Below are 72,089 nucleotides of genomic sequence, written 5' to 3'. Positions count from 1 at the left end.
ACCAGCACTCCATTCTACTCCAACCAAGCTGATGGATACTCCGTTACGGCGCAGTGGTCGTTACTTCACCTCTGCTGACGGGTCCTCGGCCACAGATGAGTGCTCGCTCTCCAAGACGATGCGGCATCAGGCACAGCGTAACCTCGACCCTCCTACAGGTACACCTTGCAATAAATCATTTCTTTCATTTTCTGCTTCTCGTATTTCTTCTAATTTAAATAATGTTGGACTTAAAATTATAAAAAATGACAATGATGTGTGCATTTCGGTGGGGGTGCTTAAACACATGGAGATAGACCGATTAAAGGTTTCTCCAAAGTGTTCGAGCCCCCTACCATACCCCGAAACCGAGGAGGAGGAACCGACGACTGCTTATGACGGTCTGCTTCTCTCCCACTTGGTGCGGTAACTGAAGTCGGATTAGATGACACACGACTTGGGTCCATGTTTTGTGACTTCACCGCGTCCTCGCGTAAATCAAAATCCCACTCCTCAAAAAAGAAACAAAAACCGCCCAAGAAAGCGAAGGTATCCAACCTGACCCGAGTTTTCACATGAGAGGCATGTTTTGAAATAGCAGAGGTTTCAGACTTGGCTAAACATAAACACGTCGGTGACTGTGTGCGTGACCATGGGTTAGATTTTGTGGCAATTTCCGAGGCAGGTAAATGTGACTTTCGTGCACATGTCTTTGATCACCTATCAGGTGGTTTGGACTACACATGGCATTGCTTACCACCACGTGGAAGGTCCGGAGAAATGTTACTTGGGATACAGACCACAACCATGGACTTGTTAGCTTTTTCGGTTGGTGAATTTCACATCAAATTCCACCTATGAAATAGAGCTGACAATTATACATGGAGCCTGGTCGCAGTCTATGGGGTTGTCCAAGATGAGTATAAATCCGCTTTCCTTCGGGAATTGATGAACTTGGCTAAGGATAACCCCCATCCAATGCTTATTGGAGGCGACTTCAATATCCTTAGATACGAGGAAGAGAAAAATAATGATCGTTTTGACACACACTGGCCTTTCTTATTCAACGTTGTAATTGACAGTTTGAATCTTCAAGAAGCTAGTATGTCGGGGCGACAGTTCACTTGGACCAACAACCGTCCGATGCCGACATACGAGAAACTCGATCGAGTACTCATGGATACCGGATGGGAATTAAAATTCCCTATGGTAACAGTGCGTTCCCTAGAGCGTATTGAGTCACTTTCGGACCATGCACCCATCATTCTTGATTCTAACTCTACTACGTCTCCCACTGTTCGCCGTCCATTCAAATTTGAATTGGGATGGTTTTGCGGATATAGTTAAGAATTTATGGGAGAGGCCTGCCGTTGGTCGCATACCAATTCAAAGATGGAACTTCAAAATTCGAGCCATGAGGCGGTTCCTAACTGGATGGTCCAAACACACAAGTGGTATGTATAAAAAATAAAAGCAACACCTTTCAACTATTATAGGTGACCTCGACAAAATAGCAGAGACTCGCATTTTGTCTCAACAGGAGATTGATATGAAAAATTAATCCAATGAGCAGATTGCACGTCTATTGCAAGAAGAGGAAATCAAGTGGTATCAAGGATCAGGTACCCAATTCATTTTGGAGGGAGACAACAATACACGATATTTTCAAATGGCCACCAATGGGCGGCATAGGAAGAAGTGTATTTTTAGCATCCAATAGGATGAGGGACGGATCGAGGGTTAGGCAGAGCTCAAGCGTTATATAACCAAATACAACAAGTGTCTATTTGGAGCTCCAGAGGAAGGGAACTTCACTCTAGATGAGACCCAAACAGATAACATTCCACAAGTCACAGAAGAAGAGAATGATATCCTGACGACACCTTTCTTTGAAGAGGAGGTGCGAGCTGCGGTGTTCCAAATGGAACATAACAAAGCTCCAGGCCCTGATGGTTTCCCCGCGGAGTTCTATCAGAACTTCTGGGATGTCATCAAGACTGACCTAATGGGGTTGTTCAATTTTTTCATGCCGGCCAACTAGACCTATCTAGGCTTAATTTTGGCGGGATTGTTTTGTTGCCAAAGACTAAGGAGGCTGAACAGATTCAACAGTTTAGACCGATCTGCCTCCTTAATGTCAACTTCAAAATCTTCACCAAAGTTGCGACTAATAGGCTCAACACGGTCGCCGATCATGTTGTTCAGCCATCCCAAACAGCTTTCATGCAAGGACGAAATATACTTGATGGAGTAGTAATCCTTCACGAGACCGTCCAGGAGATGCACCGGAAGAACATGAGTGGAGTAGTATTTAAAATTGACTTTGAAAAGGCATACGACAAAGTCAAATGGTCATTTCTCCAACAGACCCTAAAAATGAAAGGTTTCTCAGATAAATGGCGCGAGTGGGTCCAAAATTTCGTTACTGGAGGTAGTGTGTCTATAAAAGTCAATGATGATGTAGGTCATTACTTCCAAGATGAAAAAGGGATTACGGCAGGGTGACCTAGTGTCTCCAATGTTATTTAACATTATTGCTGACATGTTGGCTACTTTGATCAAACACGCCAAACAGGACGGTCAAATTGCAGGAGTAGTGCCACATCTTCTGGATGGCGAACTCTCTATCTTGCAATACGCCGATGCTACAATTCTTTTTTATGAAACATGACCTAGACGAGGCTAAAAATATGAAACTATTGCTTTCAACTTTTGAGCAAATGTCAGGTCTGAAAATTAACTTCCATAAAAGTGAATTGTTCTGTTTCGGAGAAGCCAAGAAGGCGGCTGCACAATATGCTGACTTGTTCGGTTGTGCAGAAGGCCAATTCCCGATTAAATATTTGGGAATTCTGATTCATTATCGGTGCCTCACTAATGCAGAGTGGAAACATGTTGAAGAGCGATTGGAGAAACGGTTGAGCAGTTGGAAAGGCAAGTTGCTCTCCGTTGGAGGGTGACTAGTTTTGATCAATTTTGTTCTCACAAACATGGTTCTCTACATGCTCTCATTTTTTCAAATTCTCAAAGGGGTTCTGCAAATACGAGATTACTTCAGATCCAGATTCTTTTGGCAAGGAGACAGTGAAAATAAAAGTATAGGCTAACCAAATGGAGTGTGGTTTGTCGACCAAAAGACCAGGGAGGTTTAGGTGTTCAGGACCTCCAGGTTAAGAATGATGTCTTGCTCAATAAATGGCTGTTCAAGCTACTTACCGAGGATGGTGTTTGGAAACCCTGTTGCGCAATAAATATCTAGGCCAAAAAGCATTGTCCGAGGCATATTGGAAACCTGATGACTCACATTTTTGGTCTGGTCTGATGGCGGTAAAGAAACATCTATTCTACTTTGGATCATTCGCGATAAAGGACGGCTCCGAGATACGTTTCTAGGAGGACAGGTGGCTAGGAAACACCACTCTTCAGGAACAGTATCCAGCCTTGTACCGAATTGTACGCGATAAGAATGATACTCTTGTGCACGTGCTCAGCTCCTCCCCGTCGAATGTATCATTTAGGAGGGATTTGATTGGCCTCCGCCTTGCGTCATGGCAACATCTTCTATCCCGTTTGGATTCGGTTAACTTGACACAAGGGAGGGATGTGTTTCGCTGGAATCTCACTACATCTGGATCCTACACAATTGACTCTATATACCGTGCACTCTCGCACTTAAAGGTTCCATTGGAGAATAATAAACTAATATGGAAATCAAAGATGCCACTAAAAATAAGATTTTCATGTGGTATCTTCGGAGAGGAGTTGTGCTAACAAAAGACAGCCTCACTCGATGCAACTGGCAAGAAAGTAAGAAGTGTAGCTTTTGTACTCATGACGAGACAATTAAACACCTCTTCTTTCAATGCAAGTTCGCCCGTTCTATATGGTCAGTCATCCAAATAGCGTCCAATTTGTATCCGCCAACAAGTGTTGCCAATATATATGGTCATTGGCTTGATGGAATACCAAATACTTTTAGTACGCTAATACAGGTGGAAGCGTCTGCCTTATTATGGTCGTTTTGGCTATGTAGAAAAGATTGTGTTTTTAATGGCAAAACCTCTTCTTTTATACAGGTTATTTACCGTTGTAGCACTGGCTTCATATATGGTCTACGCTACAGCGAGCGGAGTATCAATCGTTGTTCAAGGCGTGTGTATGCGGTTGGAGCGGGTGGCCAGGGAGGTTTTTATCCAACATGGATGGCAACATAATCTCCAGATCGGCCCACCTCCTCCGTCGACATTGGCATAGTTTTGGACTCATGTGGCTTTACTGTTACCAACTTGTCGTTATATATATATATATATATATATATATATATATATATATATATATATATATATATATATATATATATATATATATATGCTAGAATCTTCGTTAAGGCTGTGTGCATCTTAGCTATGCAAAGGTCGGGTTCGCTCATTATGCTGTATCCACTTAATGCTACATTATGAGTTAATAAAAACGCCCTTTATTGAAAATACAGTACTCATTTCCCCCCCACAAAAAAACAGTACTCATTTGGACATACATTTCGACTGTACATAGTAGGAAAGCTTCTGCATCAAGTATTGTCATTATTGACAGTTTTTCCTATAAGTTTGGTCTAAGTTTGCACCTTTTGACATCGCACAAAATTTTTACGCCTTATTTCGACCAGTGAGGGAGTAGTTGTGTACGTACCCTTGACCAGGCCGGAAGGCGTCAGTCATGCTTAGCGTGTAGTGTAGTATACCACTCGGCTTCCCTGAGATTCTCCGGCGGCAGTGAGGCGGCGGGATGCCTTGCCGGGCATCAGCTGCTCGCTTCTCAGCAGGACGAGGTCGTCAACGGTAAGCTCCGTCGTGGTCGAGCTAATGATCTTCCTCGCCGTTATAGAATCCGTACTTCCACTGTCAGAACTCTACAAAACAAACCGACGGTTCCAAACACCAATTATATATGGGAAGTACAAACTTTCCGAATTTGGTTAAAGAAATTGCAAACTTGTCACTAGCAATATATATTATGTACTTCCCTGCAAAATAAAGTGTATATATTATGCACTTCATATATAATAATTCTCTCAGTTTTGCTAAAGCATATCTAGATGTGCCATAAATATTGCACATATAAGTCCTATGTTATTGATCTTACGCGATGATTCATGTGGGTATTTTCTTTTCTTTTCTTTTTCTTTTTACCCAGGCGGGGTTAGGCTGGTGGAGATAGACTAAAAAATGGCATCAGTTCCTGAGTCCTGACCGGGAGGAGCAGCTGATAGCGCCATTGATTACCACATACTAGCGAGCTGTTTCGTGCATATACATTGCGTTGCATGCACAACGAGTGCTCACAAGGTGAAGCAAGGTCAATAAAACAAAGAGAAAAGTTTATTTTTCATCCCTCAACTCTTGGTGAAGTCTAAATTTAGTCCCTTAACTTCAAAACTAGACAAGTTGCATCCTAAACTTTTAAAACCGGACAAGTTTGGTCCTCCGAATAATCCAAGGCAGTATTTGGCGATGACGTGGCCTGGTTTTGATTTAATTGGATTGGATTAGCAAAGGGGCCCACGGTTCAGTGACTATCTTACAGGAGGGTTAAAACTTGCACTAATCCTAATGCTACGGGGTTGGGCCTAGACTAATCCTGTTGTGTCAGCCTCGCCAGATTTAGCCGCCGGTGACTAAAAACTGCAATAGAGACACGCTGGGAGGCCACGGGAGCAGGTGAGGAGGGTTTGGGAGGCTGCCCCTTGCTCTCTCGTGGCTAAGTGAGGCTACGCCCAACCATATGGTCGCCAGAGCGACGGTGGCGAGCTCGTGCATTGGAGCAGCATGGCGGCGCTGTGCGGGGAGGCACAGAAGGAGAGATGAAAGGACCGGGGAGGTAGCTACTGAGCTATGGGAATGGCATGGAGAGGCTGGGGCGCTCCAATGGCGGCGAATCAACGGCGGTGGTCCTTGGCCGGAGCCGAGGAAGATGGGGTTGAATACCCCAATTAGGGGCAGTTAGGTTCGATTACTGGGGCATAATTGCATCTATGGTGGAGGAGGAGCACCCAGACATGGTGGCTTGTCGGGGATAGGCCGATCGCCACGCGAACGACGGATGGCGTGCTCTGGCTCGGCTTCGGGAGAGTAGGAACAGACCCATGTGCGGGCGTGCAACCATGCGCGCGGCTGCGTGAAGGTGCACGGGAGCAGCAGGTCACACGCGCGGCCTGGCCGGCCGGCGAGGCGCAGGGCTGCCGGGGGGGAGGGGGGGTGCTGAGCTCGGCAATGGCTTTGTGCTGCCAACGAGCTGTGAGAGAGATGAGAGAAGAGATTTTTTTAGTTGTGTAATTTGTCAAAACCATGCCATGTCATCACCGATACTGCTTTGAATGATTCGAAGGACGAAACCTGTCCGGTTTCAAAAGTTTAGGATGCAATTTGTCTGGTTTCAGAGTTAAGGTACTAAATCTAGACTTCGCCAAAAATTAAGGAACGAAAAGTATACTTTTCTCTAAAACAAAATAAGGTAGCTAAGAATGGGGAAATGAGCTCTAGCTTCCAGTTGAAACAGAGCTAAACCTTACTTAGTCGAGTTGCCACAGTTTTGGGTTTAGGGGATCTGCTAGTTGGCTGTTTTTGGCTCAAATGTCACTTTTGCTCCTCAAATCTGAGGGATCTGCTACATACGCCCGTACTTGTCTTTGGAGAGAAAGATGGATCTGCAGTACATGAAAACAGGCAAAGAATCCAAGGCATATTATATCCATCTTGGAGGTGGGAGCAGAGGAGCAATGAGAGGGTCATAAACAGCAAGCCACTATTACACCACCAACAACATATTGTTAGCTTTAATCTTGATTTGTGTATTTGCATATTTAGTTTGTTTTGAGTCTAGCATTTAGCTAGGTGTTCATGTAGGCAAGTCGTGAGCCAATGAAGCTTTAGTCGTACTTGTGAAGGAGACGAGATGCCAAGTTGCCGTGCAATGCAGCGAGCCCGGTAAGATGCCAATGTTGTTGTGTAATTCAGCATTCAGCAATTCTGTGAGAAGCAGCTGCAAGATGGGACGAAGCTGGAGCGTGACGGGCTGCACGACCAGGAGGGGCTGGGTGATCCGGCAAGTTAGTTAGCTGGATGTGTGCATGTGCATGGCTGGGTAGTGTAGGTAGTTAGTGCATGCATTGAGTGGTTAGTTGCATGTATATGTTAGTTGGTGGGTTAGCTAGGCCATCTAGAACATGGTAGTTGAGGAGGTGGGCTTAGTGGTGCGAAGTGCGCATGGCATGAAGTAAAATGCATAAAACCACCACTTTAGTGTCATGGCTCTCGGAAAACCACCATTTTACAAAATCGTCTCGCTTTGCACCGCATCAAAAAAATGACAGTGGCGAAAAACACTAATGGTAAATGATAAGTTGTTTGATGATGTCACTAATTGGCCGGACCCGCCCGTCAGGCTGAGTTGGCAAAAAGAAAGTGCCACAAATGCAAAAAATGATGCCACGTCTTCTTCCAGCTCTGCTCTCTGGGTAAAAAAAAATCCTCTGCATCCCTTGCCTCTTCAGATTGGAGATATGGTGGTCTCCAGCGACTACCTTCCCCATCCTCCCCACCGCGCTTGCTCACATGCGGGGCAGGAAGAGATGATCCGCCGCGGCGCCGGCCGGGTCCGGGGCCACGGGGCCCAACCTCAAGGCGACGCCGTGGGCGCTCTTCTCCTGCAATATCTTTAGCACCTGCACGCACCTGGCGTGAATGGTGGGGTGAAGGGTGGTGGTGCTGGGTCGGCTAGGCCCTGCAGCGACGCGTCCGCGTCTCCAACACGGGTTGGGCAGCCGCGGCTTTGGCGGTGCCGTCGTGGGTGCAGTGTGGGCGTCTGCGGACGGCGTGAGGAGCTCATGACGTCTCTTCTCTCCCCCGATTCAAATCCGCAATGAGAGCCCGAGCTTCTCTTGGAGCACCACCTCGACCCGGCGTCGGCGAAGCAAGAGGCTAGCCAACGGGGAGGTAGCAGGGGCCGATGGGAAGGAGAGTAGGGGAGACATGAGGCACCACGGGCAGCACGCAGAGGCCGCGGTCATGGCCGGCGGAAAGCTGTTGTCCAGATCCGAGAAAGTGAGGAAGGAGGAAGAAGACCAAGTCCAATTTGTCTATGTGGCATTTTTTTTGCCAACTCAGCCCGACAGGTGGGTCCGGCTGATTAGTGACATCATCAAAGCACTTAGCATTTACCATTTGTGTTTTTGGCCACCGTCAATTTTTCAGGTCGTTGTAAAGTATCACGTTTTGTAAAGTGGTGGTCTTCCAAAAGTTATGACGCTAAAGTGGTGATTTCATGCATTTTACTCCATGGCATGTGTGCCTAGGTCCTTGTGTATATATTATGTCGTATTGAGTAATGAGAAAATGGCCCTGAGGGCTGAAGGAAAACTGTAGCCTATGCGTCCTCATCGGAGAACAAGGCAAAGCTAGTTTTCTCCTGGTGAAGTTGGTGTACGTGTGAGTTTTTCTCATGGTGTGTGTTGGAGAGAAGAAGAAGAGAGAAGAATAGGTGCCGCGAGATTGCAGCTCCAACACATATATACTCTCCTACTATTAAGGCATTTTATGAGAGACACAAAAACACCACCGTTAGTGAGCCACAAAGGGTGGTCCATATTAGCCCCAGCTAGCACCTCTTTGTTTCTATCGTAAACTGTCGTCTTATCTCAAAGTACACACACACGTGAGGCCACGCTGCGTAAGTCTTGGATCTGTTTAGATTACACTAGCTGGTACTGATTTCAGCACAGCAGTCAGCATGGGCATGCGACGACACACACACTGGCCCAAGTCGAAAACGATGGATTTTTCAGCATTTGCATCGATGAAAGATTCTTTTGCATCGTCATCAAGGAAAATGGCCTTTCCAAATCAGGGCATGTCTGCTGGCGTCTTGCTCTCGCCAGAAACGGTATGATTTGCTCTCGACAGAAATGGAATGCCTTGCTGTCAACAACGGGAAGAATGGCATTTTATAACCACCAGGTAAAAAAAATATGAGATTCATGGGCACTAGCACCTAAGACGTACTCCCTCTGTTTCAAAATATAAGAACGTTTTTAACACTACACTAGTGTCAGAAACGTTCTTATATTATGAAACGGAGGGAGTATTTTTTTTTAATTATAGAAGAAGCCCACCCGGATGTGATGATGGAAACTAGGTGTTGGGGCGCGCCCGTTGCGCGCCTCTTGAGGGGGAGCTGAACGGTGCCAGCTAGTGGTCGACCCTTTAACACACTTTTATGTTCTGATTAGCATATGTGATGATTGTCTTAATTAAAAAATTAAGATTTCAAGCAGAGAATAGCAGCAGAAATAGATACATATATGCATAGAAGCCTCATTATGGATCTTTACATGAATAATCTGACTGAAAACAGTGCACTTTACATAAGCAACGGCATAGGTACAAAATGAGAAGTTTGTTATGTGCATGACTTCCAAATTTTTTAGTGGTGAGCTTTTGCCTTTTCGGAGACGTGTTATTAATTTTGCTTGAATGGACAGTCTGTGACTAAACCTATTGTTGAGATTGATGCATCCATTTTATCACATGCTAGATCAGAGACTTGGGATACCTCTCAACTAAGTTCATGAGGGATAGAGCATTGGGACGATGGCGAGCAACAACAAGGGCCTTGTGAGCGATGATGAGAAGCTCGTTGAATGCAGTGGAGTCCCTCTCCTCTGGTGGAGCTGGCCGCCTTGAGAACGTGGCTAACTTCTTGCCGTTGGCCGGCACTACGTCATTTGTACCTGGACAAGCATATATATTGAGATAATCAGAAGACAGATATCTCTAATTAACAATCCAACAGTTATATAAGGAATGTGCTGAAGTGCATTTAAATAAGAGAAACGGGAGTTTGGGATTAAGCTTTCAGTACATTCCTCTTATCCAGCTCTGACAACTCAAATCTGTCTTTCACCTATTCAAAACCATGTATGAACTTTGACTGCCCTGAAAATTTATTTGTTCTTTGGACAGTTTTGAGGAATGGAGAGTTAACTAAGAATAATAAGCTTAAAACGGATGGAAAGGTAGCAATGCCTGTGAATTTTGTGGTGCATGCCGCAGAATCTGTCGATCACCTATTGCTGATGTATCGACTTTCCTACCTACATCTATTTGGTCAAATTTGTGGTTGTGCTTCTGGAATGGGAATTATATCTTCCGGACAACTTAATCTGTCGATCAATCATTTGGTAGTTTGTCGAGTTCATTCCAACAAAATAGTAAAAGGTTGTCCACAAGAATGCGGCATATTTTCAGCGCATAAGATCACCTGACCCTTCCATTGGTATTATTCACAACGTGTAACTGGATTGACTATTGGTATAAACTATTGAATGAAAATAATGATGCCACATTACAACATAAATGCAAAAAATGAGGGCACTTAGGTTATCATTGAGGAGAGTCTTGTAGTGATGTACTTGAATTATTTTCCCTTTTTTCATCATTGGGTCTAGGAATAACGAGAAATTGTTCATCTACTGGTTTACATCCAAACTTTAACCAAGCAAGCATCCAAACTATACAAGTTTTGTCCATGTATGAAGCAGAATGAGTGAACATCTACGCTAGATATTGCCAGTATTCCAATAGTGTTGCATTGTACTCCTTCCACCCTGAGTAACTTGTCGGAGAAATAGATGTATCTAGACCTATTTTAGTTCTAGATACATCCATTTTAATCCATTTCCACGACAAGTAATTCTGGGCGGAGGAAGTAGAAGATTGGAATGGTACTTCATACCTACAGTTGTAACAGAAACCAGTGCACACAAAATTAAAACCTGCAAGATAAGAAAATCACAGAATCAATTCAAAGAGAACCTAATACAGACAATGGGAGTTTTCAATGCTTTATAAGTAATATGGAAACATGTATAAGAACTAACACTACTAAAATAAGATGGTAATATTTTGGCTTCTTTCTGGTTATTTGACATGTAACACCTCACATAACAGGGTTCATACACGATTACAGATGGCAACAGTATGGAGTTAACAATTTCCTAAATCATTGATATGTCATTTGCTGCGAGATGTCCGCTAAAAAGAAGGTACTTGTATCGTAAGAAGAGTAAGATAGTCACATGCTATCTGTAATGGATCTAGATGATAGTTTTCTCAATCAAAATGGCTGGATAGAGCATTGCATTCACCTATATGGATACTGTCTACCAAGAGTACTGGAACCATTCATTCGCCATATGTCGATAAACTTCAACTGCTATATAATGCCGATATATAATAGACTTGGAAGTTGGAACTACTTGATGCATAATTGTTACTAACTAATTTGTGCATTACAGAGTAGTTCAATCCAAAATCCGAATTGATAGTACAGGTTTTCGAATAATAAAGCCAGTTACAAACATTCAGTACATTGTTGTCTCTCATTTTCTCTTCATCAAATATGCGTTGTTCGAACAATTGTCGACATACGCCCGAATTTCTAACAACTATATTCTACTAGTTAGTTTGAGATTTTTCGACATATGCCCAATAGCTCTATAATGAATAAATACGTTACAACTGGAAATATAAGTAGCATGAAGAGTGCCAACAGTTTAACTCACATCCAGATCCAGGAATTTTGTAAGTCTCTTGGACACTAATTTGCTCAAGGAGTATGCCATACGTAGTCAGAATCTTCAGAATTTTGTGAACCCTGCTATTGATATTTGCACATTTGATTTCAACAATCTCAAGACAGTTGGATGCAATTGACTGTCCCAATGGTTTGTATATTCCTTCTGCTTCAGTTACATATGAAGGTCCCTAACACGCGCACACAAATCAATCAGGATCCCCAAAATGATATACAGCTCTCGAGCTTAAAAATCAATACCTGAGAAAGTTGAAGGGTAAGCTTCTCCAAAATTGGCGAGTGTTGGAGAAAACAAATTAGTGCATTGTGGTCAGCTGCCAAACACCAATCATTGAGTAGCAAAGTTTTTAACTTGGTAAATGTAGGACACCACTTCAAATCCCTGTGGAAAACAGTCCAAGGAAAGTGCAAAAGAACCAGATCAAATTAGGATCCATTTGACCTTTGAAGACAAAGTGCAATCAGCTGATGTGTGAAGTAAGTCATATGTAAAGCAATTACGATCTGTGATGATGAATATGGTTTCTACATGAGAAATGATGAAACATATATAGCATGATAATAAGAGAGAAGCGGCTGCAAGCATACCATACCACATCAGAATTAGCTGACAGCTCCAAATCTCTGGCTTCTGACAAACCTTTGAGAAAGATGCAGTTGTTGCAGTCATAATGAGGCCCATGTTCAGGATCCCCATAATAATAATAATAACAACAACGACCACACATATCACTATCAACACAACAACTATCAAACCGACGCTGAGAGCATTGATCGGCAGAACTCTCCTTAAGCACAACAGCAGGTCTTGCTAACCACGACATGCTCCCAAGCAATGGAATCCTTCCTTGGCCCCATTCGATCAACTCAAGCAAAACAAGATTTGGTAGAGAAATAAGAATGCAGTAATTTTCAGGAGGATAGGAGCGGGCAATTCGCAAGTGTTTCAAGGATGGAGACAACAACTGTTTGACAAAGACGTTGCAAGTATCCATACTCAGTTCCACCAATGCTGAACAGCCTGTAAAATCAACGACGGAGATGCTGGGAGAAGAGATGCATGTAAGATAGTGGCGAGGCTCCCGGATCCTTGAGAATACGAAGCCAGAGCCGAAGCGCCCGGACACGAGGCAGGGCCTTCCAGAGCCAGTTGCTCGCACACCGCTAGTTAGCGGGCAACAACATGAATCAGTCGGAATTGAAGTCGAAATCGCAGGAATCCAGAGGCGCGCCATAGTCCAAGCTTCCCGCCCCAGAGCGGCGTTCCGTCGAACAGGTGTTGTGCGCCAACGACTGCATCGACCTCGTTTGGGTTCTACTCGTCCTTCCGCGGCTTCCTCGGGACGAGAGCTCGCGGCGCCACTCACCTTCTAGCTCTTGCTGCCACCTTCCTTCGGTGGCGAACGCCCGAGGAGCGATGGGGCGGTGGCGGTGGCAGCGGTGGCAACCCTAGCTAGGGAGAGAAGAGGTTGCGTGTGGGACGATGGCGGCCATGGCCGGAGCAGCAGCAGACGACAACGGCCATGGCCGGAGTAGCAGCGGAAGACGATGGCCATGGCCGGAGCAGCAGCGGACGACGGCGGCCATGGCCGGAGCAGAAGCAGACGACAGTGGCCATGGCCAGGCTCCGGCGGGTGGTGCGTGGACACGGGAGGGCTCCGGAGGGCGGCTGCTGCTTCGGTGGTCGCCGGGGTTGCCAAATCCCGTGGAGGTCCGAGGAGGATCTCTGGCTCTCGGGGCAGAGAGGAGGAGTCCAGCGAGGGGCGCCCGCGGTGGAGTTCGGCGAGGGGCGGAGAGGAGGAGGCTGGGGAGGCCCACCCGCGGCAAGGTTTGGCGAGGGGCGCCCGCGGTGGAGTCCGGCGGGGGCCGGAGGTTGGGACAGAGGAGGAGACGCGTGCGTCAGGAGAGGAGGAGAGGAGAGGGCTTTCTTCGCAACGAAGCAAACGACACAGCCTTGCCAACGTGTAACAGTAGCGTCTCTGCCCAGTTAATCTATTCAAATAGCCGTGATCTTCGGTAACAGGAGGACTTGGAGTTGTACCTTGACCTTATGACAACTAGAACCGGATACTTAATAAAACACAACCTTCCAAGTGCCAGATACAACCGGTGATCGCTCTCTCACAGGGCGACGAGAGGAGGATCATCGGGTAGGATTATCCTATGCGATGTTACTTGGTGAACTTACCATCTACTCTCTTCCTCTGCTGCAAGATAGAGGTTACGAGAAGCGTAGTCTTCGATAGGACTAGCTATCCCCCTCTTATTCTGGCATTCTACAGTTCAGTCCACATATGTTACCCCTTTTCCGTTTGATACCAATGCATACATATGTAGTGTAGCTCCTTGCTTGCGAGTACTTTGGATGAGTACTCATGGTTGCTTTGCTCCCCCTTTTCCCCTTTCCTATACCCGATTGCTGCGACCAGACGTTGGAGTCCAGGAGCCAGACACCACTGTCGATGACGACTACTACTACTCGGGAGGTGCCTACTACTACGTGCAGGCCGCTGACGACGACCAGGAATAGTTTAGGAGGATCCCAGGCAGGAGGCATGCGCCTCTTTCGATCTGTATCCCAGTTTGTGCTAGCCTTCTTAAGGCAAACTTGTTTAACTTATGTCTGTACTCAGATATTGTTGCTTCCGCTGACTCGTCTATGATCGAGCTCTTGTATTCGAGCCCTCGAGGCCCCTGGCTTGTAATATGATGCTTGTATGACTTATTTTTATTTGTAGAGTTGTGTTGTGATATCTTCCCGTGAGTCCCTGATCTTGATCGTGCACGTTTGCGTGTATGATTAGTGTACGGTCAAATCGGGGAAGTCACATGTTCGAAGCCCGATGGTTGGAAGAAGGGACAGTGAACGAGATTGTAAAGACAACTTGGGAGCGAGCTAAGTTAGCTGGGCTAGGCCCGTCCCTTCCAGGACGGACCAAGGCAGTATTGAAGGACTTGCATATGTCGGATCGTGAGACCCTAAAGAGCCCTAAGAAGAGAATAAACAAGTTAAAGAAATATCTGGAGAAATTAAGAAGGGGACCGAACACTTCTGAAAACAGACAGAGAATGAAAGATATCCAAGTCCTGATTGAAAACCTATTGGATCAAGAAGAGTTGGTTTGGCTCCAACGTGGAAGGGCAAATTGGCTGCTGCATGGTGACCGAAATACAATGTTTTTCCATAGAGCGGTCGCGGCTCGCAAGAAGAGGAATTGCATTAAGAGGCTGCTGGATGACACTGGAGTATGGAAGGAAAGCGAGGACATTAATCTAATTATCTCAGAATACTTTTCAGCTTTGTTTACAACACAGGTTCAACAGCCGGACCTCAATGTGTTGTCAAAGGTACAACCTCGTGTTACTGCAGCCATGAACGAAGCTCTTATGGCCCCCTATATGGCAGAAGAGGTCAGGAAAGCTTTGTTCTCGATTGGTGACTTTAAAGCCCCTGGACCTGACGGGTTACATGCAGTTTTCTATAAGAGGTTTTGGCCAATGTTAGGGGATGATCTTGTGATGGAAGTTCTGGGTGCAGTTAACTCACACGAGATCCCACCAGGATGGAATGACACTACTATTGTGATGATCCCTAAGGTAAACACTCCTGATAAATTCACACAATTTAGACCCATTAGTTTGTGCAATGTTGTCTATAAAGTTATCTCAAAGATGATTGCTATAAGACTGAAAAGTTTACTTCCTGAAATCATTAGTCCCACACAGAGTGCTTTTGTTCCGGGGAGACTCATCACGAATAATGTCTTGATAGCTTATGAGAGCCTCCATGCAATTAAAAAGAAGAAAAAAGGCAAGGAGGGATGGTGTACAGTTAAATTAGATATGCACAGAGCCTATGATCGTGTAGAATGGGTCTTTTTGGAGGCAATGCTTTTAAAACTGGGGTTTAGAGCTGATTGGGTCAGAATGATTATGGCCTGTGTGTCGTCTGTGGAATACAGAGTGAGGTACAACTCAGTTGAAACAGATACTATCAAACCATCACGTGGACTCCGCCAAGGAGACCCTCTGTCACCCTACTTATTCTTATTGGTTACGGAGGGTCTGTCAGCACTTCTTAATCATGCAGAGCAATCAGGCGGAATTGTGGGAATTTAGGTTTGTCGAGATGCGCCCTCGGTTACAAATCTCTTGTTTGCCGATGACTCCTTAATTCTTATGAAAGCAAATGTTTCGAATGCGATATGCTTGAAATCTGTCCTGGATGCTTACTGTGGGGCTTCCGGCCAGTTGGTGAGTTTGGATAAATCTAGTTTTTTTTTTCCAGCCCTAGCACAGATGTAAACACCAAGGCTCAGGTGTGCACTACTCTGAATATTATGACGGAGGCTCTGAATGACACATATTTGGGATTACCCACTACCCTAGGACTGGATAAAACATAAAGCTTTCAATACTTGATTGATCGGTTAATTGTGAAACTTACAGGATGGAAGGAAAAGTGTCTGTCTTCGGGAGGAGGTAAGGAAGTGCTTATCAAATCTGCTGCACAAGCCATACCAACGTACACAATGTCGGTCTTCAAAATTCCTAAGAAAATTTGCAAAGGAATTACAGATGTGATCTCTCGTTACTGGTGGGGCGATGACACATCACATAAGAGAATGCACTGGTTTGCCTGGTGGAAGATGTGCTTACCAAAGAGTAGAGGAGGAATGGGGTTCAGAAACATTCATTGCTTTAATTTGGCACTGCTGGCAAAACAAGCATGGCGACTTATTGAAGATCCCGAATCCCTCTGTGCCAGATGGGCTAGTTGTTTGTATTAGAGTAAGTTGGGGCGGTGCCAGATGAGAGGCGTCCTTTCTACTCCCCTATTTATACTGAAACAGTCGTGGTTGGTATAAAGATTCAGACAAATGATTCAATGAACTACAACAAAATATTCAAAGCTAATTCAACATTGATCGGTCACTGGTTCAGTAAAGTAATTATACTTTCTAATTAAAATATAATATATTTTTTACTAATGTTGTGGTGAGCCTTTTATGTTATAGTGGTTGGGGGCACCACCCTGTGGCGCCGCCTGAGAGATAGGGCGGTGAGAGATAGGGCGGTGCCAAGTCAGAGGCGCCCCCGCAACGTTGTTGGGTGTAGTTCACAATGTTATTGCATGGTCTTGACTGAAAAAAGAGAACAGTGAAAATGCAACACACTCATATCATGGATCAGCCTGAGGAGTCGCAGATATTAATGTCCTTAGAGTTTACATGACCGACGACATAAATGACAGTGGTTCAAAAGCAACTCGCGCGGCACAAAAGCGAAGGTACAATACGAGCATTTTCATCTCTTGTTGTGAAAAAGAATTCCTGTCCAAAGAATTTCCTAAAGTGAAGATATTGTAACATGTACTCCACGCGAACCTCCAGTGAAGTGGCTTAATTCAGCTGATGATACTTGTCATATATAATATATCCTCACTAATTGTCTGAAAATACATGGACGTACAGAAGCCAAATCAGTTCATAGTGCTTGATGGTTCATGACTTATTCCAACTTGCATTGAATAATCATCTCGGAGGCAACTTTAAGATAATTAAAATAACTTGTCTTGCCAAGTTCAAATAAAATGAAGGAATGTATCTGACATGATCACAAAGGGGCATCATTACAGCCAATATAAAAATATAAGTATCTGCTGCAAACACAAACAGTTACAGATTCACTTGTTGAAATTATATCTGACCAAAAATCCAATAATCTTAGCTAAAGTAGATCACCAAATAAATAGAGTATCTGTCAAGATTCACATCACTGTATGCATGAGCTTTATTTGGTGATCTACTTTATTGAATTTATTTGGTAGTTCGCTATATAATTTAGGAATGATGCTCATGCATACAGTAATGAAGCAAATCACCATAGAATATAATCTTAGCTAAATAAATAAGTATCTGTCAAGATTCACTTGTTGAAATTATATTTGACAGATTATTGAATTTATTTGGTAGTTCGCTATATAATTTAGGAATGATGCTCATGCATACAGTAATGAAGCAAATCACCATAGAAAAGAAATCCTTCTAGGTTCATTGCTCATGCGCAAGCAGCAATGAAATGTGAATCTTCTGTGCTTATGCCCATGATCAAACCTCTTGCACATAAAAGCTACCACGAGACCTAAAACGAGGGCGGCTGGAGAAGTGGAAAGGAGAGAAAGATGACCTGCGCCGTGAGCCTCCTATAGTTCAAGCAGTCGTCGTGGCACACTATAGTTAGTGTTCAGATTACTCTCAACTCATCATGCGATAATTGCTCAGAGTAATCCAAGCTCCTAAAATAAGTGCCCAGAACAATCCAAACTCCTACAAAACAATATATAAATTTTTTGCTTCAGTTTGTGAAGAGTTCAAAATTATTATACTAATCCTTGCAAAACAAATCCCATGAGAAGAACAGTGATTGCTTTAGAAGTTCAAGCAGAAACTCTGTCGGTGCAAATAAAATTTTAATGAAGAAGTCAGTATAGATGTCTACAAATAGCATATTCAAAGTTGATTGGTTGCTAGTCCTTACCAGCATCTTTAATGCAAAGGAATATGTGATCTACAATAAAGGATATGAAGGAAGACCCTGCTGCTTCTGGATGCTGTTCAAAATAGGTGAAGACGACAAAATTCAGCGAACTACCATGTCAATCAGTCAACAAAACAGCAGATACACTACCATGTGGAAACCACATATAAATATAGATATAGTAAAGGCAAAATTCTGTAAGTAAGACAAGACCCTCACCGAAATACTGCACCCTCACGATGGTCTCGAGCACGAAGAACTTGGCATAGTCACGGTCACAGTACAATGCATCGAGTATCAGGATGACCGTATCCTATGGACATACCAAGATGTAAGATAACCACATGTTCAGCTGGACACCAAAGAACTTGGAAGTGGGTCGTTGAATTAGCCAAAGTAGTAATGATATGGCAACACCGATTTTGATAATGACTATGCGGACTGAAATGATAGCAGCATAGACCATTAGTATTGCTATTGGATATCTCATAAGATATATAGCATGGTATTTGGGGGGATTAACAGAATGGGAGTGTGTCAAAAAATAAAGAGTATATATATGATACACTTAAGTTCATCTTCAGAAAATATACATCAGTACAAAGTATCATTTGAATCCGGAAGAACTAATGCACATTTATACACCTCTGAATCCGGCAGAACTAATACAACAATACATAGTACTCCCTCCGTTCCGAATTACTTGTCTTGGATTTGTCTAGATACGGAGGTATCTAGCACTAAAATGAGTCTAGATACATCCATATCTAGACAAATCCAAGACAAGTAATTCGGAACGGAGGGAGTACCTCTGTAGTTTCCATGCCAAATTTTGGGTGGTCAAACAATTAAAAGGCAAGATCATGAGAACAACATCAGTTTCAAAGACATTATAATTCGTCCTGGTAACAAATATTCCTTAATCTACTCAATTGTAGATACCTGGGAGTAACAAAACTGCACTAACTTGCCAATAATGTTTTATTTGTGCTTCGCAAGGACCAACTCCTAAACTGAACACACAAAACTGTGAGCACATCTGCAATTTGTAGAAGAGAAAGGTGCAACGCTCAAAAAACTATCAAACTAACAGATCCATCAATCAATTATGCACTTCTTACATCTATCATGGGCAATCTCGGAGTTTTGGGTAGACTTCGCAAACTGACAATTATACAGGATTGAACTTTAACTTGGACACATAGGGCGAAGACATCAGCAAATCGACCAATCAAAACTTAGAAGCAACCATGCCAAATTATGGTTCCACCCTACAAGCTGCAACCCAATAGAATGACCTGAAAAGCATAAGAGTACAGATGCAAAGCTAAGCAAACTACATCCATACTACTTCCTGAAAAGTGGAAACAACGGAAGGGATAAGGCCCAATAGAGAAAACATCATATTTCAGGAGACACCTATCTTGCGTGTTCGATTCAAGGGTAGGGGAAAGATGAAGGGGATGGCGCCGAGTGAATCGCAAAAAACCACCACATTGACGCATAGGTTTGCAGAAAACACCGTTCTACAAATTTGTGCCAGAAACCACTAGTTTTTGGTCTAATCTTTTGCAAAAAACACTGACCCGTCGCTTTGAGCATTTTAACCTCAATTATGGCATGTGGGTCCAGATTTTTATGACGTGTCGTAACGGATGAGAACTGACGACGTTTGACGGTGGGCATCTCTAGTGGCTGGTGGTACGGTGGGCATGGACTCGACGGCGCACTTGGAGGTAGGCAGCTTGTTGCAGGGGCGGACGGTGCCGAACCGCCGGCCTCGATCTGGGCGAGCTCTCCGGCAGCGATCTGAGTCCGGATCCGGAGCTCGAAGCTACTTGTCGCGCCCGGGGCCTCATCGTCGGGAGGGGCACCCGAGCGCCCGAGCCAGAGCCCGAGCGGTCCCCCGATGCGCCTCGCCTCCCGTGGTGGGGCCGGATCTTGGCCGACCCCCGGAGCGCCTCCGCGCTCGCCGGCGGAGGAAGGCGGAGGGCGCGGCGGCCCTGCGCGGCGGCGCGTCCATCAGATCAAGGAACAGGGAGTGGGAAGGGCAGTGCGGGATGGGGACGGCAAGCCCGAGCAGTAGGCGCCTCCTGCGGCGGGGCCGGACCTCAGCCGACCCTGGAGCGTCTCGCGCCGCGCCGACGAAGGAAGGCCGACGGCCCTGTGCAGCGGCGGCGCGTCCATCTGCTCCAGGACCGGGAGGAGGAAGGGCGGTGCGGGATGAGTACGGCGAGCCCGAGCGGCAGGTGCCTACTGCGGCGGGGCCGGACCTCGGCTGACCCTGGAGCGCCTTCGGGCTTCGCCGGCGGAGGAAGGCGGAGGGCGCATCCACTTGCTCCAGGACCGAGGGAAGGACGGGCGGCGCGAGATTGACGGCTAGAGTCACCCTTAACGTCGTCAGTTCGCACTCGTTACGCCATGTCATCAAAATCGGGACCCACATGTCATAATCAAGATTAAAATGCTCAAAGCGATGGGTTAGTGTTTTCTGCAAAAGATTAGGTCGAGAATTAGTGGTTTCTGGCATAAATTCATAGAATGGTGTTTTCTGCAAACCTATGCGTCAATGTGGTGGTTTTCTGCAATTCACTCGATGGCGCCCGACAGAAGCCGCGGCCGGGATGTTGGCGGTCTGGCCGAGCTGTCTTCCTACCTGATCCCTGCCTCCTACCCCTGTAGACGAGCTTCTCCGCTCCTCTTTTGTTTTCTTTTCGAGAAAGATAAAAATTGTTGGAAAACCCCTCCTGACGAAATTTAAACATCACGCCCAACCGAATAAAACAGAGTCCAACCTAATATGCGGAAGGTTTGAGGAAGATATATCGCCTCATCCTCCTGGACGGACACACGAGAATAAGAATCGGAGGTGGTGGTTGTCGTTGCGGCAGTGGCGGCTTCCATCTTGACCCCGTTTGCCACGGCGAACGCCATATTGATTGGTCTCGACGACGATGGGCGGCGAAGCCGGCGATGGCCGAGGAAGACGAGACGACAGGAGCAGGGGCAAGAGCGCCTGCCTGCGGTGGTGGGGTGGGAAGAGCAGCGCAGAATGGGTGTGATCCTGTCCTCCGCGGGCTTGCGCGACCACCATCGCCCGCCGGCTCTCCAGATCGCGCCCGACCGTCCCGCCGCCAGATCGGCACGTCACAGGAGTGGGCACGGCGGCCATCACAGGCAGAGCAGAGCGGAGACCGCGGGCGAAGCAGGGCGAGCTGAGTTGCTGGCGGCGGTGGCGTTTTGGGGGAGAGGAGAGGACAGCGGAGGCCGGCTAGGTTCAGTCGCCACAGCCAAAACCGAATGGCGTGCTATCCGGCGAGGGGCCCGACCTGTCGCGCGGCATCGCCTCCTCCACATCCGCCTGCGAATCGAGCTCTACAACCTCCATCCCAAACTCCCTACCTGCCTTTCCCTCCCGGTTCCCCTCCCAATGCCCGGTCCCCGCTCCTTGCCTCCCAAGCATGGCGATCCTCCCTCTCTGAGGTCCTGGCTGCCGGCCTCCTAGCACGGTGCACCTCCCTCGTCTTCGTTCTCTGATTTGGCGGCTCCTCCGGCACTCCGGTTTTTTGCAGCAGCTGGCAGTCGGGTTAGTTCACTGCTCATCTCGTCCATCTCCCAAGCCTCCAATATGGTAAGTCCTCAATTCCTCTTCCTCAGTTTCTCACGTTGTCAATCTATCATGGTTTGATTAAGTTTCAAAAAGGAAAAGTCTTGTTTTGATTGAGGTTCAAAATGAAGTAGAAAAAGCTTGGTTCAATTTTGGTTGTCATGGTTCCTTACCTGTATTCATGGGTGGATCTAACTTAAATGCATGTTTCTTTTTTTAGAGTAGCAGGCTAGCAAGATATCTTTATCAGGATCAGTGCTTATGGAGTATGCACTATGGAGTATGCACTGAAGTCTGAACTGTTGTTCTTATGTGTTTTGGGTAATTTGGGTGACGAATTTGATGCTTATGTTGAATGTTTGTGGGTTTTTCGGGGGAAGAAAATACTGGTAGTTACTTTATTGGCATCGGTCCGCAGTTAGCACTGCTGGTTTAGGATCTGCATTGTTAAGGTCTTTAGCTAATTGCTCTGCTATCTGCAATCTTCAAAAGCAAAAAAAATGAAGCCTGGAGCATAACAGAGTAAACTGGATTAAAAAAACAGTACCGCAGGAGCAAAACGGTGCAGCGGATGATGCCAACGTGAATGACGATTAACTTCTCCGACCTTGTGGTAGTCTGAATCTGAATCACATGAATGGGTGACCTTTCTCATAATCCTTTTTCTGAAACCGTTGGCTTAGACTGACATTTTGGTAGTTGTGTAAGCTGAAGCATGATACTAAGCTGAACAATTTACTGTTCTTTTTTCGCATGAGATCACATTTTGGTAGTCTAAGGAAGTTGTAAGATGATGTACTTAAGCTAAGTTTCTTCTGTTTCAATAAAACACAGGTTGGTAGTTGCATAACTTGAACCATGATGCTTTCTTGCTGCTGCTGTAGTAGTCTCTAATGGAATTGCGAGATAATTTAGTTAAGCTAATCTCATTGGTCTGCACTCTCAAAAAATCACAAGAGCCATTTAGAAGAAGGTAGGGTACTATTATACATTGGTCATGTAATATACAGATTAAGACAACAGACTAAAAATTTAATTGTGATACTTCAGATTTGCAGAGTTTTACTATTTCTCTGTTTCTTTCCTAATAGTGGAACAAAATTACCGTTTCTTGCGCGTCATCTCACAAGGAGGATGTCGGGCTGCCCATTTTAGTGCACCATGCCACAAGTTCCAGAAAATTATTTTGTCTCCTGATTAATGATTTTGCGACTACTTTCATTTAACAAGGCTTATGTGTGCATAAGTTTGTTACTGAATCTGGGAGATGTAGCTAAGTATATAAAAAAGTGTGCTTCTTTGCATTAGGCAGATGGAACTATTCAGTTTATACTTGTTGTTAATCTTCTGTGTATTGTGTATGGTGCATTCCTTATTTGGTTTACACACCACAGTGGTAACTTGCATTTTGTCAAGGAGGTTTGGTTCTATTTTTTCTGTGAAAAAATTAGTTCTCGACTTCAATGCCATCTTTCGTTGTTATAGGTATAAAGCCTTGTTTTACTATCCTCAGGATAAACATGTTTCAGATACTCAACAATGGAACATCCATGCCCTTTTGTGATGTTAACCATGTTAACCATCTTACGCCAGGGCTGACGAGGAAGAGGACCGGCGGAGTGGGGTTCGACAAGGTGGCGGTGGTTACTTTGTATCTCCCGTTGGTTTGTGGTTACGTAATTCCTATAGCTGTAACTTTTGCACAATCATAAGGCCTTTATAGAATGCTAAAAGCTTCAGACCTTTGCATCGGTTCTGTAGAATACATCAACCAAAGCTTACTCTTAGATATTTAGTTTAAGTTAAATTTACTCCGAGTAATTAAGGATATTGGGCCTCTACAAGAAAAGTAAGAATCTGAATCCGTAAGTAATTATAACCACTCAAGTGTGATCTTCTTGTGTTGCTTAAATTTCTAGCTAAGATATCTTTTTGATACAGATTGTCAGGTTCTGTTCTAACATAAAATGCCCAGTTTTGCTAGAAGCTCTGCTTACTTTGATGTACATCTCTTTGTCTGAAAAATTCACTAATAGTTTGTTTTGCTGAACATCTTAGGTCAACTGGATTCCATCTCAATTTATGTAAATCTCTTTCCTAAAAAGGTCGATGACAAGGTGGTGTGAAGTGAGGAGACGTAGAGATGGATGAGGACGATGGCAGGAAGTAGTAGCAGCTCGCCCTCTCCTAGGTCTTCACCTCTACCCTTAGGCCTTGTACAATGGGAGGTGCTTAGGGGAGATGCTTAGAGAAATAAACCAGGCTTTTCTTAAGCACCAGTGTTTATTTGTATAGGATAGACGCTTAGGCCTTGTACAATGGGAAGTGCTTAAAGGGGTGCTTAGAAAAATAAACCGAGATTTTCTGAAGCACCGGTGCCTATTTCTACAGGAGAGACACTTAGTTAAGCGTCTACCCTGTATAAATAAGTATCAGTGTTTAAGGAAAGCCTAATTTATTTCTCTAAGCACCTCCCCTAAACACCTCCCATTGTATAAGGCCTTAGTCTACCTATACTTAGCTTCTTTGCTCCCACTCCTGTTCCTCCCTCTTTCTTATATAGGTTTCCATCTGATGGCAGCTCTCTCTCCCTTTTCCATCTCTGTTTTGTAGATAGCAGAGCAACCTATCATATGTACACTGAAATTGATTTTGTTGTAAGCTTATTCAGATTTTATTTATTTCTTATTGATTCATCAAGGAATGGTTGTAAATATTTCATATGACTACATCAAAGAGAGCAAGAAATCCTGATGTTATAGCATACGCTCATATTGATGTACATGAGTGGGACTGAGGACCAAACATGATAATTGAATGTGTCGATATAAGGTAATTGCACATAGTCCCGTCTCAAGAGGCGCCACCAGGTGGCGCCCCAGCCTCTAGTCATTCAAGAAGAAGAACGAGCATACAAGGAATCTGCTGCTGCCGCACAAAATCTCAAGATCAAATTTGTAAGAGACCGCCATCGGCGAGGAGGACGTGAGAGGAGTGCCCGTTCGGGAGGACCAGTGGTCGACTGTGATGGCGAGTTGGCGACGGCCGCCGACGACGCGGGATGAGGGCTCGCCGGGAAAGGACCGATGGTTCGTCGATGGCGACTGCCGCGAGATGAGTTGTCGTTGGGGTAGGACCAGTGGTCGACGGTGACCGCGGCCGGTGCAGGATGCGTTGCTGAGAAAGGACTTGTATTGTGGTAGACGGCGACGGCAACATGCAGGCCAGCTGCGCTGTATGCCGGTCGTGGGCGGCGGATGATGAACTGGTTTATAGAAAAACATCTAATTATTGTTTTTCCATAAACTCGGTTTTTCAGTTTTAGTAAAGCCAAGATTTACTTATCCATGGATTTGTTATGTTAACCAAACATAGTTTTAGTTTGTTGTAATCGAAAACATGTGTAGGCCAAACTGGTTTGGTAAAATCCCACGGAGGGAGTACTTCACAGCAGCGGGCATATACCGATGCTTAATGAAATAGTCATGCTGCAAGGAGAGCTACAGTTCCCCTCAACTTTTTTGGGTTCCATGAAGCCCCACCAAAACTGATCACAAGTAATCAACTACTCCCTCCGTCCCAAAATATAAGAACGTTTTTAACACTAGCATAGTGTCAAAAACGTTCTTATATTCTGGGACAGAGGGAGTACATTCCTGGGAACTTTGGTGCAGAAAGAAAGGACAGCCCTGGGCTTGTAACAAGAAGCTGGAAAACAATATTATGTACCGAACTTGATACAAACTGCTGCAACTTCAGCGTTTCAGTCTGCTTCACAGGACAGCTCCAGATTCAGCTTCAGCTCCAGCGTTTCCGTTCATCTTGTCTCCTGCATTTTACCCACTTCCTACCCTTTTCTTTTTCTTCCCAGGTGACTGCCAAACAATGGCACACAATGACATATTAGAATACAACATGATACCTACAGTACAACAGAAGCAAGTTCACATCTGATATGAGCAAAAATCATAACAAGTTTGAGTACCATAATTAACATCAGCTCGCTCAACGAGTATCATGACACGATAATACAGGAACAGTTCAACAGCTTTAGGGACACTACCACTGAAAACGGCTAAACAGACAGAGCTGGACAGCTTCGAAACACTTCGACAGTGGTCGAGCAACCACCAAACACTACCCACACAATCTAGTGTTTCAACAACGGTCGAGCAACCACCAAACACTACCCACGCAATCTAGTGTTTCAACAGCGGTTGAGCAACCACCAAACACTACACAACACGATCTATGTTTCAAAAGCGGTCGAGCAACCACCAAGCACCACCCAACAGAGTCTGTTCACAAAACAATAACAAAAAGGGACCAAGCAACGGTGACTTGAATCTTGCAGGAACCGAGGTCGCAAATGCGGCCGCTCATGCCAGAGTTCTCCGGCATGAATTCGGCGGTGGCTTGCGCGGGAAAACCGGACAGGGAAGCATCCACAGCAACTATCAGTTTCTCTCTTAAATCCACAGAAACAACCCGCCTTGAGAGCTCGATCGCGCCGTCCGGACCGACGGGCAGTTCTCCGTCTAGCAGGATGACCTTCCCATCCACACCGGAGGTGAGGGCAACGACTTGTCCATGGTGGTTCTCTGGCCATGACCCATCAATGACCTTGATACTGATGGTGGCCTCGACCGAGCGTGGCCGAAGCGCCACTTCATACTCGAGTGTGCACCGCTTGTAGGGGACAGACATAGAGAGCTTGCGTGCACAAGCATTCCCATCACCATAGTAGAAGACACCAAAAGCCAGCATCTCATCTTCGGACTCTCCTTCGCCCTTTACTTTTAGCTGGACTTCAAATGTGATCGGACCAAGGTACACTACCGCACGGGATGGGCCCGTTAGCAGCAAGAATGGATCCTGCAACACAAGCATTATCATTGATTAATCAATCAGTGACAGACTTGTAGATTTAGGTCTTGTTATTATTTCAGAACAAGGACAGATGCAACCAACCAAAACAATATTAATCTAAGGTTGATTCAAAGCAATGCTTATGTGTTTGATTGTTTAGAAGTGGTTCAAGGTTGAAATTAGATAAACCATAGATGTTGGTCAGCTTAACATGCACCTAATCCATAAACACACGGTGCTTCTAGTACACGAAAGCAACATGCTGAAATTACTACCCGATCGAAACATAGTCAGATCACCACTTATAAAAAGAGTGTGCCAAGAGGTCCTGGGTTCGAACCAGCCTCTCTGCATTGCACTTTGCAGGGGTAAGACTAGGTTCCTATAATCCCTCCCCAGACCCCACCTTGTGTGGGAGCTTCTATGCACTGGGTCTGTCCTCCTTTTTTCTTTTTTACAGAGAAGATACTAGGATTTTAACTTAATGGGTTACCTAGAACTCTGAATGAAACATGGGGAAAAAAGAATGAGAAACGTCTACAAGAGTGTAGCAGATTAGGAGACCAAAAATACAAGATTAACGAAGACAGTAAAACAAACAGACACACTGGTAGATGGCACTTACCTTCTGGGTGAGGGTTTGGCAGTTATCCCTTAGTTGCGATTATGATCCATTGAGTCTCTGGTGGCGACATAGCCATGGACATGCAGCGGCCACTTGAGACCATCTGTTGGGGTCCTGACCCTGATGGAGAAGATCTGCACAGTCTGTTCTCTGAAAAGGTATTCCGGGGTGGGTGGTTCAGATGTGTAGCACATGGGACCGATACTCGCTGCAAGAAGCCAAATTAAGTTATTGGTACATACTTGCAGTACAAAGAAAGACAGATAAATACTGAAATACCAGTACTAGCTTGTTGTTATCGGAAAGCAGTATACACGGCTAATGGCTAAGTAGCAAGCTACACCAGAAAGTAGACATTAATGGTTAATTCATGAACTTTGCTGTGGTTGGATTGGGTTGGTATTGTATACAGAAGTACAAAAACCAGACCATATGAGCAGTTGAACGGGAAAAGACTGTAACCAGGATCTTTACCGGCCTTGTTCCATGTAAAAAAAAAACAGACAGTTTCTTCTTCTTAGCTAAACAGGTAAAACCATGACATTTTTTTTAAGCAAACGGCCAGTTTTCTGTTGTCAATGAACCAGGGTTCAATTGAACCCACGTTTGGAGCAGTGAACCAGCTTAGGATGACCAATCAGCAGTCCAGTTTCAATAGCTATAACCCTAGCATTAGAAGATGCAATGCAAAGGGTCTCGGGTAAATGGGTTGTATTTGTGGCTGGGCGGCCACCCAATCAGCCACAAGAGCAGCAACAGAAACTGCTTTAATTTCCTGCGTGGATAGACTAGATGCGTGGTGTGGCCCCTAGAAAAATCACACGGCACAGGGGAATCCAGATTTTCTTTATTCTTTTCATTAGGAAAGGAATTCAGATTTGATTAGAATATACTAGCTCCGGAATTACTTGTGGGGATGTATCTAGCACTATATAAAGAGAATCGATGAGCGACAAATAATTCCGTCCGGATATTATTATGCAGTACTCCCTCCGTTCCTAAATATTTGTCTTTCTAGATATTTCAACAAATGACTACACACGGAGCAAAATGAATGAATCTATACTCTAAAATATGTCTATATACATCCGTATGTGATAGTTTATTTGAAATCCCTAAAAAGACAAAGTATTTAGGAACAGAGGGAGTATATAGAAAGAGAATCGATGAGATGTTTCTTACTTTGGTCGTCGAAGGAGCCGAAACGGTCGGCCCACCTTCTCTCCCAGGTTCGACGGTACATGGTGATGGAGTCCTCCTCCTTGAAGTCCCCCTTTGGCCAGTCTCGGGTCGGAGGCGGCCGCAGATTTTCTTGGTCCTGCGCCACTGCCTCGTCCCGTGTTGGGGTCGGCGGTTGATTCTCATCGCGACGGATTCGGTTCTTCTTCACCAGGGCCTTGTTCTTGACCAGTTTGAGGCTGAGCGGCCTCGCCGCCTTGGCGTTCTCCCTCCCACGAATCCGACGGCCCTCGCCGTCACTGGTGTGGATCTGGATCCCCGCGAGTGCACTGCTCATCGCCTCGACCTCCATCGCCGTGGCCGCTCAATCAATCGATGGCGGCTAGGGTTTCCCTCGGTGCGGCCTTTACCTTTGGTGCTAGTACTACCAGTACTAGAGGACGGGTGCGCGATGGCGATGGGCACGCGCAGTCCTTTTCAGTATCTTTTATTATATTTATTTATAAACGACGAGGCCCGACTCTAGGGTTGTATTGTAGGAGTATTCACAACAAAGAAAAATAAATAAATTAAGTTGTGCCGTTGTCGAGTCGGGCACGGTCGGCTGCCACGCGCTCCACCGTTTCTTCTCCCACAGATATTTTCCGAGTCGGAGCAAGTATTAAAATGCAACAAACACAAAGATGTTGCGCGCACCGGTGGCTGGGGGTTCATCTACAGAAATAAATGAAGATAGAGATGCTCACTTTGCGGTGGCTGCTTCTGCAAATGGTCTATCTGAAGAAGCACCTCACGCTGAAGCAGTGGCGATTACCCTTTGCTTTGCAGATGAAGATGGGAGTTGGCAGACTAGTATTCGAAACTGATAGCCTGACGCTCCAACATGCAGCACTGGCCAATCTCTTCAGAGCTAAGAGCTACTCCCTTCGTTCCAAAATTCTTGTCTTAGATTCGACTTGATACATCCGTATTTAAACAAATCTAAGAAAAAAAATTGGGACGGAAGGAGTATTAAACTGAAGCTCCAAACTCAGTTTATCCATGCGTGTGTTGTGCATGTAACAGGCCGGCGCATGTTCTTGCGTCCTTGGGTGCAGGGTTAGCTATGGACACCAAGTATGTGGTTTGAGAACTACCCTGATGCTGTAATATGTGCTGTAACCGGTGTTCCATCCAACAATAAAAAAACAAAGATGTTGCATACCAAAACACACACACACACACACACAGTATAATCAAAATTGCTCACGTACACAAGCAGGACGAATCTACCAAGGTGGCTTCGGCAGGCTCCAGCCCCCCTCCAAAAATTAGAAAAGAAAAATTACTAGTATTCATATCAAATTTTGACCTTATTTAGACTAAAGAATTTGGAGTTTTTGACTTCTTCTACACACCGTGAACTTTGAGCCCCTCCTTTATTTTCTTTCAAGATTCGTCACTGTACATGAGCATAAATTCACCCCTATGGACGCACTCATACACACCTTACCTCTATGAGACCACATTGCTAGGCAACCTGCGATCAGGAGGTCTTAGGTTCGATCCTCCATACTAGAACTAGTTTTTTTCTTTCCCATGCTGACATGTGGAACCGACATTTATGACCTCAGATTTTTTTCATGTAATTAAATAAAATCTAATGTTGCAGTTTTGAGCAATTTACTGAATAAAGCAGATATACAGAACAGACAGTGGCACAATAACGAAGTCCAAATGCGAATTGTGTTAGATCCAGCATTATTAATCGATCTGCACAAGTATTGAACAGTGTGGAAGACACGAATTACATTTCATCATATCAAAAAAAGAGAACAATACATGGAGATATCTGACCAAGGAAGGTAGAATACATCAAAATGTTGGCTAAAGCCTTCGGCGGCACCAAAAAAATCGAGCACCAACTTCCTTATCATTCACTTACCACGAATCCGAACCTGTAAAGATTTGAGCAAAAAACAAAACTAGTCCACAGGTTAGCCTTGCAAAGTTTCTAGTAAAATCTAATGCGTACGTACTGCATCACCCGTTCCCTACCCTTCTTTCATTTACCATATATATGCTCCCAGCTACAGGAGAAGTTAACACAACGTAGCCACCTGAACATGCTAGTGCCCTGCAAGAGAAAAAGAGTAGGCAAGATACAAACTCTGTACCTTCTTCTCTCAGCCCATCCTATTTTTCATCAGATCAACCTACGAGGCTCTATCAAGCACCAAAATATGGAAAAAACTAGCAGCATGAATCCATTCCTCGAGTTGTTGATGAAAAATCGCCATGTTCAACTTATAACAGCTTTCATATGTTCCATAGACTAACCAAAAAGGCAGAAGAACAATTTGACAAACAAAGACAAATGCTTCCTTGGAAAGTTGATGCATCTGTTAACAATTTACAGGAATCGAATGTAAATTTCACTGGTTCAATCTTCTACAGAGGGCAGCTTAATATGTTAAGATAGCATGTGAAATACCAAAACAATGCATATCTTACTTCCGTAAATAACAAGTCTATTTCCTATGATTAACATAAACAATGATGCTGCAGCAACCCTTGTGTTCAGTAACTTATGTTTAAGAATATATGAATGATCTTATTTTAAACAATGTACCATTATGTAGCGATTGTAACCTCAATTCTGTGAAACAAATACCCGTGTATGGTCAATGCTCTAAGCAAGGCACACACATGGATAAAGATTACAGACTATACCTTCCAAACTGAAACTGTTTGGCCTGGCAAGTACTGAATCAAAAAGATACCTCGTTTTGTAAAACCACATACTGGAAGCACAAGTAAAACATACAGTCATGGGGTCGGGCATAAGCAAGCAAAAGAGGTAATGCTCCATCTTTGCCTGCCGCAGCTAGGCGGCGGAAATAGACGGAGCAACAAAGAAGATTAACATCTTCTACCTGAGGATCAGGGAATCATATGCTAACAGGCTGCCGCTAACTGGGAACAACTTAATCTACTCCCTCCGTCCCAAAATTCTCGTCTTAGATTTGTCTAAATACGGATGTATCTAGTTACGTTTTAGTGTTAGATACATCCGTATCTAGACGAATCTAAGACAAGAATTTTGGGACGGAGGGAGTAATAAAATAACTACCAAGATAACCTACTAGGAGATGAGCAGCCCCTGATATTGATGTAGCTTGAGCATGGGGACGGCACTGATAATTATGCCCCCACATGTCATAGCATGTGCAAAATATATCGAATTGCCAGATCATAAAGAATCTTGTGAAAACACCTTGTGGTGTGCAGACCATTAGTTCCATCAGAATATAATGGAATAAGATATAGAATTACTAAATATATATACCATAGATAGAGCAGAGGAACGAAAACATAACTAAACAAAAAATTACAAAGATCATGATAGTATGCAATTTGCAGAGGCCGAACCTACCAGCCCTCCATTCCTAACATTAGGCCAACCACAGCTTGCCTGTAACTCGAGAAACAAACAAACAGGAACACTAGACAAACCACACAAGCAAAGCATTTTCTCCTAGAAGAAACACGAGAATACTGCAAAGAAGAGAAGACGTTAAAAGCTAGCTAGTTTCAATCTTGAATGCACACCACCAAAACAGGCAACCTATATATAAAAATAAAATAATTAGTGGTGAAGATTACCTCCTAATCTTACCAACTCAATGGATAATCGGCCACTTCAATTAGAACTTGTGGCTCGGGTGGTGGCCTGCATTTTCTTTCTTCAGGTCTCTTTCTTGTTGTATACAGCCGTGCGTAGCTGGAATACAAAGACAAGAGGCATACATACATACATACATACATACAGGTTAATAAGTAACAGTTGGTACACGTAAAAACAGAAACAGTTGGTAGATGATAGCTGCAGGCAAAGGATGGAAGAAACCATGTCTAATTTGCTACTCCCGGCCCTCCTCAAACTGGTAGTTTCCATCTCGTGCCTGCCTGCTACTGGAGCCAGCCATCACAATGAGGTCCACTAGGTCTTAGGGCGATAGCCAGCCAAACAAAGGATGGAGTTTGTTGTTAGTGCCTAGGCAGCCAGGCAAACCTGACGGAGAATCAGATTACCTGGAGAAACGGCAGCAAACGAATGCTTCATGCCCGTCTTCCTGCCTGCCTGTGTGGCCTGCGTCTTGATCAGTGCACAAGCTGCAAGGTTGACCAGTCAAATCCGAGCTGAGGAGGCAAAAAAGAGAAAAAGATGCAACTAGTATGTAGAACGAAACAGCTGGGCTGGGCGTCTGAGCCACTGGCTGGTGAGTAGGAGGGTCTGAGGAGGGCGTGAAAAGGGCTCATTCTGCAACCGTCGGACGCAACTGTGGCCTGGTCTCCTCCACCTCCCCTCCACCTCTGCTTCTCCCCATCTCAACCTGTCAGCACACACACGCGCGCGTTGCCTCAGTATGTAGCGCACTCAACTTTGAGATAACATAAATTCAAGTAGGGGCCAACTATTATGACTCTGGATATCCCATCCCATCCCAGTATAATCAAAGGTAGGGGCGACGGGCAAGAGCAACTAACAAAAGATGCAGCATCAGGAACCAGGGGAGTCGAGTCTGCAAACGACATGGCATCAGACTGGCGACGGTGTGAAGAAGAACAAAAATCACATCTGTTGAACCACGGTTTGAACTCTGTTCCTATTTCACCAGTCTTTCAGTGTACTCTAACACGTCGGTCAGGCTAGTGAAGCAAATAAGGTTCGTCGGTGTCTGTCTACAGCCTAGTTGCTCTGTGGTCGATCCAAAGATCTGACATCGGTGGGTTACTGATTAATACGGAGTATATCCTAGCTAATCCCCGTCGACTTCCTCACAGCCCCTACAACCTACCTGTGCTTCACAGTTTCAGTTAGCATGATGAAGCCCAAATTCAGCGCAAGGATGGATTACCACCGAATCACACTGCTCGCAATACCAACAAAACAATCGCGCAGAAACGCCCCCCGGTTTGAGGAGTCGAATTGGGTGGAGGATCGGAGCACTGGGTCAACCCTATTGCAGCTCTGATTTTGTAATGGCGCCGTACCATACCATACTCTGTTTTGCTAGATGTGGCGCGGCGGCGAGCTACCCAAAAGACCTAACTACGGCATGGGGTTGCGCCGGCGAGGTAGGCGGCGGTTGGGGGCGAAACGGCCCTCCCTATTGCGGGCGGCCGGACTGCATGCACATGTGGGGCGGCGGCGTGTACAGTCTTGTCTTGATATAATAAATATAAATATAAATAAATATATATATATATATATATATATTTATATATATATATATGGATAGGACTTAAGAGCCAGCGGGTAGACAATCAGATCATACATGGTAATCTCTTCCTCCATGCAATGATTTGACTTTGCCCTCTCTATCTCTGCCTGCAAAATTGGTCATGTCTGCAACCACTAACTCTGCAAAATTGAGCCCCCCCCCCCCTCTCCTCCCGGTTGTACACCCCTCTCCCCTCTCTCTCTCTCTGTGTAGCCTCAGACCTCGTACCTTTGAAGCCTTCGAACAATTGCTGGGTCAAGGATGGACATCAACTTTTCCCAGCCCTCCGCTCCATGCTCCTAGTTTAGGAGAGGAGAGTTTGTCAGTTCCTCCGGATACTACTGTCATGTCATGTCATATACTTCAAGAGAAGTGGGTTCTTTTCCTTATTTAACGGAATCAATTTATATGGAGATAATGATAACAAATCATACCTGGATGTAGTACTGGCAAGCGAGTATCGCTTCATCTTCAGCACCTTTCTGTATCTCCATTTCCTATGGTACACAAGTATAAAAGCGAGTTATGTTTCAGATCACAAAGACAAACAACTGAATTCTTTAAAGAAAGATAATACATTGAATAAACAGAAATAAGAAACCTCTTCCAGTGCTTCAAGTGCATAGACGGCAAGCTCCTGCACGTTTTCATCCACATCCAACGTCTTACCAAGCAATCCTATGAGGACAAGCACAAATTGTTCCCCACCATCTGCATGGCCAAGGCCCTGTGTGCAAAGAAATTTGAACAATATCTTAAGAACCACAAATTTACTGCGAAATAAGAACAAATACCACATCATACACCATTATCTCAACATGATGAAATTTTTGCATATAAAATACAAACAACAACCACAACAACAACAAAGACTAGTCCCAAACAAGTCATGGCTCTAGCACGTGGATAACTAACTTCCAAGCACCCTGTCCATGGCTAGTTCTTTGGTGATATTCCAGCCTTTCAGATCTCTCTTCATGGACTTCGCACATGTCCAGTTTGGTCTACCCCGACCTATCTTGACATTATCAACATGCTTTAGCCATCAGCTTCTGGAGGCCTGCGCTGAATATGCCTTAAGCACCTCAAACTATGTTGGACAAGCTTCTCTCCAATCTTTGAGGATATTTTTCCTATGAGAGATATGCAAGCACTTCTAGACGAGAATCTGAGGAGATCCTGAGCCTGCCATTCCTATGGAATATTATGAACGAACACATGATGAAAATCCTATGGATGAAGACAAGGAAGATCTTGCTAGGAGTAAGAGACAGAGGATTCCAAAGTCATATGGAGATGATTTTCTTATGGACCTCGTGGATGATACTCCAACTTCTATTGCAGAAGCGTATGCATCTCCAGATGCTGACTACTAGAAGGATGCGGTCCGTAGTGAGATGGATTCCATCATGGCTATCGTGACATGGGAGATCACTAAACGTCCCTATGGTTGCAAATCAGTGGGATGTAGGTGGGTGGTAAAAAAGAAGTTTAGGCCCGATGGTACAATTGAAAAGTACAAGACTAGGCTTGTGGCCAAGGGTCATACCCAGAAAAAGGGAGAGGATTTCTTTGATACTTACTCTCATGTGACCAGACTAACCACCATTCGAGTGTTACTCTCGTTTGTGGCCTCAGATGGTCTTCTCATCCAACAGATGGACGTCAAGATTTTTAAACAGAGAGCTACACGAGGAAATCTACATGCAACATCTAAACGGCTTTGTAGTAGATGGTCAGGAAAGAAATGTGCAAGTTTGAAATCTTGTATGGCCTAAAACAAGCACCTAAACAATAGCAAGCGAAGTTCTGTTATTAATGAAGCTGACAAATGTGTATACTATCGCTATGGTGGAGCGAAAGTATATACTATACTTGTATGTTGAGGACATACTGATAGTTGGAACCAACCTCAAGGTTATTGAGGGGGTCAAGGCCTTTCTATCTCTTAACTTTGAGATGAAAGATCTTGGTGTGGCTGATGTTATCTTGAACATCATGCTACTGAGCGATACTAAGGGTGGGATTACACTTCTGTAACCCCACTATGTTGACAGGATTTTGAGGCGCTTTGGATATTAAGACTGCAAACTTTCTCCAACATCATATGATCCTAGTGTGAGGATTCGAAAGTTCGAAGGCACAACTAAAGATCAATTGAGATAGCCTCAAGTTATTGGTTCACTCATGTACCCAGCGCTTGCGCTACCAGGCCTTACATAACATTTGCTATGAGTAAACCGACCCGGTTTGTTTCCAATCTAGGAGATGTACATTGGCATCTTGTTGAAAGAGTTATGCGCTATCTAAAAGGTACTACGAGCCATGGACTTCACTATACTATATATATATATATCATGGTACTTGAAGGGCATAGTAATGTGAACTAGACCTCAAATGCTTGTGAGATAGTTGTGGAGGAGTATTAAATAGTGTTTTGAACAGAGGACAACACTATGGACATTCGAGATCTGGTGGGGGGTTGTTGAATTATAGATGGACCTAGGGCCCATGTATGAAATCATTCCTAAAAATCTCAAAGGCCCATGTGGGGTGTCATCACATGGTGGTAACAATTTAGTACCACCTCATGAGTGGAGGAAAGTTAAAACCCCTTTACAAGGGTTTCTCTTCCCCATATTATTGGAGCTTAAGAAGAGGAGTGATATATGCATGCTCCTTCGTTGTCCACTTCGCAAAGCCACGCCTTGCCCGCGTGTGCGTCGTGTTTTGTGATTGAGACGAGCCGAGCTTAAACCTATGTCATGCATGCGCTTTTTTGCCGGTCAGCAATAATTATTAATTAATTACGAGTCATTAACGGACACGCTATGAATCCGTAACGTCGGGCTGTGGGCTGTTGCCGACTCGGGCGTGGGCACAACACCACATCTTCCTACCCGACCACCTATATATTGGAGGCATCGACAACCCTAGCCATCATCTAGATCAGATCGCATCTACTCTACCTCCTTGGGCAAATCCCACGGCCGTTCCATACGATGTTGCTGCTTCCGGCAATCCATCTAGTCCACCGCGTGCACGGCTGTATGGAAGAGCAGGCTTCCGGAACCCCACCATTTCTGTTCATGCACCAGGAGAAGGGGCGATTCGGTTTTTGGGGAGCGTCTCAGGTGCGAATTGTCGCTGATGTTCATCGACTTCGACTATGTCCTCGATCCCTTCAACATCGCCATGGTCGGGGACTCCAAAGACCAGACGAAGGCTTGCAAGGAAGCTACTGCCGCCACCGCGACTTTGACCTGGACTACCAGAGGGTATAATCCGCTCGTCCCCCTTGTGTTTATTTCTGTGATGGACATACTAACGGTTTATGTAGATGTATCTACTATATGCATAGTACGTGCTTACATGATAATATATTAGTATCCATGTTCATGATTTATTTGTGGTTTAAATCAATCTGTCACCTGGATAGTAAACTTGCTGCAGAGCACAATAATATGACGTATCGTACTCCGTATCAAGGGAAACTTCTCATCAATATGTAGTATTAGCAAGGCAAAAACCTGCAATTGAAGAAACAAACCACTTAGGAAAGGCACATCAGCAAGCAACATGATATGAGAAGGGGAAATATTAAAAAAAATTGCCTTTCGTTCACACATGTGAGTACAATAACGATCAATCAAGCCTGTGAAAATATTGTGTGTTGTAATTTGTACCTCTGCTATAGCACCAAACGATGAGAATGCCGACTCATTGTCATTCCAACCTTCATCATCCATCTTAGCCAACTTTTTCTGCATAATTACATATAATTACATAAGTTGATTTACGATCATCCAAAGAACTCAAGGCAGAAAATAGAATCTCAACCACAAAAACTATAACAAGCACCCACAACAACAGAAAGTCAAGTGAATATACAGTTGTCCAAGTCAATAATGCCAGGGATTATTCTGAAAACCGTCGGTTGTTCCATTTTGGAGGCTTGGGTTCAAAATTTTGCGGCCTTGGATTAGACTTGAACTTCGCCTATGTTGTCTTAACATAGCCGGTCCCAAGCCTGAGTAAACGAGGAGGGTTGTGATAGGCTTGACGAGCCAACATCAAAACTCGGCCACTCTTACGGTGATGAAACCCAGAAAAACATCATTGGGGTGTAACCCTCTTAGCGACACGCTATATCGAAACCGTGCTTGGTGTCAAATGGGAAGGGCTGGGCCGTCACCCCCTTGGTGGCACATCGTATCTTGATCTGGATATGCTGACAAGTGAGCAAGGATCAGGCCGAGCTACATCGATGACTGGTGTAGTGAAAAATGAGTGAGGGTCTTCGCATTTGACTCGAAGAGTGCGAAGGGTAAGGAACATAGCCAAGCCTTATACGATCCGCTTAGGTAGTTGGAACGTAGGGTCCATAATAGTTAAGTTATAGGAACTAGTTGATACATCGGTGAGGACAGGTGTTGATAACTTGATATACTTCGCGTCCAAGAAACCAATTGGAGGGGACGGATGGCGAAGGAGGTGGAGGATACCGACTTCAAGTTGTGGTACACAAGAACAACTGCAAACACAAATGAAGTAGGCACCTTGATCAACAAAAGCCTCAAGTATGAAGTGGTAGCCGTCAAGAGGCGAGGGGATCGGACTATCCCGGTCAAGCAGGTAGTTAGGGACTTAGTTCTCAATGTTATTAACACGTATGCCCCACAAGTAAGCCACAATGAGAACACTAAGAAAGAGTTCTAGTTAGGCCTGGAGGACCATGGTTAGGAGTATACCTATTAGTGGGAAGCTCTTCATAGGACGAGACCTCAATAGCCATTGGGCACATCTAACACTGGTTGTGAAGGGGTGCATGGGGGCTTTGGCTATGGCATCACAAATCAAGGAGAAGATGTCTTAAGCTTCGCTCTAGCCTACGGCATGATCGTAGCTAACACCCTCTTTAAAAAGAGAGTCGCATCTAGTGACTTTTAGTAGTGGGCAACACTCTGGCTAGATTGATTTCTTCCTCTCGAAAAGAGAAGCCAGACGTGCTTGCCTGGATTGCAAGGTGACACCTACAGAGAGTGTTACACCTCAATATAAGCTCATGGTGGCCGACTTCTAGTTTCGAATTTGTGTCCAGCGGGATAAGCATGCCAAAGTTGCTAGAGCGAAGTGGTGGAAGCTCAAGGGAGAGGCCACTAAGGCTTTCAAGGAGAGAGTCATTAAGGAGGGCCCTTGGGAATGAGGTGATGCAGACAATATGTGAATGAAGATGGCGACTTGCATCCGTAAGGTGGCTTTGGAGGAGTTTGCAGTGATCGGGGGAAGTACAAGCAACGCTAAAGATACCTAGTGGTGGAACGATGATGTCCAAAACGCTATTAAGTAGAGTCATTGAGCACCGCTCAAGAAGAATGACAAGTGCGGCAAAAAATCAATTTGGTTTCATGCCTGGGAGGTCGACCATGAAAATCATTTTCTTGGTACGGCAACTTATGGAGAGATACAAGGAGCAAAAGGATCTGCATATGGTGTGCATTGACTTGGAGAAAGGAATACAATAAGATATTGTGAAATGTCATGTGATGGTCTTTGGAGAAACACCAAGTCCCAACAAAGTACATTACCCTCATCAAAGACATGTACGATAATGTTGTGACAAGTGTTCGAACAAATGACGGGACACGGATAACATCCCAATTAAGGGTTCCTTTGATTCAAAGGATTTGCATAGGAATTTTGGAGGATTAGAATCCTTAGGAATTTTCCTATATTGGTTGTTTGATTCATAGGATTGAATCCTATAGGATTTTTTCCTAAGGAAATTTTTGTACTACTTCCCATAGGATTTCTAGCATCCAGTCAAACCTCTTTGAAATAATCCTTCGTTTTTCCTATGATGCAATCAAACAACCTAAACTCCTATAGGATTGAGATGAGCATGACATTTCAATCCTATATTTTTTTTCTATTCCCATGTTTTTACAATCCTGTGAATCAAAGAGGCCCTAAAATAGGACTACACCAAGGGTTAGCTTTGAGCCCTTATCTTTTTTGCTTTGGTGATGGAAGAGATCACAAGGAATATTACAAGGAAATATCCATGGTGTATGCTCTTAGCGGACAATGTGGTACTAGTACATGAGGCGCGGTTTCGGTACTACTTGGCACAAGGAGAAGGTTCGCCTCGATGGGTAGGTGGTACCTTAGAAGGACACTTTGATATTTGAGGTCAATGTTGCAGAAGGATGGTGATACCGATGAAGATGTGAGCCATGGAATCAAAACCAGATAGATGAAGTGGCGCCAAGCTGATGAGGAACACTAGATGAAAAAAATATATGTATGTCATATTTGTTTGGCTACTTCTAGATGCTTCCACTCTAGTGTAGTGTTTCTTTTCTTTCTACCCTACCTGCTGTTTCTAGAGTTCTCTAGTTATAAGTAGCTGTGAGTAGAATGGTGATCCTAAATAATATTTTCTAGAGTGTTCCAGCTATAAGTAGAAGTATGTGAAGGCTTCCCAAAGCCCTATAAATAGAGGTCCCCACCTCTACTTTGTAACCCAGACTATGTACCCTCTACCTATAATAGAACTTGTTGTTCTTACCTAAGATCTTGGAGTAGATCTTGTGCCCTAGGAGTTCTGGATTGAACTCTTGCTGCCCTATCGGCCTACACTCGCCTCTAGAGCGATATCTAGCACAACACGTTAAAGCTGTTCCTTCAACGCTTGTGTTGTACACAATGTAGCAGCAAGGTGGAGTTGCTCCTCCACAACCTTTCTGCTGCTTCAGGTGGTACCAGAGCCTCGTTGATCCATACTAGTTCTTGCTGTCCTCTTCAAGAGCAAGCTGCAGCAAGCGATGGAGCAATTGGAAAAGAGGATGGATGCTGCAGAACAACAAATCAAAGAGCTGCGTGAAGATCTTAATCGGAGATTTGATCAGCTGGTTGAGATGATAAGAAAGGGTGTCCCCCTTGCTACCAATGAAGGAGATTCATCTAAAGAAGAAGATGTTCATCAAAGAAGGAGAGGTAATCTTGGAGCAAGACCGCCACAACAACATGCTGTTCAACGTGCTTCAAGAAGGCCAGTTTATGTTGAAACTTCTGAAGGTGAAGAATATGATGAAGCCCTTGAAGAAGCTGATCTCTATGCATATCGGAGAGTACCCAGCCCTATATATGCAAGGGATACATACAAGGTGAAAGCTGAGATCCCAACTTTTAATGGAAATGTTGATATTGAAGGGTGCCTAGATTGGTTATATGAAGTGGAGACTTTCTTTGAGGTCATGGAGGTTACGGAAGATCGTAGAGTTCCTTTGGTCGCATACAAGTTGAAAGGAGGAGCCAGTGCATGGTGGCATCGCACTCAAGAAGAGCGCAGGCTGAGAGGAGAACCTCGTGTGAGAACTTGGCGGCAAATGAAAAGTCTCTTGAAAGGGAGATTGTTGTCCGTTGAGTATGACAAGATCCTATTTATCCAATTTCAAAATTGTGCTCAAGGAAATAGGACTGTTTCAGATTCACGGGGGAGTTTCTAAGGCTACAAGTGAGGTGCAACCTTGCTGAAACTGAAGATCAACAAGTTGCAAGGTACATCAATGGTCTCAATGATGCTATTCAAGATCAATTGATGATGCAACAAATCTGGTCCATTGATCAAGCACAAGCTCTAGCCTTAAAGGCCGAGAGGTTTGTGAGGATGAGAAAGACAACTAAGGCTCCATATCCTCCATATCCTCATACCGAAGGCTCATCTAGGAGCCAACCTAATAGAGTGGAAGAAAAGACCACTCCACCAAAGACAAAACAGCCCATCCCGAAGAAAACTAGAGGCAAGGGTAAGGCAAATGAAGGCCCAAAGTGCTATAAATGTGGTAAAGGGGGGGACACATATCCAGCGGTTGCCCACTAAGGAAATTTGTTAACACGACTATCCATGATGGTGAAGGTGATGAGGGAGAATACGAATTTGAAGATGTAGACGGACAAGAGGTTTGTCAAGTAGGTGAACAGGTGGTATGTGTGATCCAGCGTCTCCTATGTTCCACACCACAACCCGATGACACACAACGGAAGAAAATATTTGAGAGCAAATGCACGGTGAATGGCAAGGTATGCAAACTAGTGATTGATAGTTGCAGCTGCGAGAATCTTATCTCCCAGAAGTTGGTGGACCATTTAAAGCTTGAAACCCATGATCATCCAAATCCCTACACTATTGGATGGATCAAGAAAGGAGTGAATATGAGGATCACCAAACAATGCAACCTGCCACTTTCTTTAGGTAAGCATTATCGCTCAAATGTGTTGTGTGATGTTGTTGACATGGATGCCAGCCATGTTCTTCTTGGGAGACCTTGGCAATTTGATGTGGATACTACACACAAGGGCATGGAAAATTCTTACTCTTTCATTTGGAACAAGAGAAAGATCATTATTCTACCAAACAAAATTGATGGTAATATATCTAAGGACAAGGGGAACAGTATGTTAACTATCTCCCACACCTCTAATGAGTTTATGGAAGACTTGAAGGAGGCGGATTTATGTGCTGCACTTATTGTACAAGGAGAAGAGCACCCGACTGTTGAAATTCCAGCAAAGGTACGTGGCTTATTAGCAGAATTTCATAGCATACTTGGGGAGCCACAGGGCCTACCACCGATGAGAGGGATTCAACATAGAATGAGCCCAAAAGAGCATGATATATTGAAGGAGAAAGTGGAGGAATTGCTACAGAAGGGGCACATTCGAGAAAATATTAGCCCATGTGTTGTACCAGCCCTACTCACGCCAAAGAAAGATGGATCTTGGCGCATGTGTACGGACAGTAGAGCCATTAACAAGATCACCGTAAGGTATAGATTCCCGATTCCCCGTCTGGATGATATGTTGGATCAGCTTAGTGGAGCAAGAGTGTTCACAAGGCTAGATTTAAGCAGATATCATCAAATCCGTATCAGACCCGGGGATGAATGGAAAACCGCCTTCAAGACAAAGGAAGGGTTGTTTGAATGGCTAGTCATGCCATTTGGACTCTCAAATGCACCAAGTACCTTTATGTGCTTAATGAATCAAGTCCTTTAACCCTCTTGTCCCACTTTGTTGTGGTCTATTTCGATGACATCTTGATTTATAGCAAGGATGAGGATGAACACTTTAATCACATTTGGAAGCTGCTAGAAGTACTAAGGGAAAATGAGCTCTACGTCAACTTGAAGAAATGTGTTTTCATGCAAACACAACTTCTTTTCCTAGGATTCGTCATAACATGTGACGGTATTCATGTTGATGATTCTAAGGCTGAAGCAATCCGAGAATGGCCAACTCCGAAGGCCATTTCTAAGGTAAGAAGTTTTCATGGCCTTGCAACTTTATATAGGCGAACTGTGAAGAATTTCAGCACTATCATGGCACCAATTACTGAGTGTTTGAAGAAAGGAAAGTTCCAATGGACAGAAGCAGCTGAAGCTAGTTTCAATGAGATTAAACAAAAGCTATCACAAGTTCCTGTCTTGGTGCTACCTGATTTCAACAAGACTTTTGAGTTGGAGTGTGATGCACGTGGAGTAGGCATTGGAGCTGTCCTATCTCAAGAAAGGAAGCCCATTGCTTTCTTTAGTTAGAAGTTAAGTGAAGCTAGACAGAAATGGAGTACCTATCAGCAAGAGTTATATGCCGTTTTCAGAGCGTTGAAAACTTGGGAAGTCTATTTGCTGCCTAAAGAGTTCATTGTTTATAGCGACCATCAATCCTTGAAGCATTTTAGAAATCAAAAGCATGTTGACCGCATGCTAGCAAGATGGATAACATATCTGGAGAGGTTTAACTATCTCAACATGCATAAATGCGGAATAACTAACAGAGTGGCCGATGCTTTGAGTCGTCTTTCATGCCTCTTGACTTCTTTTGAAGCTGAACTTCCGGGCTTGGATCAAATAAAGGAGTTGTATGAGGGTGACGAAGACTTTGGCCATGTTTGGGTAAAGCACGCAAGGGGCCAACCATTGGGTGATGACTATTTGGTGCAGGATGGCTATTTCTTAAAAAATGATCGTTTGTGCATCCCAAGGAGTTCTCTGCATGACAAACTAATTAGAGAACTCCATTCAAGTGATCTTAGTGGCCATGTTGGATGGGACAATACTATCGCTAACCTGGAAGCTCGCTACTTTTCGCCAAAACTAAAGAGAGATGCTGGAAAGTTTGTTCAACGGTGCCCCATATGTCAAACTTGCAAAGGCCAAGTCCAAAAAACAGGGTTATACACGCCTTTGCCTGTTCCTGTTGCTCCATGGGAGGACATCTCTATGGACTTTGTCTTGGGCTTGCCAAGAACAAGACGAGAAAGTGATGTTGTATTTGTGGTCGTGGATAGATTCTCTAAGATGGCTCATTTCATCCCATGCCACAAGACAACGGATGCTCATCATGTGGCAAACCTATTCTTTCGAGAAGTGGTCAGACTTCATGGAGTACCAAGGTCCATCGTCTCGGACCGTGATACCAAGTTTCTTGCTGCATTTTGGCTCACTTTGTGGAAGCAATTCAACACTGAATTGAAATTTTCTAGCACTGCTCATCCACAAACAGATGGACAAACAAAAGTGGTGAACAAGTTTTTGGGTAATCTGATCGGTTGCATTTGTGGAGAAAGAAAGGGACAATGGGATTTGACTCTATCTCTTGCAGGGTTCTCCTACAATAACTCCAAGCATAGATCCACAGGAAGGAGCCCTTTCTCCGTTATCTACACTAAAGTTCCAACACATGTGGTGGACCTGGTGAAGCTACCATCAAGGGGAAACTCAAAATCAGCATTGTCCTTTGCTGATAATTACACCGAGTTATTTGAAGAGATTCGTGGTGTTCTGGAAGCACAAAATCAGAAATATAAACAACTTGCTGATTGCAAAAGGAGGCCAAAATCATTCCAAGTTGGTGATAAGGTGATGGTCTACCTTCGAAAAGAGAGGCTGCCTTTAGGTGTTAAGGGGCAGCTTTCAATGTTGCGGACTTGACTCTCTACCATCCAGAAGAAGCGCTCTATGAAGATAACTCGAGGGCAAGTTCCAAACAACCAGAGGAGAATGATGAGGAACACTAGATGAAAAAAAAATCGTATGTCAGATTTGTTTGGCTACATCTAGATGCCTCCACTCTAGTGTAGTGTTTCTTTTCTTTTCTTTTCTGTCTACCCTACCTGCTGTTTCTAGAGTTCTCTAGTTATAAGTAGCCGTGAGTAGAATGGTGAATCCTAAATAATGTTTTTTAGAGTGTTCCATCCATAGTTCAAAAAAGCGCTAGGCGTAAATTATGCGTTTTGCCACCGCCATGCGCTTTACTGACCAAAGCGTATGCTTATGCGCAGATTAAACGTAGTTATGCGTAATGCGTTTTGCCAACGCCTAGAGCCTAGGCGCGCTTAAGCGCTCGCTTAGGCACACCTTTTTTAACTATGGTTCCAGCTATAAGTAGAAGTATGTGAAAACTTCCCAAAGCCTTATAAATAGAGGTCCTCACCTCTATGTAACCCAGACTATGTACCCTCTACCGATAATAGAACTTGTCGTTCTTATCTAAGATCTTGGAGTAGATCTTGTGCCCTACGAGTTCTGGATTGAACTCTTGCTGCCCTATCGGCCTACATTCGCCTCTAGAGCAATATCTAGCACAACACGTTCAAGCTGTTCCTTCAACACTTGTGCTGTACACAGTGTAGCAGGAAGGTGGAGTTGCTCATCCACAACCTTTCTGCTGCTTCACAAGCTTGTGGTGTTCTCTGCGACATGAGTGCCACAAAAGCTAAAAGTCGGGTTCTATAGGACGACGATTCGATCAGCGATATTGTGTGGCGCTGAATGTTCGCCGACTAAAAGGCGACAAGTTCAGCAGTTAGGTGTAGCGGACATGCGAAAGTTGAAATGGATGTGTGGCCACACAAGAAAGGATCAGGTCCGGAATGTTGACATATGTGATAAAGTTGGGATAGCACCGATTAAAGAGAAGCTTGTCCAACATCAGATGGTTTGGGCATATGTAGCGCGAGCCTCCAGGGTTGTTGGGTTTTTGTTGTTGTTGGATTAGACTTGTAATCCTGTGTTTTGGTGGGCGCTTCTGCCACTAAACTCGATTATTGTATGCTGAATACTCCCTCTATTTTCTAAATATAAGTCTTTTTACAGATTTTAACAAGGATTACATACGGATGTATAGACATATTTTATAGTGTAGATTCACTCATTTTTTGCTTCGGATGTAGTCCGCATTAAAATTTTTAAAAAGACTTACATTTAGGAACGGAGGGAGTATGTCCTTACCGTGTTAACTGTGGTTAATCAAAATTCAGGTCGGCGTTTTGGGGGACTATAACCAATGGAAGCGCAAATTTCAAAGCAAGTTAAGACCATTCACCCAGGGCACTTGAAGTTTTGTGGGGAAAAAACATAAGAAAAAAAATCCAGAGAAGAGGGCGAATGGACAGCAAGAACGTGATATTACCTCCAAAGTTGATGGAAGATGTTCAACGAGCTGGATCCAGGCCAAACAGACCCATCAAACGGACATGAATGAAGAATTAAAAAGACAAAATATGGAGTTGGACAAATAAACTATTTCAAGCAGCACTTATATATCATCATTATGATCTGCACCGTAGACTAGGTTAAGATTTCACATACAACATAACAAAAGATCTACCGAGTTATATGTTAATTCTATTTATATGCATATTTAAACCCTGTGTGCACTTTTTTAAAAACAAAAGACTAGTGCCACTGTAAATAAAGTCGAATTCTCATAGTTAATACCTGTTTCCGGACATCCAGTGAGGGATCTTTAAAGAGATCAAGCAAGTGCTCAAAGTACTCATCCATGTAGTAATGCAAACTCTGTAGATACATTGAAATTATTAGTCAAACATATTGACCAATATATATAACATGATGAGAGGAGGGGAATGAGTGCGACACATACTGGTGTGTTTGGCATCACCATATATTGCCTGACACAACCAAGTGCTAATTTTCTAAAAGTTGCATCTGGAGATCTGAGAAACTGGAAAAAATGAACTGAATGTTAAGCAAAATCAAGTGTGTGGAAAATTTATATTTGGTTGAAATGTGAACCAATTGGTTTACAGAATGAACTAAATTCACCACTCACAGGGTGCGCAAGTGAGTGCATTTGCTCTACGTAAATAGATGTAACAAATACCTGTACTAACACTGGCATGAATACACAAATTGGGCGTTCAGGCAAACCAATAATATCCACGTTCAAATGTTGAGCATCATTTTCACTTATCTGTCATAGACATGTATTCACAAAGTTAACCTATATATTCATTTATAACGCTCATAGACATAGCTGCCAAGTAACATGGCTCCCTTGCTATATAGCTGGAACCAGTGGGAGTTTTTATACACAAAATCAGAATTCAAGTTGATGTATTGCAGGACTGATGCGTCACCTTACAAAAAACCTCCAGGGCGGTTTCATTGCGATCAGGATCCGCACAACAGATACATTCATATAGTTCTTGGAACAGATCCATCCATCCAGCGACACGAACCCATCGAAAGAGTGCGGCAATAATGGTTGTAACTGTGGATCTGATTGCCTTATAACATGTGCCAACACATCTAGAGAGCTCAGATTTCATATAATGAAGGCAAGAAGAAGAAATATTCCCATAACACTTCCAAATCATTTTTCAATAGAAGACCAGCAGCTAGCTTCTCTTGAATAGATAGACCCTGGTAGTTAGAAGATTTAGTAACTGTTAGCTATATTAATAACCAGTAAAAAAATGAAAACTCTGCAAAAGCAGTCAAAAATGTGGTGGTTTTACTATCAACTCATATCTAAGTCTTAGAATTCATGGGGTTCATGCATGGCTAGACTTACGTGCTTGAGTTGTATAGGAGACAAATAAAAGAGAGTGAAGGGGATGATACCTCTTTGTGGATGAGGATATATATCAGATATTTGTGGAAGTCTTGTAGTTTTCTTAGTTGACGAATGCGCTTGGTGAGGGCCCGATCAAACTGGTTGTCAAGCTGCTCCTGAAAGATCTTACAAATCTTATCAAGTATGTCTTCCTCGGGCTTCCAATGTGCTGCCTTTCTTGCAGCCTTCTTTTGTTGTTTTATTATTATTGGAACCACATAATCCTCATCATATTTCAGTAGCAGTAGTTCTCCACTTGGTCCAATTAATTGTGATTTACGCACCGCCTTCTTACGAAGAATTTCTGCGTAATTGCCCTTTGAGGTTGCAGGAAGCTGAACACATTTATTCGACTTAAAGTCAAAGCTTTTCCGACTTTGGTTAGCCCAATTGTGAATATCATCTTCAGCTTCTACTTCTGCTGTGATTCCAGGCCTCAAAGACTTGATTGTTAGTGATGTCTTTTAACCTTTTGTATTTAGTCTCTTGGCATTCTTCTATAGCCTTTTGGCATCCTTTTGTATGTGTATATATGGTTGACTTTGGCCTCCTAAATAATACAAGTTGCTATTCTCAACATGGTATTAGAGCTCTAGGTATTTTTTTCGCACGCGCAACTCGTGCTCTCCCGATCCAATCTCCTACTCGCCCGCCGTTGCTTTGTTTTCTGCCGGCCCGTGATTCTGCTGTTGCCTGCGTTCATCTCCAGCTACAGCTACAGGAGCTTCACATCCAGCTGTTGTGTGGAACCCAGTGTTTCAGCGATGTGTGTTGGATCCCATCAGACTTGGTCCCGATTGATCCAGCCGCTCGTTCCTCCTCCAAGGTCGTCTCCTGTTGCTCGCCCCATCCGCGTCGCTGCTCTTTTGGCCGCCCGACGCCCTCCAGCTTCGGCCGCCTAACGACTTCCAGCTTCGGCCGCCCGGCGCCCCTTCGTTTGCGGCCGCCGGGGCCCCTCCGGCTTCGGCCGCTCGGCGCCCCTTCGTCCGCGGCCACCGGCGCCCCTCCGGCTTCGGCCGCCCGGCGCCCCTTCGTCCGCGGCCAGCGTCCCTCCGACTCCGGCTGCTACCCACCACCGACCCCTTCCGCTCGTCGCTGCCGGCGGCCCGTCCTGCCTCGCTCGTGGCTCCCTGCCGAGCTGGTGGTCCTGACGCGGGTCGTCGTCTTCACCCACCAGTCACGAAGTCCGGCTAATTGAGGTCTCCTGCTGCTCGAGGTTCGACCTTTGCCGTGGGCCTTTTGTCTCCCTGGTCGGGTCGCTGCCACTGTTTTCTGCGTGATTGACTTTCGTCTGCGTGGATTGATTATATACAAAAAAAGAAGAAAAAGACAGAAGAGGAGCATCATGTCTTCGACATCATTGGGCTATGTCGCCGTTCCACGCTGTCCGGTGATTTTTGGTGGTGCTAACTATGCTGAGTTTGCTGCCTTTATGCGCATTCACATGCGTGGCCTTCGTTTATGGGGAGTTCTTTCCGGCAAGGTTCCTTGTCCTCAGCGTCCAGTTCCTCCTGTGGCTCCTATTCCACCGCCACCTCCACCGGATCTTGGCGCAGATGCTTCTGATGATGATAGGGCTGCAGCCTGGGTTGCTGCTGCTGATGCAGTCGCTACTTATGACCAGCAGGTCGTGGTTTATTCGGATGTTCTTTCTATTTATCGTGACGATCTGACTGCTTATACTCAGTGGTGTGATGATGATGCTCGTGCTGCGGCTGTCCTCACTTCCAGTGTTTTACCACAGTTTGCATCTGAGTTTATGGGCCTCAGTACTGTGTTTGAGATGTGGACTCGTCTTCGTCAGCGCTATCAGCCCTCTGGTGATGCTCTCTACTTGTCTGTGGTACGTCAGGAGCATGCTCTTCAGCAGGGAGACTCCACTATTGATGAGTTCTACACTCAAAGTTCTTCTATCTGGCGCCAGCTTGACAACCTTCGCACTGCTGTTTGTGGCACTTGTGCGTGTTGCCAGACTGTGAGGTCCAACTTGGAGTTTCAGCGTGTCTATGAGTTTCTGTCACGGCTCCGTGCTGAGTTTGAGCCTCGACGTGCTCAGTTGTTTGCTCGCGGTCGTGTTCCTATTTCTGAGGTACTTGCTGAGCTTCGTGCTGAGGAGACTCGGCTCCGTGGTGCTGGGTTGCTTCAGGTTCCCTCTGTGCTTGCTGCTCGAACTGCTGCTCCACCAGTGATTTCTCGCTCCAATGCCCCACCGCTACTGCCCACTCCTAGTAGTGAGGGTCGCTCTCGTCCTCGTACGCATTGCGGCTACTGCAACAGGGATGGTCACCCCGAGTCTGATTGCTTCAAGAAGAAGCGTGATATGCGTAACAGGGAGCGCAATTCTTCTTCTGGGACTCGTGCTTCTTCATCAACGCCATCTACTGTCTCCTTGACTGAGCAGGATATTGTGAAGCTTAAGCGTCTACTTGCCGCTTCAGGTTCTTCGACAGGTACTGCAGGCTCTGTGACTGGTGCTTCCAGTGCTGAGCGGCCACCATCTACATAGTCAGGTACATCCCAATGGGTTCTGGATTCTGGAGCTTCATTTCATATGTCTTCCGATTCTTCTATCTTGTCCTCTCTTAGATCTCTTGATCTTCCTATTAATGTTCTTACAACAGATGGTACTTCTATATCTGTGGCTAGTCGAGGGACTCTTTCCACTTCTTCCTTTTATGTTCCAGATGTTTCTCATGTTCCTCGCCTTACCATGAATCTATTTTCCGCGAGTCAGCTTACTGATTCTGGTTGTCGTGTCATTCTTGACGTTGATTCCTGCACAATCCAGGATCGTCACACGAAGGCTCTGGTTGGAGCTGGCCCTCGCCGCCGTGATTCTCAGGGATTTTGGGAGTTAGACTGGCTTCATGTTCCTTCCGCTGCCACCACACCCGCCAGTACATCTGCTTTCGCCGTTTCAGCTATCAGCTCCTTCCAGCAGTGGCATCATCGACTTGGTCACCTTTGTGGTTCTCGACTATCATCTTTAGTTCATCGTGGTCTTCTGGGGCCTGTCTCAGGAGATGTCTCTTTACACTGTCAGGGTTGTAGGTTGGGTAAACAGATTCAGTTACCTTATCCTACTAGTGAGTCGGTGTCTCAGCGCCCTTTTGATTTAGTACATTCAGATGTATGGGGCCCGGCTCCCTTTGCTTCCAAAGGGGGTCATCGATACTATATTATTTTTATAGATGATTTCTCCCGCTACACTTGGCTTTACTTTATGTCTTCTCGTAGTGAGGTTCTCACTATTTATAAGCGTTTTGCGAACATGGTTCACACTCAATTCTCTACACATATCCGTGTGTTCCGTGCTGATTCTGCTGGCGAGTATATCTCTAAAATGTTGCGTGGTTTTCTTGCCGAGCAGGGTACTATTGCTCAGTTCTCTTGTCCTGGTGCTCACGCTCAGAATGGCGTGGCTGAGCGCAAACATCGTCACCTTCTTGAGACAGCTCGTGCGATGATGATTGCCGCCTCTCTTCCGCCTCATTTTTGGGCTGAGGCTGTCTCTACTGCCACATATCTCATAAACATTCAACCTTCATCTGCTCTGCAGGGTGGTATTCCTTTTGAGCATCTTTTTGATCATTCTCCTGATTATTCGGCGCTTAGGTTGTTTGGTTGTGTTTGCTATGTTCTCCTGGCCCCACGAGAACGCACCAAACTGACCGCTCAGTCAGTCGAGTGTGTTTTTCTAGGTTACAGTGATGAGCATAAGGGTTATCGATGTTGGGATCCAGTTGGTCGTCGGATGCGTATTTCTCAGGACGTGACTTTTGATGGGTCTCGTTCATTCTACCCGCGACCATCCTCCTTGACTTTTTCAGTAGAGGATATCTCTTTTCTCGCGTTTCCTGAAAAACCTCCCTCTGTGCCTAGTATTCCTATTCATTGTCCTGCTGTTGCAGATTCTACGTCATCCTCTCCTACGGTTTCCTCTCCTCCCTCATCGCATGACTCTCCACCTTCATCACCGATATCTTCTCCTTCTCCACCTTCATCACCGATACCTTCCCCTTCTCCACCTTCATCATTGATACATTCCTCGTCCCAACCTCCAGTGATTCCACCTCTTCCCTCCTTTCCTTTCCATTATACTCGTCGTCCACGTGTTGTGGATAAATCTATTGACGTGCCATCTACTTCTGGTGCGTCGTCCTCCTCATCCCAGCCGACTTATGGTCTTCGGGCTCGCCCTCGCCCTCCCCCTGACCGCTATTCTCCTAGTCGATATGGTCTTTCGGCTGTACTTGAGCCTACCTCCTATCGTGATGCTATTGTTCATCCTGAATGGCAGTTTGCGATGGCAGAGGAGCTTGCTGCTCTTGAGCGCACCGGCACGTGGGATCTTGTTTCTCTTCCTTCCAGTGTTCGTCCCATCACTTGTAAGTGGGTCTACAAAGTTAAGACTCGCTTCGATGGTTCTCTTGAGCGTTGCAAAGCTCGTCTTGTGGCTCGTGGCTTTCAGCAGGAGCATGGTCGTGATTACGATGAGACTTTTGCTCCTATAGCCCATATGACCACTATCCGCACACTTCTCGCCGTGGCTTCTATTCGCCATTGGTCTGTCTCTCAGCTTGATGTTAAGAATGCCTTTCTTAATGGTGAGTTGCGTGAGGAGGTTTATATGCAGCCACCACCCGGGTATTCTGTTCCTGATGGCATGGTATGTCGTCTTCGACGCTCTCTCTATGGCCTTAAGCAAGCCTCTCGTGCCTGGTTTGAGCGTTTTGCCTTTGTGGTGACTACCGCTGGTTTTTCAGCGAGTGCTCATGATCCAGCGTTGTTTGTTCACCTTTCAGCTCGTGGTCGGACTCTTCTTCTTCTATATGTTGATGGCATGATCATCACTGGCGATGACCCTGAGTACATTGCCTTTGTCAAGGCCCGTCTCAGTGAGCAGTTTCTTATGTCCGATCTTGGTCCTCTTCGTTACTTTCTTAGGATTGAGGTTTCCTCCACCTCTGATGGCTTTTTTATTTCCCAAGAAAAGTATATTCAGGATCTTCTTACTCATGCGGCTCTTAGTGATGAGCGCATTGTTGAGACTCCTATGGAGCTCAATATTCATGTTCGCGCTTTCTGATGGTGAGCCCTTGTCTGATCCGATACGTTATCGGCATCTTGTTGGGAGTCTTGTCTATCTCGCCGTCACTCGTCCAGATATCTCCTATCCTGTTCATATCTTGAGTCAGTTTGTTTCTTCTCCCACTTCGGTACACTATAGTCACCTTCTTCGTGTTCTACGATATCTTCGTGGCACGATCTCTCACCGTCTCTTCTTTCCCCACTCCAACTCGTTACAGCTCCAGGCCTATTCGGATGCTACGTGGGCTAGTGATCCTACGGATCGCCGTTCACTTTCTGCTTACTGTGTTTTTCTTGGTGGTTCTCTCATTGCCTGGAAGACAAAGAAACAGACTGCAGTTTCCCGTTCGAGTGCAGAGGCTGAGTTGCGAGCTATGTCTCTTCTGACGGCAGAGGTGACTTGGTTAAGATGGTTATTGGAGGATTTTGGTGTTTCTGTTACTACACCTACCACCATCTTGTCAGATAGTACTGGTGCTATCAGTATTGCACGGGATCCCGTGAAGCATGAGCTTACCAAGCATATTGGCGTTGATGCTTCTTATGTGCGCGCTGCTGTGCAGGATCATGTTGTTGCTCTTCAGTATGTGCCTTCTGAATTACAGCTAGCAGACTTTTTCACGAAGGCCCAGACTAGAGCGCAACATGGATTTCACCTTTCCAAACTCAATGTTGTGGATCCACCATGAGTTTGAGGGGGGGGGGGGGTGTTAGTGATGTCTTTTGACCTTTTGTATTTAGTCTCTTGGCATTCTTCTGTAGCCTTTTGGCATCCTTTTGTATGTGTATATATGGTTGGCTTTGGCCTCCTAAATAATACAAGTTGCTATTCTCAACATTGATAACTACCTTTTGATGAGTACGGAACCTTTTGGCTTCCGGAAGGACTAAAATAACACGCCTTATGGCTCTTGCCACTTCAAGATCCCACACCACGTCGTTCAATGGAATTGATGGAAACTTCAAGAAATTTTTGAATATATCGATCCACCAAAAATCCCCCATTGTGACACCAGCGCTGCCATAAAAAATACATGTGACTTTTAATAACATGCTTTTCAATATTTATGAACACCAGTTCTCATGGAATATATGAGAAGGAATCATTTGGAATTCGTTCTCAATGAAGTACAAAAAAAGAGATTCAGTGTACTTACATGTTACCATGTGCAACACTGTATGGTATTTTGGTTCCTTTAACCCATTGTGGAACTGGTTCGTCATCAAATATGAACCAATCAGGGTCTAATCCAAGTGCACGGAATGCGCCAAAGTAAAGACTTGATTCTCTGAATAAACATTGAATGGCTTTAATCTGCTCATTTTTGGCATCAACGATTTCAACAATATGAAATGCCTCAACACCTGGAATTTTAGGAGGTGTAGTTGGAGTTCCTGACAACAGCAGTGAACTAACTTTTTTCATCCTCCGATCAATTTGATTCATCAATTTACTGTAGGATTTTCTGCATATGTCGTTGAGGTCGATTTGGAAACAGGGAACATCCTGTGCATGATAGATAATGACATAAGTATTTTGGTTGCCCAAATTTGTGGACAATATGCAGAAATGTGAAATTTCTTATATGATTAAGAACGAATTACCTCGATGCAATTCTGACTATAACCACGGTCTCGAGCTTCAGCTTCAGACAATGCTGAACTCCAAGCATCTTGGACAAATATTGGAGGTGGTTTGTCTCTTTGATCAACACCATCAGCATCGCCTCCCCTCTGCTTCACCTCCTCCACCCCCTCCTCCTGCTCCTGAGCGCCACAGTTGATCATGCGATCACGTTTCATGAATACCAAAAATGGAACATGAGAAAAAGTGTATACGAGAAAATGAAAAAACAGTGTGTTCTTCAAGAAAACTAGGAGGTACAGAAGATGATACGTTCTCTATAGAAAGGACCACCTAATGGACATAGCATGGTACGAAGTAGCACATGACCTGAAAATCTTAATTACCGGCCTCTCACAATCCATAGATGACTGGTTATAGGCAGTAAAAGATTCTTCAACAGTTCCTTGAGCACACAAATGGCATGTAATTAATGCTAACAAAATAGCTATCTGGTCAGTTTCATTTACAGCAAGAATAAGATACATGGTTTAAGCTGCTCATATCAACCATAGACATAGCAAATTAGCGTGTTTCAACAGCAGTGGGCACCTCCATCAGTAACGTGAAAATTACACATAACCTCTATTTTTTTTGAGGGAATTACACATAACCTCTAGTCAGCCTGAATCAGCACATATGGCAAACACCATGTGTCACCGAGCGTGCAGCAATTAAGTTGCCACAGTCCAGAAATGGCACTCAGCACATGCCAATTGCACATCCATGACACATCTACAGAAAACCCCTCTAAACCCTAGCGCACGGAACAATGACCCCATTATTTGGAGCATCCAACTCAGCAAGGCAGCAAACAACAGCGCACTAAACGCGATTAACTTAAAAAATCATGAGATTTAAGAACGAACCCAGCGCACCTACGTATGCTTACATTGCCTTGTCCGGACGCGCGGATTCGAAAAAAAAAATAACTAAAGCTCGAGCCGCGCCGCACAAATCATCATCCGGAACGAAGAATCGACGACGCACCTTTCCTCCGTAGAGGTCGCCGTCCGTGATCTCCTGCGCCGACCAGGAGAGCACTAGGTCCTCCAAATCCGTCTCCCCCATGTCGCCCTGCTCTCTCATGCCGCGCCGCACGGCCCCGTCTTCCGCGCTCTCTCCCCCCTCTTCGTCTCGGTCCTAGCCCCGAGCACGTGAGCAAGCAGGCCGCATTGGGGAAGGGGGAGGGGGAGGGGAAGGGGAAGGGGACGGGGGTGAAGAGCAGCGGCGCCGCGGTGGCGGAGGCGGTGGTGGTGGGGGTGGCAGGCTCCTGCGCCTGCGCCTGCGCTGCTGCGTGGAGAAAAGTATCCAAGCCCAAGAACGATCAACGGGGAAGGGGGGATTACTTTGGCTTCTCGGAGAAGGAGATGCGACTTCCCTCCCCTCCTGCAATTGCTTTTGCTGCTTGGGCGCCTTGGGATTCAAGAGCTTTCTTTCACGGGCAAGGTAAAAAAAAAAAAGCCGCTTTTCACGGCGAAGCAAAAGAGGGAGAGGCCGCCGCGACGGCCCGGTGAATGGGACTGTACAGTGGCAGACGGCCGAAATGTGCGGTGAAAATTTTAATGCTACTGACGGGAAGAGTCGTTCGCTTTCTTCTGGGCACGACGCACCATAACGGCGGCCAGGTGTTTACCGCGACATATTTTACTGGATGGATTATCTTTTTATTTTCGAGTACTCCTTGGTGTTTTTTTAGTTCCGCGTATTACATTTGTATATATGAAGTCAAATATTATTGTAACTAGTTAATGTGTACGTGCAATGCACATTAATTTGAAAGTGTATTAAGTGCATGCGGATATTAAGTACTCCCTTCGTAAACTAATATAAAAGCATTTAGATCACTAAAGTAGTGATCCAAACGCTCTTATATTAGTTTACAGAGGGAGTAGGATGTTATTTTCGTGTTATTATGTGATTGGCATTATATTTGGCATGAAATTAACTGCACGCTAAACGTGTTGAGTGCTCGACATTGAAGCAGTCTAGGTCGTTGGATTGACATGATTTAATGGCCAAGATTAATTGGATCTATCCTTTTGGGTCTTTTTATATTGATATAATATAGATATAGATAATTAACCCAACGCTAGGTGACAGTTCCTCTCGCTCTCGCTCTCGCATGCCTCTCGCTCTCGCGACGCTGCACCTTCCTCTCGCCATAGCCGTCGCCGCCACCACAGATCTAACCCAGCAGCATGCCTCCACGCCGGCGAGCGGTGCTCGCGCTAGCTGCACCCACGCCTCCCCCACCCCAGCAACTTGCGCCAACTATTCGCGAGAGAATCCCAGAGATCATGCAGCTGATTTCTCCGATTCCGCAGGCGGTGCTCATGGCGACCAGAGCCGAGGGGTGGACGGAGCGCGCGACCAGGATCCGTGACGCTACCTTCGAGTGGATCCGGTGCATTCAGGAGTGGAAGGCGGCGGATCGGGCGGTTGCGGAGGCGACCACACCGGAGATGAGATCTATGGCCATGAAGGTCGTCGAGATCCAACGAAGAAGGGTGGATGTGGAGCAAAGGAAGCTAGCACGGCGAATCTTCGAGGAGGCCACGCTGGAGGAGAGGGCAAGGATGCCCCCGTTTCCGTCCTCCCCGCCAATCGAATTCGTGGTTTGGGCGAGGGCGGAAGCAAAATCGGAAGAGCCACGCCGAGCCCTCCGCTGGGAATGCATCCTTGGCGTGATTCCGCCGAGCGCTTGAGGATCGTTGCGGGTGGGGTGGATCCACTGCCTCACCATGACATGCTGGAACCGCCGTGGTTTGGAGACTGCGGCGAGGTTCCGCCGGGCTCCCATTCGAGATATAACAAGGGGATTTGTATCCCAAGGGGACATGTTAGTCATATGATTTCGCAACCGATGATAGTGTTGGAACCAATAGAGGTTGGGCTGAGCTTGTGCTCGGAGAATCGAAATTCACCATCGGCGGCGAGGTCCAAATCGCCGGAATTGGGGGATTTTTCCCCTGAGATGCGAGGGAGTTCATTTGGGCGGGATAACGTGGGGCCCGTTGCCACTTTCCTCCCACCAATTAGATGCGAAAGAGTGAAAACTCCTTTGGCAAATACGCTTCCTCCTCGAGACGGCGCGGATGAAGCTATTTCTAAGGTTTTCGGATAGCTCTGGTCCATTCCCTCCCCCCGCCGTCGCCAGCCTCTCCCTCATCCACCAAGAAAAACCACCACCACTCTAGGATGGCTCCGGAAAGATTTAGCTTGTTCTGGATGTTTTTCTCCCTCTGATATATTCCCAGTCAAACATCTCCACCCGTTTGATCCTCCTCCGACACAGCTCAAGATCATCAGGGAGGGAATTGGGGAGGGATCCAAGTCCTTTGCTCAGGCTGTCATGGCGGACAAGAGTCCGCCGCTGGGGGGGGCTGAAGCAACGCGCCCCGGCGCCGCAGAAGAACACGGGACGCCGCCAAGCCACGGGGGGCGCACGAACTGCTATCGCGCCTGGCAAAGGTGCTGCCCCTCCTGCACAAGCAACCGTGGCAGCGCCCCGCCGCCGGTCCCTCCTACCCCACCGGTGCAAGTCTTCGATGAGCGATACAAGGATATGGTTTGCTTTACCTGTGGAGGCCCTGGCCACTACGTTGGTAACTGCATTCAGAAGAAAACATGCTTCATCTGTGGATTGGAGGGGCACAATGTCAACAATTGCGCAGCCTGGGCACAACCTCATCCAGTTGCCACATTCTTCGGGAGTTCTGCTTTGGGGCTGGGGTTCTATCACATTGACGCTCCTGTGGGTCGAGAAGCAAGTTGGCTGAACTTCAGAAACTGTGGAGAAGTGTGGGTCATGAAAGGTGAAATCAACAAATCAGATCTGGTTAAGAATCTGTCTGGTATATTGTGACGCCCGAATAATTAGGCTACAATAATCCCACGTTAATGATGCCATGTCACCACGGTTACTACTGTTAATCTCGCGTTAGTTCCAAAACCGATTCAAATTCAAATTTGAATTTAAGGCAAACAACAAAAGTTTTCAAATGTTAAAACTAAAATGTTCGGGTTGTGACAAATATTGCATAGGTAGTTATGGTGAAGAACCCATATTTAAATACAATATTTAAATGCACGATAGTAGATAAAACTTTAGCAAAACAATTAAATAAATGCCTTTTACAAATTATAAAATAGTTAAACTATTATATTTAGGGATAAGAATTAGTGCGGCAGTGGCATATTTGGTAACAGCAAATTAGGTGTCATTTTGGTATTTTGCTAAAATTAAAATAAAAGGAAACTAAATGAAAACAGAAAAGAAAGCCCCCGGCTCCCCATGGGACTTGGCCCATCCTACCCTACCGGCCGGCCCTACCGAAACGGCCCACCCCGAGCCCCCTGCTTAACCCCCTCCCCCAACCCGAACCCTAGCGACACTCCCACGTTCCCCACTCCCCCCTCACGATCTGGATCGGGATCAACCCCAATCCCGTCGCCCCACTCCCCCACGTTCGTCTCCTCTCCCCCCTGATCTGGATCGGGGCGCAACTACTCCAGCGCCTAGCGCTCGCCGCTCACCAAACCTCACTGTCGCCCGAAGCCGTCCCCTATGCCGCCGGACCTCGACGCTGCATCGAACCGCGACACCCGCTGCTCGACCCCGTCGCCCCCGGACCGCTCCCTCGCTGGATCTCCTCTTCTACGTTGCCGTCGTCCCCGTCCTCCTCCCCAAAGGCTCCACCGAGCCTCGCTGACCCTCGTCTCTGCAACGTCGGTGAGGCCCCCGGCCTCTCCCTCTCCCCCCGTCCCCGTCGTCGCGGTCACCACTCTCCGCATGCACACGCGCTCGTGGCCGCGACCTCCTCCCCGTGCTACGCCTGGACCGGCGCCCCGCACGACACCCGCTCTTTGCGTCGCCCCCCCTCTTTGCCGCTCGCGGCCACCGAACCACCATGCTCGACGGTTGATGCGCGCGCCGTCCCGCTCACGCGCTCGCTCGCCCCACACGCGCCTCGCCCGCGCACGCCCGCACTCGCGCGTGGCCTTGCCCAACTACTGCTCGCGCTGCCTCCCGCTCCCTGGCACGCCCCCGAGCGTGCCCGTGCCGCACCGCACGCCGCCGCTGCTGCCACTCCTCCCCTGCTCCGCCATGCTGCGTGCTGCCGTCACCGCCGTCGCCTCGCCCCCTGCTCGCCTTCCGCGCCCCGCGCGCTGCCCCTGCCGCTGGCCCGGCCCCGCACTGGCCGCGCCACCCCCTCCCTTCACCCCTCACCGTCGGCCCCAGGCCACCGTCCTTCACCTGCTTCGGAGCCCTGCCGGGTTCGGGCGCCCGCAGGGTCACACCGCCTGCACCCGCCTCGGTTGGCCTATGGGCCAATGACACGGGGGCCCCTCCCCGGAATGTAAAAAAAAGAAGAACGAACTAAAAATAAATAGATAAATAAAAATATATTAATTAATTAATTAATTAATTATATTAATTAACTTAATTAATTAGGTTTAATTAAACTAATTAAAATCCATTAGCCTAAAAACCTAGTTAGACTAAATTAACTAGTTAGTTAATGTAGCAGTCAATGATAGGGGGGCCCCACCCCCTGTTGACCAGTCAAACGTTAACTGGTCAACAGGGACCCCCTGGCCTACCTGTCAGCCTCTGGTACACTTTTGTGTACGCAGAGCTGGGTGCACCTAGCATTTAGCTATTTAATTTCGAATAAATAATAATTCCAGAATATTATTAAAACTTTGAAAAATAATATAAAATAAACCGTAACTCGGATGAAAATGTTTTGTACATGAAAGTTGCTCAGAACGATGAGACGAATCCGAATACGCAGCCCGTTCGTCCGCCACACGTCCCTAGAATAACAAACAGGCAACTTTCCCCCTTCGGTTCATCTATCCGAAAACGCGAAACACAGGGAATACTTACCCGGATGTAATCCCCCTTTATCGATATCACTTAGTACCGCATTAGGACACCCCTAGCACCGCGTATTATCATGTTATGCCTTGTGATGTTTTGATTGCACTGTTATTTATTGTGTTCCCCTCCGCTACTTCTTTCCGGTAGACCCCGAGACCGCTGCCGGTACCCCTGTTGTCGACTACGGTGTTGACGACCTTTCTTGCCAGAGCAACCAGGCAAGCCCCCCCTTTGATCACCAGATATCGCCTACTCTTCTCTCTACTTCTTGCATTAGAGTAGTGTAGCATGTTACTGCTTTCCGTTAATCCTATTCTGATGCATAGACTGTCATTGTTGCTACAACTGTTGATACCTTACCTGTAATCCTACATGCTTAGTATAGGATGCTAGTGTTCCATCAGTGGCCCTACACTCTTGTCCGTCTGCCATGCTATACTACTGGGCCGTGATCACTTCGGGAGGTGATCACGGGCATATACTATATACTTTACACTATTACATTACCTGTGATACTGTTTGGAGATGGGGGCTGAAGGGGCAGGTGGCTCCATCCCGGTAGAGGTGGGCCTGGGTTCCCGACGGCCCCCGGCTGTTACTTTGAGGCGGAGCGACAGGGCAGGTTGAGACCACCTAGGAGAGAGGTGGGCCTGGCCCTGGTCGGTGTTCGCGGATACTTAACACGTTTAACGAGATCTTGGTATTTGATCTAAGTCTGGCCACTGGCCTATACGCACTAACCATCTACACGGGGACAGTTATGGGCACTCGACGTCGTGGTATCAGCCGTAGCCTTTGTGACGTCAGCGATTGAGCGGCGCGTGCCGGGTTGGACCGCGTAACGCAACTTCCTTTGTAATGGAGGTTGCTAGGTCTGCTCACCGGCCGCGTTCGCAACATGCAGGTGTGCAAAGGGCGATGGGCCCAGACCCCTGCGCCATAGGATTTAGACCGGCGTGCTGACCTCTCTGTTGTGCCTAGGTAGGGCTGCGACGTGTTGATCTTCCGAGGACGGGCATGACCCAGGAAAGTGTGTCCGGCCAAATGGGATCGAGCGTGTTGGGTTATGTGGTGCACCCCTGCAGGGAAGTTAATCTATTCGAATAGCAGTGATCTTTGGTAACAGGACGACTTGGAGTTGTACCTTGACCTTATGACAACTAGAACCGGATACTTAATAAAACACACCCTTCCAAGTGCCAGATACAACCGGTGATCGCTCTCCCACAGGGCGACGAGGGGAGGATCATCGGTTAGGATTATGCTATGCGATGATACTTGGAGGACTTCAGTCTACTCTCTTCTACATGCTGCAGGACGGAGGCTGCCAGAAGCGTAGTCTTTGAAAGGACTAGCTAACCCCCCTTATTCCGGCTTTCTGCAGTTCAGTCCACATATAATAGCCTTATTCCAGTTGATACCAATGCATACATATGTAGTGTAGTTCCTTGCTTGCGAGTACTTTGGATGAGTACTCACGGTTGCTTTCTCCCTCTTTTCCCTCCTTTTCTATACTCGATTGCTGCGACCAGACGTTGGAGCCCAGGAGCCAGACGCCACCGTCGACGACGACTACTACTACTCGGGAGGTGCCTACTACTACGTGCAGCCCGCTGACGGCGACCAGGAGTAGTTAGGAGGATCCCAGGCAGGAGGCCTGCGCCTCTTTCGATCTGTATCCCAGTTTGTGCTAGCCTTCTTAAGGCAAACTTGTTTAACTTAAGTCTGTACTCAGATATTGTTGCTTTCGCTGACTCGTCTACGATCGAGCTCTTGTATTCGAGCCCTCGAGGCCCCTGGCTTGTAATATGATGCTTGTATGACTTATTTTATTTGTAGAGTTGTGTTGTGATATCTTCCCGTGAGTCCCTGATCTTGATCGTACACGTTTGCGTGTATGATTAGTGTACGGTTGAATCGGGGGCGTCACATATATTCTGCAAAAGCAAGCAATGGACGTGGCAGATCAGACCACTATCAGAGAAGAAGTTCCTGGTCAGATTCCCACCATGGAAAGATGTCGAAGAACTGATTGAATTCCCTGCCTTTGACTTGCCCATCGATGGAGTGTCTGTGTCTATTGAAAAGTGGACCGGTGCAATTGACCCATTCAGCGAGCTTACTGAAGCCTGGGTTGTCATTGAGGGGCCGTCGTCTAAATGGTGCACATGGAAGGTCCTGTCTCAGATTGCTTCCTGCTTTGGAGTCCTTGTGGATGTAGACTGTAATGGCCTAATGAAGAGCTTTTATGAGAAAGTGAGAGTCAAAATTGCTTGCAGGGACCCAGCTAAGATCCCCTTCGAACAGATCATGGAGATGAGCAAAAAAAACTCTATATCTTATCCTTTACAGTGGAAGGTTTTGACCAGATAGGGGCTGATGATCCTAATGATGACAATGGACCTACTGACATAACTATGGACGATGACAACAAGGCAATTGATGATGAGGAGCTGGATAAGGACATCCTGCATGATGGAGAGGAACCCATTGATGACTTGGACCTTGCCAACAGCCCCCCCCCCCCCCGCACAAAAACTCCAGCTGGGAAGAAAACAACTGATGATGGTGCTACATTCCATCCCCCTGCTCTGTTAGAGGCATGTATCTCTCCTGTGAGAGATGATAAGAAGATTGAAGAAGAAACTAAGGCCCAAAGCATGTGCTCTTCGATACTCTTCTCTGAGGCAATCAAAATCCTCAGTACTCCCCACAACAAAACAAATGAGGCCAGTTTGCTTGTTGCATCATCAAGTGGTGATGCTGCTATCACTTCCCCAATGTCCGCTCAAAAAATATACTGCTCTGGCCTGCTGGAAGAACTCGAAGATTCTGCTTCTGATACTGCTAGTGAAACTGCTGAATCAGATGAGGAAATGGATATTGTTGAAGCCCCTATAGCCAGTGGTTTGAAGATAATTGGACTTATGGAGAAAATTAAGGAAAGGCTAACTCCCAAGAACAAGTGGGGCCCAGTTGTTGCTCCAAGACTAAGCTCCAGGGTACACAGCAGGCAAAACATCATGGAGAAAGCTGCAACATACAAAATGAAGCAAAACCTGGAAATCCCCCTACCTTTAAAAGTAAGTCTTTTACTACAGAATCTGCATCTAGTTTAGAGGCTTATGCTTCTGCAGTTAACATCAAGATTGGGGATGATGAGATAGAGAAAAACCAGATTATTAGTGACATTATTAGAAATGAAACTGAAAAATGCCTTTTATTTGCTTCTCAGAATCCTGAAATATCTCTGCCTGACAATTTATATACTGGATTTAATGCTGACACTGGAGTTTATACTCCAAAAGGAGACATTCCCAACACCAACACACCAGGGGGCACTGCTGGTGCTAAAGGTGGCTCTGGGAATGCTGTGAGAGGTGGACTTTTTAGTCTGACACATCCCTTCAAAATCCCATGATTGGTATATTTTGGAATATTAGAGGTCTGGGCCAAAAAGGGAAACTACAGTGCCTGTCTGATTTAGTTAACAAGTATAAGCCTGATTTTTTAGGCTTTCAAGAGATTAAGAGAGAGAACTTATCTGACTCTTTCCTCAATGCCCTAGCTGGCTCTACTGCTTATGAGTGGCATATACTACCTACAGTAGGCTCTGCTGGGGGTATCCTTGTGGGTACTAAATCCAATCTTTTTGAGGTTCTTAGTGTTAGTAATAAGAAGTATTGTATTATTATATCATTAAAAATAAAACTGATGGCTTCTGCTGGCACTTAATTATGGTTAATGGAACAGCTTATGCTGTAGACAAACTTAACTTTATTGCTAAACTACATGAAAGTATGGATGGCCTATGCTATCCTGTTCTGTTGGGGGGTGACTTCAATCTGATTAGGGAAGCTAAGGAGAAAACCTCTGGTAATATTACTACTTATTGGACATTTTTGTTCAATGACTGGATAAACAAATGGGGCCTATGGAATATAAATTGTCAAACAGGGTTTATACCTGGAGTAACAATCAGGACAACCCAATCTTTGCCACTCACTTCCCTCTCACCACCTTGTGTGCACTGCCTAGGGTGGGGAGTGATCATGCCCCAATTCTCCTTGACTCTAGGGTGGGTACATGTAACCCAACCAGACCCTTTAAATTTGAGAAGTGGTGGCTGGAACAACCAGATTTTCGAGCCTTGGTAGAAAGAATCTGGGCCACAGCTTCACCATGCACAACTGCTATTGGGACATGGCAATTTAAAACCAAGTTATTTAGGAGAAGTGTTAAAGGTTGGAGTATTAACCTAGAAGAAGCCATGAAGAAAAGGAAAAAGGACCTACTTCAGGAATTTGATATCCTGGATATCTTTGCTGAACAAAACAGAACCAATGCTAGGGATGTCCTCAACATGAAACAAATCAGGGGGGGCTTGAAGAAATTTGGAGAAAAGAGGAAACTGCCATGTGGCAGAGATCTAGAGATAGGAAGATCAAAGAGGGGGATAGAAACACAGCATATTTCCATGCTGTTGCTAACCAGCGCAGGAGGAAAAATCAACTGTCTATCTTAGAGGGTCCAGATGGACATGTGTACTCCACTAAAGACAAGCTAGATGTTGCTACTGATTTTTATAAAGACCTCTTTGGATTTGAACTGTAATACCCACGATGCGGCTATATCTCCCACGTGTCGGAGCACGACTTAGAGGCATAACCGCATAGTAGGCATGTCGCAAGAGGGGTAATCTTTACACATCCCATGTACTGAATAAGGAAGGGATAAATAGTTGGCTTACAATCGCCACTTCACACAATACATAAATATAGCATTACATCATCCAGAATACAAACAAGGTCCGACTATGGAACCAAATAAAGAAAGACAACCCCTAATGCAAAAGATCCCCGATTGCCCCGACTGGGCTCCACCACTGATCAACTGGAACGAAACAACACAACGAACACGAACTTCATCAAGCTCCCACTTGAGCTCAGCTGCGTCATCTGCACTGGTATCAACGGCACCTGCAACTGGTTTTGGAAGTAATCTGTGAGTCACGGGGACTCAGCAATCTCACACCCTCGCGATCAAGACTATTTAAGCTTATGGGTAGGAAAAGGGTAATGAGGTGGAGCTGCAGCAAGCACTAGCATATATGGTGGCTAAATTACGCAAATGAGAGCGTGAATAGAAGCAAGGCATGGTCGAGAAGCTATAATGATCAAGAAGTCTTCCTGAAACTACTTACGTTCAAGCATAACCCGAGACCGTGTTCTCTTCCCGGACTCCGCCGAAAAGAGACCATCACGGCTACACATGCACTTGATTCATTTTAATTAAGTTAAGTGTAAGGTTTTCTACAACCGGATATTAACAAATTCCCATCTGCCCATAACCGCGGGCACGGCTTTCGAAAGTTCAAAACCCTGCAGGGGTGTCCCAACTTAGCCCATCACAAGCTCTCACGGTCAACGAAGGATATTCCTTCTCCCAGGAAGACCCGATCAGACTCGAAATCCCGGTTACAAGACATTTCGACAATGGTAAAACAAGACCAGCAAAACCACCCGCTGTGCCGACAAATCCCGATAGGAGCTGCACATATCTCGTTCTCAGGGCACATCGGATAAGCTAAGCGTACAGGAGCCAACGTAACCCAAGTTGCCAAGGGACGACCCTGCACGGTGCTCTAGTTTGGACCAACACTCAGAGGAGCACTGGCCCGGGGGTTTAAAATAAAGATGACCCTTGAGTCTGCAGAACCCAAGGGAAAAAGGCTTAGGTGGCAAATGGTAAAACCAAGGTTGGGCCTTGCTGGAGGAGTTTTATTCAAGGCGAACTGTCAAGGGGTTCCCATTATAACCCAACCGCGCAAGGAACGCAAAATCAAGGAACATAACACCGGTATGACGGAAACTAGGGCGGCAAGAGTGGAACAAAACACCAGGCATAAGGCCGAGCCTTCCACCCTTTGCCATGTATATAGATGCATTAAAGTAAACAAGATATAATAGTAATGATATCCCAACAATAATCATGTTCCAACAAGGAACAAACTCCATCTTCACCTGCAACTAGTAAGAGGGGCTAAGCAAAGCGGTAACATAGCCAAGCAACGGTTTGCTAGGAAAGGTGGGTTAGAGGCTTGACATGGCAATATGGGAGGCATGATAAAGCAAGCGGTAGGTATCGCGGCATAACAATAGAGGGAGCAACTAGCAAGCAAAGATAGAAGTGATTTCGAGGGTATGGTCATCTTGCCTGCAAAGTTCTCCGAGTTGAAGAAAGCTTGATCCTCGTAAGCGTACTCAACGGGTTCCTCGATCGCGAACTCATCTCCCGGCTCTACCCAAGACAAGAACACAAGCAAAGGAAACCACAATCAACCACGGTGCAATGCACAAGCAACATGATGCTAAACATGACATGATATGCGGGATGAGATATGCAATGCATATGCGGGCTCCGGAAGGAAAAGAATGAACCAGGCCTCAACTTGGCAAACCAAGTGTGCCGCTGGAAAGATGAGTTGATTTCGGTCGAAATCGATATAAAGATCACCGGAATCAGATGCACGGTTGGCAAATGGCAAGCAAAACAAGAATGGCACGATTCTGAGATTAACAACACGACGCCATCGAAAATGCAACAAGAAACTAAGCTACTGCACTCTAACATAGCAACAAAGCACATGGCAGTGATCTACTCAATATGCTTGACAAAAGATGAACACTAGGCTACGGCTAAATCACACAAGAGCAGGTTCAAACAAGCATGGCAAAAGTGCAAAAGATAACAGCATCACAGACTTAGTGAAATACTAACATGTCAGGAATTAACATCAGGAAGCAAAGTTTAGAGCAAGATATCAACATGCTACAGGAACATATCATAGCAAACAAAGGCATGGCATGAATCTACTCAAAGCATATAGAAAAAGTCCCTTACTGACCATAAGCCAAAAGGGCACATAAAATATGATGGAACCCATGTAAACATAGCAAGTTTCGTTAACAGATTCAGACTTGGCAGAAAACTGGACATGACATAAACAGAATTATGAAGGCATGTTTATGAGCTCGATTCACTCATCACAAGGCATTGCATGACAAGCTAAACATACTACCAGCAAGAAGACATGTTTAAGAAGCTAAACATGACAAGAACAATCTCATAGCATGCATGAAACAACTACAACAACCTTGGCAAAATTGATTAACACGTAAACAATCTGGCAGCAACATTTTATAGCAAAAGTAGAGCAAGATTGAGTCATGCTAGGGCACTCCATAAATGCAAACAGGGGCATGGATGGATAGAGCACAACCATATGTCAGAATCATCCTTACTGAATATACTCAAAAGAAGCATGGATCTCACTATAGCAACATGAATACATGACATAAAAATAACAACAGGGCAAAGGCTTAGTGAAATTCTAAGTCTCTGAAATCAGCAATATCACGAGAGCTACTTTGCATGCTTGTGCTAGTCACCACATTGATCACAAAAATACATGGCATACACCCCTATAAAGATGGCATGTCATAGCCGAAAACACATGTAGGGTTCAAGGCCATATGCAGCACACAATAATCATGGCAAAAATGACAAATGCTCATAAACTGATAAGAATCAGGAACTAACATTTTATAGCACTCTTGCATCAATAATTTGGGCATCAAGATGGACTCAAACAAGCATGGCACAATGGAACAAAATGAAGAGCACAACCTAATGAACAATTTGATATATGGCATGCACAAAATGGAGCTACGGATGAGTAGATATGATGCAACAAATATGGCTTGAAAATACTGCAGAAAAGGACTTAGGGAAATTCGAGGGGGCGGGAAGTCAACCTTTCTTCCAGATCTAGATCGGGACGGCTCGGTTCCCGAGGATCACCGGAGTTCGTGCCGAAGAAGAGGAAGACGGTGGTCACCGGAGTGGGGACTTGCCGGATCCGGGCAAGGTGGGGATCGCCGGGGCCGGATCCGTTGAGCAGCGGGGCGGAGACACGAGTGCGGCGGCGAGCTCCCACAACGGCGGCGGCGAGGAAGGACAGAGGCGGGACGGCGTTGGTGGCGCATGACGGCGGCAGGAAGGTGCGCCGGCGAGGCCTAGCGGGGCGCGCGGGTCTCCGGGGCGGCAGCCGACGAGGCAAAGGGGCGGCGCCGGTCGGGGCTGGGCGACGCGCGGGTCGTGGCCAGCGCAGGCGGCGCGGTGGGGTCGGTGGCCGGCGGCGAACTCTGGCCAGCGAGGTGCACGGCCTCCGGCGAGGTCCGGCACGGTGGCTCGTGGAGCAACGGGCGGCGCGGATTCGGGCTCCCGCGGGCTTGGGCGGCGGCGAGATCTGGGCCCGGGCGGTCCCACGATGGGCTTCCCTGGGCCGCACGGTGAGAGGCGGCGCAGTGGAGAGAGAGACCGGCAGCGGATGACGTGGCATGATCCGATTGGACGAGGGGGCGGAGACGGACATGTCCGATGGCGGAGTGGACATGTCCGGCGCGCGGAGGAGGAAGATCTAGGGTTCATTCGCGAAATTCGGAGGTGGGGGCTTATATATAGCTTGAGGGAGCTAGGAGAGTCCAAATGAGGTGCAGTTTTTGGCCACGCGATCGTGATCGAACGACCTAGAGGATGGAGGGGGTTTGGATGGGTTATTGGGCCACTTTGGAGGGGTGTTGGGCTGCAACACATACGAGGCCTTTACGGATTGTCGGTTAACCGTTGGAGTATCAAACGGACTCCAAATGGCACGAAACTTGACAGGCGGTCTACCGGTGGTGTACCAAGGCCGATTGGAAAATCTCGGTTCATTCCGAGAGAGTTTAACACCGCACACGAAAAGAGGCAAAAAGGGGCGCCGGAGGACTTAGGAGTATCGGATTGCAAAACAGACAACGGGGAAAATGCTCGGATGCATGAGACGAACACATATGCAAATGCGATGCAGATGATGACATGATATGAAATGCATGACACACAAACAAATGAAAAGGCAACAACAGCGAATAACTAGAAGACACCTGGCGCAACGGTCTCGGGGCGTCACAACACTCCACCACTACGAGAGGATCTTTTCCCGAGATCTAGGATGGCATCTCCGGAAACGGAAGAGGAAGATAAGAGGTAAAACTAAGTTGCTTCTTTGACAAACGAGTGAAACCAAAGAACCTTGATAGGTTGGACAGCTTGAAAGAAAGAATACAACAGAGATGATCGAAGTTGAAAACACTTCGGTTGGAAATGGAAGGCAAAATAAATATGAACTTGGCAAAACGAAAGCACTTGGATGAGACTCTGGTTAGAAAAGGAATGATAGACACAACACTCCGGTTAAAACAAGATAGCAAAAGAATAAGAATGATATAATTTGGGCATCACTCCAACTGTAAATGGAAGGAATTGAACATGATCTTGACAAACAAGATGATGGGTTGAAGAGAGCAACAACACAATGCCTCCGGAACAAAAGAATAGAAGTTGGGTCGTTGAAAAGGAAAGAGTTGAGAAGAAAATGACATCTTCTACCACAATAGAATTTTTGAAGCATCCCTAGAAAGAAGTATTGAACGGAGTTGTTGGAAAATCAACAACGAAAACAATAAGCTGCTTGTGGGCTTATGAAAAACATCTCAAAACTTAAGGTGAAATTCCGCCACTAACGAAAACAAGATTGGATTGATAAGAACAAGGAGACGAGAAACTTATTTCACCGGGAGGATAAATGAAGAACTTGGGTCATTTATAAGCACCATAAATAGCAACAATCCTTAGGGAAAGCTTTAGGTGTAATATAACCCAAGATAACTCCAAGGAAGAAAGTGATGGGTTTAAATATCTCATTCTTGTGAATGAAGAATGATATATTACCACCTCAAAAGATAAGGAAGAACAATTGCACTCTGGATTGCAAGATGAAGAAAACTTGAGCTCCTCTGAAAAGAATCTCAATGAACACTTCTCCGTCGAGCTTCCGTCCTCATTGGCACCGGATGTTCGGCCTCAGCATACTCAGACCAGAACAGCTTCTCCGTCGAGCTTCCGTCCTCGGCCTGGTAGAACAGTGCGGCATCGGACACACTGCGGGGCAAATCTGCGAATGCTCCTGAAGAGCTCCGGATTCGGGTAAGTAATCGGTAATTCACCGTTGCATGCTTGCTTTGCATATAGAAAGCCTTACCTGCCGCTATCTTCTTCATCGCGTCGATCTCCTGAAGGGCCTTCTGGGCCTCGGCGTTGGCACTCTTCACGCTCTCACGGGCCGCGGAAAGCTCAGACTCTCTCGTCTTCAAGTCAAACCACAACGCCTCGTGCTTTGTCACGAGAGCCTGGAGCTCTTGCTGCACCTCGCCCACCTGAGCCTCGTGCCTCCCTCGCTCGGTGCGCTCCTAGGCCGCATTTTCTTCGCCCTAGGACAACGCTTTCTTCAAGGTCGCCACCTCGGTCGTGGCCCCTGGCAAACATACAATGATCCTGTCATTTAGCAACCGCGTCCTTTTTCTCATCTACAGACGGTGTATTACTTACCCTTGTTCTCCTCGAGCTGCCTCTTAGCAAGGCCGAGCTCCTTCTGGGACCCCTCGAGGGCCTCCTTCAGTACGGCGACCTCCGCAGTTAGTGCGGCGGACGCGAGCAGCGAAGCCTGCACATGCATATTGACATACTTATATTAGACTCTTGTGATATTATTTGATCCTCTGTTCGGCTCTTCTTTGTGAACACCGAACAAAGCATCAGGGGCTACTGTCTATGCGGTAACACTTCTACTACATTTTAAAACACTTACCTCGAAGCCTGTTAGAAGGCTAGTACAGGCTTCAGTCAATCCTCTCTTGGCAGACTGAACCTTCTGGATCACCGCACTCATGATAGTGCGGTGCTCCTCCTCGATGGAAGCGCTGCGAAGCGCTTCCAACATAGTGTCCGGCGCCTCTGGGTGGGAAGAGGTCACCGGCACAGGCGTCTCACCCTCCTTAGAAGGGGACCACCTGCCCGAGCTCGGATTCGTTGGAGGGTCCGGCGCGGTGTTCGGCTGAGGGCCAAAGTCGGAGCTCTCGGGGACCCCGTCCCCTCGGCTCCCGGAGTCCGGAAGGTCGCCTTGAGGCACCTCCGGGACTGTCCCCCCTCGATCTGGTGCCTCTTGAGACAGCACCTCGGCATCGTCGGCCGGATGAGGGGAGGTGGCGGTCGGGACTGGATCGCTATCCATGTCTGACGAGCCCAGGGAGCCGTCCGAGGATACCTCGATATTGGCTCGGGACGGCCTGTACAATTGAGTTCGGCGTTAGGGAAAGCAATGCAACAAAGGAATCCTATGGGTTACTTTGGTATCCGAACACTTACAATCTCCCCTGGGGCTTGCCACTGGGCAACCACTCGTCTTCACTTTCGTCGACGGCGGTGGAGCTGTCCGGAAGGAGCGTCCTTCCCTTCTTGGACCCTTCGGCCTCCCCAGTTGGGGCGGACTTCCTTTTCTTGTCTCCCCCAGTCGGTGGGGGAGCCTCTTCTTCCTCTTCCTCATCTTCGGGGGAAGAGTGCGCCACAGAGTCATCGAACGGTGACTCCGATGACGCCTGGCGTCGGGAACTCTTTCGAGCTCCCTTGGCCTTCTTGGTCTTCTCCGGCACCTTATAAGGGTCCGGAGTCAGCATCTTCGTCAGAAGAGTGTCTGCGGGGCCTTCGGGCAAGGGAGCCGGACAGTCGATCTGTCCGGCCATCTTCTGCCAGTCCTGTCAAAATTACGGGAGTTTAGATCCCGCATAGAGTCAATATATATATATATATATATAACAAATATCCTGTAAGAGGTAAAAGAACTTACCGCACTGGCGTGGCGCTTCGCGTTGAATCCGCGATCCTCGGTAATGGGGGGAGGGACCGTG

General features: G+C 45.9%; 2 protein-coding genes and 2 pseudogenes across 3 annotated transcripts; 1 reads left to right on the top strand and 3 right to left on the bottom strand.

The window, feature by feature from the left end:
- Positions 1-7,585: 7,585 nt before the first annotated feature.
- LOC147988839 (uncharacterized) lies at positions 7,586-12,927 on the bottom strand (annotated as a pseudogene).
- A 12,804-nt stretch (positions 12,928-25,731) lies between these two features.
- On the bottom strand, positions 25,732-28,923 carry LOC125544607 (uncharacterized). 2 transcript variants are annotated; one of them, XM_048708352.2, is made up of 3 exons: positions 28,452-28,923; positions 27,270-27,477; positions 25,732-26,650 (listed from the first exon to the last, which is right to left on the bottom strand). In XM_048708352.2, exon 3 carries the CDS (start codon positions 26,540-26,542, stop codon positions 26,078-26,080), a length of 465 nt encoding a protein of 154 aa, XP_048564309.2. In that variant the 5' UTR covers positions 26,543-26,650; positions 27,270-27,477; positions 28,452-28,923; the 3' UTR covers positions 25,732-26,077. The 2 variants fall into 2 exon arrangements, with proteins under 2 accessions (XP_048564309.2, XP_087401810.1); XM_087545684.1 differs by lacking the exon at positions 25,732-26,650 and having other exon boundaries at positions 28,452-28,919.
- Positions 28,924-30,151: 1,228 nt separating this feature from the next.
- On the bottom strand, positions 30,152-55,952 carry LOC125544598 (uncharacterized). Its single transcript, XM_087545683.1, has 15 exons — positions 55,344-55,952; positions 54,335-54,496; positions 53,887-54,236; positions 53,579-53,747; positions 47,647-47,754; positions 47,160-47,445; positions 46,904-46,993; positions 46,664-46,744; positions 46,190-46,578; positions 37,402-37,479; positions 37,147-37,245; positions 34,317-34,442; positions 34,150-34,212; positions 33,944-34,014; positions 30,152-32,824 (listed from the first exon to the last, which is right to left on the bottom strand). The coding sequence occupies exons 1-6, from the start codon at positions 55,440-55,442 to the stop codon at positions 47,341-47,343; spliced, it is 993 nt and encodes a 330-aa protein (XP_087401809.1). The 5' UTR covers positions 55,443-55,952; the 3' UTR covers positions 30,152-32,824; positions 33,944-34,014; positions 34,150-34,212; positions 34,317-34,442; positions 37,147-37,245; positions 37,402-37,479; positions 46,190-46,578; positions 46,664-46,744; positions 46,904-46,993; positions 47,160-47,340.
- LOC147988838 (uncharacterized) lies at positions 47,819-53,584 on the top strand (annotated as a pseudogene).
- Positions 55,953-72,089: the final 16,137 nt, after the last annotated feature.

Source organism: Triticum urartu, chromosome 1A (assembly GCF_056163025.1).
Source record: "Triticum urartu cultivar PI428250 chromosome 1A, HENAU_Tu73, whole genome shotgun sequence".
In the NCBI taxonomy this organism is placed as follows: Eukaryota; Viridiplantae; Streptophyta; class Magnoliopsida; order Poales; family Poaceae; genus Triticum; species Triticum urartu.
The sequence above is the reverse complement of the archived record's forward strand: the minus strand, read 5'-3'. Positions and strand labels throughout refer to the sequence as shown.

Excerpts from the sequence above, each read along its gene's own strand:
- LOC125544607 (XM_087545684.1), bottom strand. The coding sequence starts at position 28,800 with ATGGAGGTCGAGGCGATGAGCAGTGCACTCGCGGGGATCCAGATCCAC. Across the intron at positions 27,478-28,451 it reads CGGCTCCTTCGACGACCAAA|CGAGTATCGGTCCCATGTGC; the intron begins GTAAGAAACATC and ends GGCTTCTTGCAG.
- LOC125544598 (XM_087545683.1), bottom strand. The coding sequence starts at position 55,442 with ATGAGAGAGCAGGGCGACATGGGGGAGACGGATTTGGAGGACCTAGTG. Across the intron at positions 53,748-53,886 it reads AGTGTTGCACATGGTAACAT|CGCTGGTGTCACAATGGGGG; the intron begins GTAAGTACACTG and ends TTTTTATGGCAG. Across the intron at positions 47,755-53,578 it reads GGTTCCGTACTCATCAAAAG|GAGCAGCTTGACAACCAGTT; the intron begins GTAGTTATCAAT and ends AAGATCTTTCAG.